Source organism: Ambystoma mexicanum, chromosome 11, assembly GCF_040938575.1.
Source record: "Ambystoma mexicanum isolate Mex_15411 chromosome 11, UKY_AmexF1_1, whole genome shotgun sequence".
In the NCBI taxonomy this organism is placed as follows: Eukaryota; Metazoa; Chordata; class Amphibia; order Caudata; family Ambystomatidae; genus Ambystoma; species Ambystoma mexicanum.
In genome coordinates this window covers 94,475,913-94,548,001 of record NC_090934.1, presented here as the reverse complement: position 1 = coordinate 94,548,001, position 72,089 = coordinate 94,475,913, and positions in this window count along the sequence as shown.

The window sequence follows — 72,089 nt, the reverse complement described above, 5'->3', positions numbered from 1 at the left end:
CTGTGCTCAGTGTGTTTTCTGGGCCTAGTGCCCATCGAGGAAAGAAGAGCTATACCAAACCACCTGCATTCTAATGTATGTTTGTCTGCTTGTTTGTTTATTTGTATAGCCCGCAAAACCCTGAGGTATCTAGGCGCTTAAACTTAAGAGATTAGTTTCAGTGCTTCAGGTTACAGAAAAGGAAGCGTAAGAGGTGAATTACAACAAACTATACGCAAAGTGCAAAAGAGAAGTGCATGGTGATCACATCCATTGAGCTGACCCTATGTTGCAGGGTGGCATCAACACACAGATGCAAAGTCAAATCAGTGGACAAATACATGGTGCCTACCCCATGTTGCAGGGCGGCAGCAGCACACAGATACGAATGTCCAGCAGGGGGCAAATACATGGTGCCTACCCCATGTTGCAGGGTGGCAGCAGCACACTGATGCGAACGTCAAAACAGTGGGCAAATACATGGTGCCTACCTCATGTTGCAGGGCAGCAGCAGCACACAGATGCAAATGTCAAAACAGTGGGCGATTACAGGGTGCCTACCCCATGTTGCAGGGCGGCAGCAACACACAGATGCTCACACGAATCAGTAGGAAAATACATGGTACCTACCCCATGTTGCAGGGCGGCAGCAGCACACAGATGCGAGAGTCAAACAGTTGGCAAATATGGTGCCAAACCCATGTTGCAGGGTAGCAGCAGCACACAGATGCGAGAGTCAAACAGTGGACATATACATGGTGCCTACCCCATGTTGCAGGGCGGCAGCAACACACAGATGCGAGAGTCAAACAATGGGCAAATACATGGTGCCTACCCCATGTTGCAGGGCGGCAGCAACACACAGATGCGAGAGTCAAACAATGGGCAAATACATGGTGCCTACCCCATGTTTCAGGGCGAATACATGGTGCCTACCCCATGTTTCAGGGCGGCAGCAGCAGCACACAGATGCACACATGTTTGTACTGCACCTTTAACCTGACACATTACTATTCCATTGAGATCCAACTTGCAGCTATATCAATACACCTCCTTCTAATGAAAGTAAAGGTGGCCCGCAGACAGCTCTAGTAAAGTACCTCTATCCTGACCTGCACCACTCCTTGCGGTTTCACACTTGGATCCCGAACACAGCACAATGGGTCCAGTTCAGCCTGGCCTTCTGCTGTATCAAGTACTGATATTGTGCCCACAGCTCTGCCAATACCCCTCCATCGTGACTGATGAAAGCCTATGGCACAGTCCGAAGGGGCGTCGGGCACCGGAGCATAACATGGCGGAGGGGCAAAGCACCCCTACCCTGCCTCCTTCTCCTTAGTGGAAGGAGCAGAAAGCTGGGGTCACAAAATAGGGGCAAAAAAGGGCTTAGGGACAGGAAGGGCAGGCAGCTCCCTCCCAATCTCCCCCCTCCCTCAGGTGACATCAGAGGCCTCTTGGTCCTCTATATAAGGGTGGGCAGATGGGGAAGCGTCTCTTTCGCTGCTTTGCCCCCGTCCTGCAGGCGAATGCTGTATGTTTTGTAAAGAGGTGATGAAAACAAAATGAGAGCTGACTGGAGATGAATAAAATGATAAAAAGGAGAAAGGGGGTACTGGTGAAGGAAGACTAAGCAAAGGGTACTGCCCATCATCTGGGTTTTTATTGTTAAAATCAACGTATGTTTTGAATTTATGGATTGTAAATATGTTCTAATAAACGGCGGCCTTGTTTGGCCACAATAAGAGAGATTGGTGTGGCTCCAGTTATTCGTGCAAAGTAAGTCTCAGGGATATGCAGGGTGTGTTGAAAAGGGGGTGGGGAGATGGTCAGTCCCCGACTGCCTATGTTGTGACCCATCTATAAAAGGGCCGGCAGCTCCCTGGCCTGTACAGGGTCTTATTCAAAGGTTACTTATACCAAGGACCAAGTTTGACAAGCACCCCCAGCATGCATCACAGCGCCCCCAGCATGCTTCACAGCACTCCCAGCATGCTTCACAGTGCCCCCAGCATGCTTCACAGCGCCCCCAGCATGCTTCACAGCACTCCCAGCATGCTTCACACCGCCCCCAGCATGCTTCACACCGCTCCCAGCATGCTTCACACCGCTCCCAGCATGCTTCACAGCACCCCAGCATGCTTCACAGCACCCCCAGCATGCTTCACACTGCCCCAGCATGCTTCACAACGCCCCCAGCATGCTTCACAGCACCCCCAGCATGCTTCACAGTGCCCCCAGCATGCTTCACAGCGCCCCCAGCATGCTTCACAGCACTCCCAGCATGCTTCACACCGCCCCCAGCATGCTTCACACCGCTCCCAGCATGCTTCACAGCACCCCAGCATGCTTCACACCACCCCAGCATGCTTCACAGTGCCCCCAGCATGCTTCACACCACCCCAGCATGCTTCACAGCGCCCCCCGCTTGCTTCACACCGTCCCAGCATACTTCACACCGCCCCAGCATACGTCACAGCGCCCCCTACATGCTTCACACTGCCCCAGTATGCTTCACAGCGTCCCAGCATGCTTCACAGCACCCCAGCATGCTTCACAGCGCCCCAGCATGCTTCACACCAGCCCCAGCGTGCTTCACACCACCCCAGCATGCTTCACACCACCCCCAGCATGCTTCACAGCACCCCAGCATGCTTCACACCACCCCCACCATGCTTCACACTGCCCACAGCATGCTTCACACCGCTCCCAGCATGCTTCACAGCACCCCCAGCATGCTTCACAACGCTCCCAGCATGCTTCACAGCGCCCCCCGCATGCTTCACACCGCCCAAGCATACTTCACACCGCTCCCAGCATGCTTCACAGCACCCCCAGCATGCTTCACACCACCCCAGCATGCTTCACACCACCCCCAGCATGCTTCACACCACCCCAGCATGCTTCACACCACCCCCAGCATGCTTCACAGCACCCCAGCATGCTTCACACTGCCCCCAGCATGTTTCACACCGCCCCCAGCATGTTTCACACCGCCCCCAGCATGCTTCACAGCACCCCCAGCATGCTTCACAGCACTCCCAGCATACTTCACAACGCCCCCTGCATGCTTCACACCACCCCCAGCATGCTTCACACTGCCCCAGCATGCTTCACACCGTTCCCCCGCATGCTTCACACCATCCCAGCATACTTCACAGCGCACCCTGCATGCTTCACACTGCCCCAGCATGCTTCACAGCGTCCCAGCATGCTTCATAACGCCCCCAGCATGCTTCACAGCGCCCCCAGCATGCTTCACAGCACTCCCAGCATACTTCACAGTGCCCCCTGCATGCTTCACACCGCCCCCAGCATGCTTCACACCACCCCAGCATGCTTCACAGCGCCCCCGCATGCTTCACACCGCCCCAGCATACTTCACAGCGCCCCCTGCATGCTTCACAGCACCCCCAGCATGCTTCACAGCACTCCCAGCATGCTTCACACCGCCCCAGCATGCTTCACACCACCCCCAGCATGTTTCACAGCGCCCCCAGCATGCTTCACAGCGCCCCCAGCATGCTTCACAGCACTCCCAGATACTTCACAGCGCCCCCTGCATGCTTCACACCACCCCAGCATACTTCACAGCGCACCCTGCATGCTTCACACTGCCCCAGCATGCTTCACAGCGTCCCAGCATGCTTCACACTGCCCCCAGCATGCTTCACACCGCCCCCAGCTTCACAGCACTCCCAGCATACTTCACAGCGCCCCCTGCATGCTTCACACCACCCCCAGCATGCTTCACACCGCCCCAGCATGCTTCACAGCGCCCCAGCATGCTTCACACCGCCCCAGCATGCTTCACAGCGCCCCAGCATGCTTCACAGCACCCCCAGCATGCTTCACACCGCTCCCAGCATGCTTCACAACGCCCCCAGCATGCTTCACACCGCCCCCAGCATGTTTCACAGCGCCCCCAGCATGCTTCACCGTGCCCCCAGCATGCTTCCCAGCACTCCCAGAATACTTCACAGCGCCCCCTGCAGGCTTCACACCAACCCCAGCATGCTTCACACCACCCCAGCATGCATCACAGCACCACCCGCATGCTTCACACCGCCCCAGCATGCTTCATAGCGCACCCTGCATGCTTCACACTGCCCCAGCATGCTTCACAGCGTCCCAGCATGCTTCACACTGCCCCCAGCATGCTTCACACCGCCCCCAGCTTCACAGCACTCCCAGCATACTTCACAGCGCCCCCTGCATGCTTCACACCACCCCCAGCATGCTTCACACTGCCCCAGCATGCTTCACAGCGCCCCCGCATGCTTCACACCGCCCCAGCATGCTTCACAGCGCCCCAGCATGCTTCACAGCACCCCCAGCATGCTTCACACCGCTCCCAGCATGCTTCACAACGCCCCCAGCATGCTTCACACCGCCCCCAGCATGTTTCACAGCGCCCCCAGCATGCTTCACAGCGCCCCCAGCATGCTTCCCAGCACTCCCAGAATACTTCACAGCGCCCCCTGCAGGCTTCACACCAACCCCAGCATGCTTCACACCACCCCAGCATGCATCACAGCGCCCCCCGCATGCTTCACACCGCCCCAGCATGCTTCACAGCGCCCCCTGCATGCTTCACACTGCCCCAGCATGCTTCACAGCGTCCCAGCATGCGTCACACCGCCCCCAGCATGCTTCACACCGCCCCCAGCATACTTCACAGTACCCCAGCATGCTTCACACCACCCCCAGCATGCTTCAGACCGCCCCATCATGCTTCAGAGCGCCCCCCGCATGCTTCACACCACCCCAGCATACTTCACAGCGCCCCCTGCATGCTTCACACTGCCCAATCATGCTTCACAGCGCCCCGGCATGATTCACAATGCCCTCAGCATGCTTCACAATGCCCCCAGCATGCTTCACAGCACTCCCAGCATGCTTCACACCGCCCCCCAGCATGCTTCACACCGCCAACAGCATGCTTCACACCGCACCCAGCATGCTTCACACCGCCCCCAGCATGCTTCACAGCACCCCCAGCATGCTTTACAGCACCCCCAGCATGCTTCACACCGCCCCCAGCATGCTTCACACCACCCCCAGCATGCTTCACACCGCCCCCAGCATGCTTCACAGCACCCCCAGCATGCTTCACAGCACTCCCAGCATACTTCACAACGCCCCCTGCATGCTTCACACCACCCCCAGCATGCTTCACACCGCCCCAGCATGCTTCACACCGTCCCCCGCATGCTTCAAACCATCCCAGCATACTTCACAGCGCACCCTGCATGCTTCACACTGCCCCAGCATGCTTCACAGCGTCCCAGCATGCTTCACAACGCCCCCAGCATGCTTCACAGCGCCCCCAGCATGCTTCACAGCACTCACAGCATACTTCACATTGCCCCCTGCATGCTTCACACCACCCCCAGCATGCTTCACACCGCCCCAGCATGCTTCACACCGTCCCCCGCATGCTTCACACCATCCCAGCATACTTCACAGCGCACCCTGCATGCTTCACACTGCCCCAGCATGCTTCACAGCGTCCCAGCATGCTTCACAACGCCCCCAGCATGCTTCACAGCGCCCCAGCATGCTTCACAGCGCCCCCAGCATACTTCACAGTGCCCCCAGCATGCTTCACAGCGCCCCCAGCATGCTTCACAGCACTCCCAGAATGCTTCACACCGCCCACAGCATGCTTCACACCACACCCAGCATGCTTCACACTGCCCCCAGCATGCTTCACACTGCTCCCAGCATGCTTCACAGTGCCCCCAGCATGCTTCACAGTGCCCCCAACATGTTTGACACCACCCCCAGCATGCTTCACAGCACCCCAGCATGCTTCACAGCACTCCCAGCATGCTTCACACCACCCACAGCATGCTTCACACCACACCCAGCATGCTTCACACCGCCCCCAGCATGCTTCACACTGCTCCCAGCATGCTTCAGAGTGCCCCCAACATGCTTCACACCACCCCCAGCATGCTTCACACCACCCCCAGCATGCTTCACACCGCCCCAGCATGCTTCACAGGGCCCCCAGCATGTTTCACACTGCCCCAGCATGCTTCACAGCGCCCCCAGCATGCTTCACAGCGCCCCCAGCATGCTTCACAGCGCTCCCAGCATGCTTCGCAGCGCCCCCAGCATGCTTCACAGCACTCCCAGCATGCTTCACACCACCCCCAGCATGCTGCACTCCGCCCACAGCATGCTTCACACCACACCCAGCATGCTTCACACCACCCCCAGCATGCTTCACACCGCTCCCAGCATGCTTCACAGTGCCCCAACATGCTTCACACCACCCCCAGCATGCTTCACACCACCCCCAGCATGCTTCACAGCACCCCAGCATGCTTCACACCGCCCAGCATGCTTCACAGTGCCCCCAGCATGCTTCACAGCACCCCCAGCATGCTTCACACTGCCCCAGCATGCTTCACAACGCCCCCAGCATGCTTCACAGCACCCCCAGCATGCTTCACACCGCTCCCAGCATGCTTCGCAGCGCCCCCAGCATGCTTCACAGCACTCCCAGCATGCTTCACACCGCCCCCAGCATGCTTCACACCGCTCCCAGCATGCTTCACAGCACCCCCAGCATGCTTCACACCACCCCAGCATGCTTCACAGTGCCCCCAGCATGCTTCACACCACCCCCAGCATGCTTCACACCACCCCCAGCATGCTTCACACCGCCCCAGCATGCTTCACAGTGCCCCCAGCATGCTTCACAGCGCCCCCAGCATGTTTCACACTGCCCCAGCATGCTTCACAGCGCCCCCAGCATGCTTCACAGCGCCCCCAGCATGCTTCACACCGCTCCCAGCATGCTTCGCAGCGCCCCCAGCATGCTTCACAGCACTCCCAGCATGCTTCACACCGCCCCCAGCATGCTTCACACTGCTCCCAGCATGCTTCAGAGTGCCCCCAACATGCTTCACACCACCCCCAGCATGCTTCACACCACCCCCAGCATGCTTCACACCACCCCCAGCATGCTTCACACCGCCCCAGCATGCTTCACAGTGCCCCCAGCATGCTTCACAGCGCCCCCAGCATGTTTCACACTGCCCCAGCATGCTTCACAGCACCCCCAGCATGCTTCACAGCGCCCCCAGCATGCTTCACACCGCTCCCAGCATGCTTCGCAGCGCCCCCAGCATGCTTCACAGCACTCCCAGCATGCTTCACACCACCCCCAGCATGCTGCACTCCGCCCACAGCATGCTTCACACCACCCCCAGCATGCTTCACACCACCCCCAGCATGCTTCACACCGCTCCCAGCATGCTTCACAGTGCCCCAACATGCTTCACACCACCCCCAGCATGCTTCACACCACCCCCAGCATGCTTCACAGCACCCCAGCATGCTTCACACCGCCCAGCATGCTTCACAGTGCCCCCAGCATGCTTCACAGCACCCCCAGCATGCTTCACAATGCCCCAGCATGCTTCACAACGCCCCCAGCATGCTTCACAGCACCCCCAGCATGCTTCACACCGCTCCCAGCATGCTTCGCAGCGCCCCCAGCATGCTTCACAGCACTCCCGGCATGCTTCACACCGCCCCCAGCATGCTTCACACAGCTCCCAGCATGCTTCACAGCACCCCCAGCATGCTTCACACCACCCCAGCATGCTTCACAGTGCCCCCAGCATGCTTCACACCACCCCAGCATGCTTCACAGCGCCCCCCGCTTGCTTCACACCGTCCCAGCATACTTCACAGCGCCCCAGCATACGTCACAGCGCCCCCTGCATGCTTCACACTGCCCCAGTATGCTTCACAGCGTCCCAGCATGCTTCACAGCGCCCCAGCATGCTTCACAGCGCCCCAGCATGCTTCACACCAGCCCCAGCGTGCTTCACACCACCCCAGCATGCTTCACACCACCCCCAGCATGCTTCACAGCACCCCAGCATGCTTCACACCACCCCCACCATGCTTCACACTGCCCACAGCATGCTTCACACCGCTCCCAGCATGCTTCACAGCACCCCCAGCATGCTTCACAACGCTCCCGCCATGCTTCACAGCGCCCCCAGCATGCTTCACAGCACTCCCAGCATACTTCACACCTCCCCCAGCATGCTTCACACTGCCCACAGCATGCTTCACACCGCTCCCAGCATGCTTCACAGCACCCCCAGCATGCTTCACACCACCCCCAGCGTGCTTCACACCACCCCAGCATGCTTCACACCACCCCCAGCATGCTTCACAGCACCCCAGCATGCTTCACACTGCCCCCAGCATGTTTCACAGCACCCCCAGCATGCTTCACACCACCCCCAGCGTGCTTCACACCACCCCAGAATGCTTCACACCACCCCCAGCATGCTTCACAGCACCCCAGCATGCTTCACACTGCCCCCAGCATGTTTCACACCGCCCCCAGCATGCTTCACAGCACCCCCAGCATGCTTCACAGCACCCCCAGCGTGCTTCACACCACCCCCAGCATGCTTCACACTGCCCCCAGCATGTTTCACACCGCTCCCAGCATGCTTCACAGCACCCCCAGCATGCTTCACACCACCCCCAGCGTGCTTCACACCACCCCAGCATGCTTCACACCACCCCCAGCATGCTTCACAGCACCCCAGCATGCTTCACACTGCCCCCAGCATGTTTCACACCGCCCCCAGCATGCTTCACAGCACCCCCAGCATGCTTCACAGCACTCCCAGCATACTTCACAACGCCCCCTGCATGCTTCACACCACCCCCAGCATGCTTCACACCGCCCCAGCATGCTTCACACCGCCCCAGCATGCTTCACACCGTCCCCCGCATGCTTCACACCATCCCAGCATACTTCACAGCGCACCCTGCATGCTTCACACTGCCCCAGCATGCTTCACAGCGTCCCAGCATGCTTCACAATGCCCCCAGCATGCTTCACAGCACCCCCAGCATGCTTCACACCACCCCCAGCGTGCTTCACACCACCCCAGCATGCTTCACACCACCCCCAGCATGCTTCACAGCACCCCAGCATGCTTCACACTGCCCCCAGCATGTTTCACAGCACCCCCAGCATGCTTCACACCACCCCCAGCGTGCTTCACACCACCCCAGCATGCTTCACACCACCCCCAGCATGCTTCACAGCACTCCAGCATGCTTCACACTGCCCCCAGCATGTTTCACACCGCCCCCAGCATGCTTCACAGCACCCCCAGCATGCTTCACAGCACCCCCAGCATGCTTCACACCACCCCCAGCGTGCTTCACACCACCCCAGCATGCTTCACACCACCCCCAGCATGCTTCACAGCACCCCAGCATGCTTCACACCGCTCTCAGCATGCTTCACACCACCCCCAGCGTGCTTCACACCACCCCAGCATGCTTCACACCACCCCCAGCATGCTTCACAGCACCCCAGCATGCTTCACACTGCCCCCAGCATGTTTCACACCGCCCCCAGCATGCTTCACAGCACCCCCAGCATGCTTCACAGCACTCCCAGCATACTTCACAACGCCCCCTGCATGCTTCACACCACCCCCAGCATGCTTCACACCGCCCCAGCATGCTTCACACCGTCCCCGTCATGCTTCACACCATCCCAGCATACTTCACAGCGCACCCTGCATGCTTCACACTGCCCCAGCATGCTTCACAGCGTCCCAGCATGCTTCACAATGCCCCCAGCATGCTTCACAGCGCCCCCAGCATGCTTCACAGCACTCCCAGCATACTTCACAATGCCCCCTGCATGCTTCACACCGCCCCCAGCATGCTTCACACCACCCCAGCATGCTTCACAGCGCCCCCCGCATGCTTCACACCGCCCCAGCATGCTTCACAGCGCCCCAGCATGCTTCACACCGCCCCAGCATACTTCACAGCGCCCCCTGCATGCTTCACACCACCCCAGCATACTTCACAGCGCACCCTGCATGCTTCACACTGCCCCAGCATGCTTCACAGCGTCCCAGCATGCTTCACACCGCCCCCAGCATGCTTCACACCGCCCCCAGCTTCACAGCACTCCCAGCATACTTCACAGCGCCCCCTGCATGCTTCACACCACCCCCAGCATGCTTCACACCGCCCCAGCATGCTTCACAGCGCCCCCGCATGCTTCACACCGCCCCAGCATACTTCACAGCGCCCCCTGCATGCTTCACACTGCCCCAGCATGTTTCACAGCGCCCCAGCATGCTTCACAGCACCCCCAGCATGCTTCACAGCGCCCCAGCATGCTTCACAGCACCCCCAGCATGCTTCACACCGCTCCCAGCATGCTTCACAACGCCCCCAGCATGCTTGACACCGCCCCCAGCATGTTTCACAGCGCCCCCAGCATGCTTCACAGCGCCCCCAGCATGCTTCCCAGCACTCCCAGAATACTTCACAGCGCCCCCTGCATGCTTCACACCAACCCCAGCATGCTTCACACCGCCCCAGCATGCATCACAGCGCCCCGCATGCTTCACACCGCCCCAGCATACTTCATAGCGCCCCCTGCATGCTTCACACTGCCCCAGCATGCTTCACAGCACCCCCAGCATGCTTCACACCGCCCCCAGCATGCTTCACACCGCCCCCAGCATGCTTCACACCGCCCCCAGCATACTTCACAGTGCCCCAGCATGCTTCACACCACCCCAGCATGCTTCACACCGCCCCAGCATGCTTCACAGCACCCCCCGCATGCTTCACACCGCCCCAGCATGCTTCACACCGCCCCCTGCATGCTTCACACTGCCGAATCATGCTTCACAGCGCCCCGGCATGATTCACAACGCCCCCAGCATGCTTCACAGCACTCCCAGCATGCTTCACACCGCCCCCCAGCATGCTTCACACCGCCCACAGCATGCTTCACACCGCACCCAGCATGCTTCACACCGCCCCCAGCATGCTTCACAGCACCCCCAGCATGCTTTACAGCACCCCCAGCATGCTTCACACCGCCCCCAGCATGCTTCACAGCGCCCCCAGCATGCTTCACAGCACTCCCAGCATACTTCACAACGCCCCCTGCATGCTTCACACTACCCCCAGCATGCTTCACACCACCCCAGCATGCTTCACACCGTCCCCTGCATGCTTCACACCATCCCAGCATACTTCACAGCGCACCCTGCATGCTTCACACTGCCCCAGCATGCTTCACAGCGTCCCAGCATGCTTCACAACGCCCCCAGCATGCTTCACAGCGCCCCAGCATGCTTCACAGCACTCCCAGCATACTTCACAACGCCCCCTGCATGCTTCACACCACCCCCAGCATGCTTCACACCGCCCCAGCATGCTTCACACCGTCCCCCGCATGCTTCACACCATCCCAGCATACTTCACAGCGCACCCTGCATGCTTCACACTGCCCCAGCATGCTTCACAGCGTCCCAGCATGCTTCACAACGCCCCCAGCATGCTTCACAGCGCCCCAGCATGCTTCACAGCACTCCCAGCATACTTCACAGTGCCCCCTGCATGCTTCACACCGCCCCCAGCATGCTTCACACCACCCCAGCATGCTTCACAGCGCCCCCAGCATGCTTCACACCGCCCCAGCATACTTCACAGCGCCCCCTGCATGCTTCACAGCACCCCCAGCATGCTTCACACCGCCCCCAGCATGCTTCACACCGCCCCCAGCATGCTTCACAGCGCCCCCAGCATGCTTCACAGCACCCCCAGCATGCTCACAGCACTCCCAGATACTTCACAGTGCCCCCTGCATGCTTCACACCACCCCAGCATACTTCACAGCGCACCCTGCATGCTTCACACTGCCCCAGCATGCTTCACAGCGTCCCAGCATGCTTCACACCGCCCCCAGCATGCTTCACACCGCCCCCAGCTTCACAGCACTCCCAGCATACTTCACAGCGCCCCCTGCATGCTTCACTCCACCCCCAGCATGCTTCACACCGCCCCAGCATGCTTCACAGCACCCCCGCATGCTTCACACCACCCCAGCATACTTCACAGCGCCCCCTGCATGCTTCATACTGCCCCAGCATGTTTCACAGCGCCCCAGCATGCTTCACAGCACCCCCAGCATGCTTCACAGCGCCCCAGCATGCTTCACAGCACCCCCAGCATGCTTCACACCGCTCCCAGCATGCTTCACACCGCTCCCAGCATGCTTCACAGCACCCCCAGCATGCTTTACACCGCCCCCAGCATGTTTCACAGCGCCCCCAGCATGCTTCACAGCGCCCCCAGCATGCTTCCCAGCACTCCCAGAATACTTCACAGCGCCCCCTGCATGCTTCACACCAACCCCAGCATGCTTCACACCGCCCCAGCATGCATCACAGCGCCCCCCGCATGCTTCACAGCGCCCCAGCATACTTCATAGCGCCCCCTGCATGCTTCACACTGCCCCAGCATGCTTCACAGCGTCCCAGCATGCGTCACACCGCCCCCAGCATGCTTCACACCGCCCCCAGCATACTTCACAGTGCCCCAGCATGCTTCACACCACCCCCAGCATGCTTCAGACCGCCCCATCATGCTTCACAGCGCCCCCCGCATGCTTCACACCACCCCAGCATACTTCACAGCGCCCCCTGCATGCTTCACACTGCCCAATCATGCTTCACAGCGCCCCGGCATGATTCACAATGCCCTCAGCATGCTTCACAACGCCCCCAGCATGCTTCACAGCACTCCCAGCATGCTTCACACCGCCCCCCAGCATGCTTCACACCGCCAACAGCATGCTTCACACCGCACCCAGCATGCTTCACACCGCCCCCAGCATGCTTCACAGCACCCCCAGCATGCTTTACAGCACCCCCAGCATGCTTCACACCGCCCCCAGCATGCTTCACACCACCCCCAGCATGCTTCACACCGCCCCCAGCATGCTTCACAGCACGCCCAGCATGCTTCACAGCACTCCCAGCATACTTCACAACGCCCCCTGCATGCTTCACACCACCCCCAGCATGCTTCACACCGCCCCAGCATGCTTCACACCGTCCCCCGCATGCTTCAAACCATCCCAGCATACTTCACAGCGCACCCTGCATGCTTCACACTGCCCCAGCATGCTTCACAGCGTCCCAGCATGCTTCACAACGCCCCCAGCATGCTTCACAGCGCCCCCAGCATGCTTCACAGCACTCACAGCATACTTCACATTGCCCCCTGCATGCTTCACACCACCCCCAGCATGCTTCACACCGCCCCAGCATGCTTCACACCGTCCCCCGCATGCTTCACACCATCCCAGCATACTTCACAGCGCACCCTGCATGCTTCACACTGCCCCAGCATGCTTCACAGCGTCCCAGCATGCTTCACAACGCCCCCAGCATGCTTCACAGCGCCCCAGCATGCTTCACACCACCCCCAGCATGCTTCACACCGCTCCCAGCATGCTTCACAGCACCCCCAGCATGCTTCACACCACCACAGCATGCTTCACAGTGCCCACAGCATGCTTCACACCACCCCCAGCATGCTTCACACCACCCCCAGCATGCTTCACACCGCCCCAGCATGCTTCACAGTGCCCCCAGCATGCTTCACAGCGCCCCCAGCATGTTTCACACTGCCCCAGCATGCTTCACAGCGCCCCCAGCATGCTTCACACCGCTCCCAGCATGCTTCGCAGCGCCCCCAGCATGCTTCACAGCACTCCCAGCATGCTTCACACCGCCCCCAGCATGCTTCACACTGCTCCCAGCATGCTTCATAGTGCCCCCAACATGCTTCACACCACCCCCAGCATGCTTCACACCACCCCCAGCATGCTTCACACCACCCCCAGCATGCTTCACACCGCCCCAGCATGCTTCACAGTGCCCCCAGCATGCTTCACAGCGCCCCCAGCATGTTTCACACTGCCCCAGCATGCTTCACAGCACCCCCAGCATGCTTCACAGCGCCCCCAGCATGCTTCACACCGCTCCCAGCATGCTTCGCAGCGCCCCCAGCATGCTTCACAGCACTCCCAGCATGCTTCACACCACCCCCAGCATGCTGCACTCCGCCCACAGCATGCTTCACATCACACCCAGCATGCTTCACACCACCCCCAGCATGCTTCACACCGCTCCCAGCATGCTTCACACCACCCCCAGCATGCTTCACACCACCCCCAGCATGCTTCACAGCACCCCAGCATGCTTCACACCGCCCAGCATGCTTCACAGTGCCCCCAGCATGCTTCACAGCACCCCCAGCATGCTTCACACTGCCCCAGCATGCTTCACAACGCCCCCAGCATGCTTCACAGCACCCCCAGCATGCTTCACACCGCTCCCAGCATGCTTCGCAGTGCCCCCAGCATGCTTCACAGCACTCCCGGCATGCTTCACACCGCCCCCAGCATGCTTCACACCGCTCCCAGCATGCTTCACAGCACCCCCAGCATGCTTCACACCACCCCAGCATGCTTCACAGTGCCCCCAGCATGCTTCACACCACCCCAGCATGCTTCACAGCGCCCCCCGCTTGCTTCACACCGTCCCAGCATACTTCACAGCGCCCCAGCATACGTCACAGCGCCCCCTGCATGCTTCACACTGCCCCAGTATGCTTCACAGCGTCCCAGCATGCTTCACAGCGCCCCAGCATGCTTCACAGCGCCCCAGCATGCTTCACAGCGCCCCAGCGTGCTTCACACCACCCCAGCATGCTTCACACCACCCCCAGCATGCTTCACAGCACCCCAGCATGCTTCACACCACCCCCACCATGCTTCACACTGCCCACAGCATGCTTCACACCGCTCCCAGCATGCTTCACAGCACCCCCAGCATGCTTCACAGCACTCCCAGCATACTTCACACCTCCCCCAGCATGCTTCACACTGCCCACAGCATGCTTCACACCGCTCCCAGCATGCTTCACAGCACCCCCAGCATGCTTCACACCACCCCCAGCGTGCTTCACACCACCCCAGCATGCTTCACACCACCCCCAGCATGCTTCACAGCACCCCAGCATGCTTCACACTGCCCCCAGCATGTTTCACAGCACCCCCAGCATGCTTCACACCACCCCCAGCGTGCTTCACACCACCCCAGCATGCTTCACACCACCCCCAGCATGCTTCACAGCACCCCAGCATGCTTCACACTGCCCCCAGCATGTTTCACACCGCCCCCAGCATGCTTCACAGCACCCCCAGCATGCTTCACAGCACCCCCAGCGTGCTTCACACCACCCCCAGCATGCTTCACACCGCCCCCAGCATGTTTCACACCGCTCCCAGCATGCTTCACAGCACCCCCAGCATGCTTCACACCACCCCCAGCGTGCTTCACACCACCCCAGCATGCTTCACACCACCCCCAGCATGCTTCACAGCACCCCAGCATGCTTCACACTGCCCCCAGCATGTTTCACACCGCCCCCAGCATGCTTCACAGCACCCCCAGCATGCTTCACAGCACTCCCAGCATACTTCACAACGCCCCCTGCATGCTTCACACCACCCCCAGCATGCTTCACACCGCCCCAGCATGCTTCACACCGCCCCAGCATGCTTCACACCGTCCCCCGCATGCTTCACACCATCCCAGCATACTTCACAGCGCACCCTGCATGCTTCACACTGCCCCAGCATGCTTCACAGCGTCCCAGCATGCTTCACAATGCCCCCAGCATGCTTCACAGCACCCCCAGCATGCTTCACACCACCCCCAGCGTGCTTCACACCACCCCAGCATGCTTCACACCACCCCCAGCATGCTTCACAGCACCCCAGCATGCTTCACACTGCCCCCAGCATGTTTCACAGCACCCCCAGCATGCTTCACACCACCCCCAGCGTGCTTCACACCACCCCAGCATGCTTCACACCACCCCCAGCATGCTTCACAGCACTCCAGCATGCTTCACACTGCCCCCAGCATGTTTCACACCGCCCCCAGCATGCTTCACAGCACCCCCAGCATGCTTCACAGCACCCCCAGCATGCTTCACACCACCCCAAGCGTGCTTCACACCACACCAGCATGCTTCACACCACCCCCAGCATGCTTCACAGCACCCCAGCATGCTTCACACCGCTCCCAGCATGCTTCACACCACCCCCGGCGTGCTTCACACCACCCCAGCATGCTTCACACCACCCCCAGCATGCTTCACAGCACCCCAGCATGCTTCACACTGCCCCCAGCATGTTTCACACCGCCCCCAGCATGCTTCACAGCACCCCCAGCATGCTTCACAGCACTCCCAGCATACTTCACAACGCCCCCTGCATGCTTCACACCACCCCCAGCATGCTTCACACCGCCCCAGCATGCTTCACACCGTCCCCCTCATGCTTCACACCATCCCAGCATACTTCACAGCGCACCCTGCATGCTTCACACTGCCCCAGCATGCTTCACAGCATCCCAGCATGCTTCACAATGCCCCCAGCATGCTTCACAGCGCCCCCAGCATGCTTCACAGCACTCCCAGCATACTTCACAATGCCCCCTGCATGCTTCACACCGCCCCCAGCATGCTTCACACCACCCCAGCATGCTTCACAGCGCCCCCCGCATGCTTCACACCGCCCCAGCATGCTTCACAGCGCCCCAGCATGCTTCACACCGCCCCAGCATACTTCACAGCGCCCCCTGCATGCTTCACACCACCCCAGCATACTTCACAGCGCACCCTGCATGCTTCACACTGCCCCAGCATGCTTCACAGCGTCCCAGCATGCTTCACACCGCCCCCAGCATGCTTCACACCGCCCCCAGCTTCACAGCACTCCCAGCATACTTCACAGCGCCCCCTGCATGCTTCACACCACCCCCAGCATGCTTCACACCGCCCCAGCATGCTTCACAGCGCCCCCGCATGCTTCACACCGCCCCAGCATACTTCACAGCGCCCCCTGCATGCTTCACACTGCCCCAGCATGTTTCACAGCGCCCCAGCATGCTTCACAGCACCCCCAGCATGCTTCACAGCGCCCCAGCATGCTTCACAGCACCCCCAGCATGCTTCACACCGCTCCCAGCATGCTTCACAACGCCCCCAGCATGCTTGACACCGCCCCCAGCATGTTTCACAGCGCCCCCAGCATGCTTCACAGCGCCCCCAGCATGCTTCCCAGCACTCCCAGAATACTTCACAGCGCCCCCTGCATGCTTCACACCAACCCCAGCATGCTTCACACCGCCCCAGCATGCATCACAGCGCCCCCGCATGCTTCACACCGCCCCAGCATACTTCACAGCGCCCCCTGCATGCTTCACAGCACCCCCAGCATGCTTCACAGCACTCCCAGCATGCTTCACACCGCCCCCAGCATGTTTCACAGCGCCCCCAGCATGCTTCACAGCGCCCCCAGCATGCTCACAGCACTCCCAGATACTTCACAGTGCCCCCTGCATGCTTCACACCACCCCAGCATACTTCACAGCGCACCCTGCATGCTTCACACTGCCCCAGCATGCTTCACAGCGTCCCAGCATGCTTCACACCGCCCCCAGCATGCTTCACACCGCCCCCAGCTTCACAGCACTCCCAGCATACTTCACAGCGCCCCCTGCATGCTTCACTCCACCCCCAGCATGCTTCACACCGCCCCAGCATGCTTCACAGCACCCCCGCATGCTTCACACCACCCCAGCATACTTCACAGCGCCCCCTGCATGCTTCATACTGCCCCAGCATGTTTCACAGCGCCCCAGCATGCTTCACAGCACCCCCAGCATGCTTCACAGCGCCCCAGCATGCTTCACAGCACCCCCAGCATGCTTCACACCGCTCCCAGCATGCTTCACACCGCTCCCAGCATGCTTCACAGCACCCCCAGCATGCTTCACACCGCCCCCAGCATGTTTCACAGCGCCCCCAGCATGCTTCACAGCGCCCCCAGCATGCTTCCCAGCACTCCCAGAATACTTCACAGCGCCCCCTGCATGCTTCACACCAACCCCAGCATGCTTCACACCGCCCCAGCATGCATCACAGTGCCCCCCGCATGCTTCACAGCGCCCCAGCATACTTCATAGCGCCCCCTGCATGCTTCACACTGCCCCAGCATGCTTCACAGCGTCCCAGCATGCGTCACACCGCCCCCAGCATGCTTCACACCGCCCCCAGCATACTTCACAGTGCCCCAGCATGCTTCACACCACCCCCAGCATGCTTCAGACCGCCCCATCATGCTTCACAGCGCCCCCCGCATGCTTCACACCACCCCAGCATACTTCACAGCGCCCCCTGCATGCTTCACACTGCCCAATCATGCTTCACAGCGCCCCGGCATGATTCACAATGCCCTCAGCATGCTTCACAACGCCCCCAGCATGCTTCACAGCACTCCCAGCATGCTTCACACCGCCCCCCAGCATGCTTCACACCGCCAACAGCATGCTTCACACCGCACCCAGCATGCTTCACACCGCCCCCAGCATGCTTCACAGCACCCCCAGCATGCTTTACAGCACCCCCAGCATGCTTCACAGCGCCAACAGCATGCTTCACACCGCACCCAGCATGCTTCACACCGCCCCCAGCATGCTTCACAGCACCCCCAGCATGCTTTACAGCACCCCCAGCATGCTTCACAACGCCCCCAGCATGCTTCACAGCACTCCCAGCATGCTTCACACCGCCCCCCAGCATGCTTCACACCGCCAACAGCATGCTTCACACCGCACCCAGCATGCTTCACACCGCCCCCATCATGCTTCACAGCGCCCCCCGCATGCTTCACACCACCCCAGCATACTTCACAGCGCCCCCTGCATGCTTCACACTGCCCAATCATGCTTCACAGCGCCCCGGCATGATTCACAATGCCCTCAGCATGCTTCACAACGCCCCCTGCATGCTTCACACCACCCCCAGCATGCTTCACACCGCCCCAGCATGCTTCACACCGTCCCCCGCATGCTTCAAACCATCCCAGCATACTTCACAGTGCACCCTGCATGCTTCACACTGCCCCAGCATGCTTCACAGCGTCCCAGCATGCTTCACAACGCCCCCAGCATGCTTCACAGCGCCCCCAGCATGCTTCACAGCACTCACAGCATACTTCACATTGCCCCCTGCATGCTTCACACCACCCCCAGCATGATTCACACCGCCCCAGCATGCTTCACACCGTCCCCCGCATGCTTCACACCATCCCAGCATACTTCACAGCGCACCCTGCATGCTTCACACTGCCCCAGCATGCTTCACAGCGTCCCAGCATGCTTCACAACGCCCCCAGCATGCTTCACAGCGCCCCAGCATGCTTCACAGCACTCCCAGCATACTTCACAGTGCCCCCAGCATGCTTCACAGCGCCCCCAGCATGCTTCACAGCACTCCCAGAATGCTTCACACCGCCCACAGCATGCTTCACACCACACCCAGCATGCTTCACACTGCCCCCAGCATGCTTCACACTGCTCCCAGCATGCTTCACAGTGCCCCCAGCATGCTTCACAGTGCCCCCAACATGTTTGACACCACCCCCAGCATGCTTCACAGCACCCCAGCATGCTTCACAGCACTCCCAGCATGCTTCACACCACCCACAGCATGCTTCACACCACACCCAGCATGCTTCACACCGCCCCCAGCATGCTTCACACCGCCCCAGCATGCTTCACACCGTCCCCCGCATGCTTCACACCATCCCAGCATACTTCACAGCGCCCCCTGCATGCTTCACTCCACCCCCAGCATGCTTCACACCGCCCCAGCATGCTTCACAGCACCCCCGCATGCTTCACACCACCCCAGCATACTTCACAGCGCCCCCTGCATGCTTCATACTGCCCCAGCATGTTTCACAGCGCCCCAGCATGCTTCACAGCACCCCCAGCATGCTTCACAGCGCCCCAGCATGCTTCACAGCACCCCCAGCATGCTTCACACCGCTCCCAGCATGCTTCACACCGCTCCCAGCATGCTTCACAGCACCCCCAGCATGCTTCACACCGCCCCCAGCATGTTTCACAGCGCCCCCAGCATGCTTCACAGCACCCCCAGCATGCTTCCCAGCACTCCCAGAATACTTCACAGCGCCCCCTGCATGCTTCACACCAACCCCAGCATGCTTCACACCGCCCCAGCATGCATCACAGCGCCCCCCGCATGCTTCACAGCGCCCCAGCATACTTCATAGCGCCCCCTGCATGCTTCACACTGCCCCAGCATGCTTCACAGCGTCCCAGCATGCGTCACACCGCCCCCAGCATGCTTCACACCGCCCCCAGCATACTTCACAGTGCCCCAGCATGCTTCACACCACCCCCAGCATGCTTCAGACCGCCCCATCATGCTTCACAGCGCCCCCCGCATGCTTCACACCACCCCAGCATACTTCACAGCGCCCCCTGCATGCTTCACACTGCCCAATCATGCTTCACAGCGCCCCGGCATGATTCACAATGCCCTCAGCATGCTTCACAACGCCCCCAGCATGCTTCACAGCACTCCCAGCATGCTTCACACCGCCCCCCAGCATGCTTCACACCGCCAACAGCATGCTTCACACCGCACCCAGCATGCTTCACACCGCCCCCAGCATGCTTCACAGCACCCCCAGCATGCTTTACAGCACCCCCAGCATGCTTCACACCGCCCCCAGCATGCTTCACACCACCCCCAGCATGCTTCACACCGCCCCCAGCATGCTTCACAGCACCCCCAGCATGCTTCACAGCACTCCCAGCATACTTCACAACGCCCCCTGCATGCTTCACACCACCCCCAGCATGCTTCACACCGCCCCAGCATGCTTCACACCGTCCCCCGCATGCTTCAAACCATCCCAGCATACTTCACAGCGCACCCTGCATGCTTCACACTGCCCCAGCATGCTTCACAGCGTCCCAGCATGCTTCACAACGCCCCCAGCATGCTTCACAGCGCCCCCAGCATGCTTCACAGCACTCACAGCATACTTCACATTGCCCCCTGCATGCTTCACACCACCCCCAGCATGCTTCACACCGCCCCAGCATGCTTCACACCGTCCCCCGCATGCTTCACACCATCCCAGCATACTTCACAGCGCACCCTGCATGCTTCACACTGCCCCAGCATGCTTCACAGCGTCCCAGCATGCTTCACAACGCCCCCAGCATGCTTCACAGCGCCCCAGCATGCTTCACAGCACTCCCAGCATACTTCACAGTGCCCCCAGCATGCTTCACAGCACCCCCAGCATGCTTCACAGCACTCCCAGAATGCTTCACACCGCCCACAGCATGCTTCACACCACACCCAGCATGCTTCACACTGCCCCCAGCATGCTTCACACTGCTCCCAGCATGCTTCACAGCGCCCCCAGCATGCTTCACAGCGCCCCCAGCATGCTTCACAGTGCTCCCAGCATGCTTCGCAGCGCCCCCAGCATGCTTCACAGCACTCCCAGCATGCTTCACACCACCCCCAGCATGCTGCACTCCGCCCACAGCATGCTTCACACCACACCCAGCATGCTTCACACCACCCCCAGCATGCTTCACACCGCTCCCAGCATGCTTCACAGTGCCCCAACATGCTTCACACCACCCCCAGCATGCTTCACACCACCCCCAGCATGCTTCACAGCACCCCAGCATGCTTCACACCGCCCAGCATGCTTCACAGTGCCCCCAGCATGCTTCACAGCACCACCAGCATGCTTCACACTGCCCCAGCATGCTTCACAACGCCCCCAGCATGCTTCACAGCACCCCCAGCATGCTTCACACCGCTCCCAGCATGCTTCGCAGCGCCCCCAGCATGCTTCACAGCACTCCCAGCATGCTTCACACCGCCCCCAGCATGCTTCACACCGCTCCCAGCATGCTTCACAGCACCCCCAGCATGCTTCACACCACCACAGCATGCTTCACAGTGCCCACAGCATGCTTCACACCACCCCCAGCATGCTTCACACCACCCCCAGCATGCTTCACACCGCCCCAGCATGCTTCACAGTGCCCCCAGCATGCTTCACAGCGCCCCCAGCATGTTTCACACTGCCCCAGCATGCTTCACAGCGCCCCCAGCATGCTTCACAGCGCCCCCAGCATGCTTCACACCGCTCCCAGCATGCTTCGCAGCACCCCCAGCATGCTTCACAGCACTCCCAGCATGCTTCACACCGCCCCCAGCATGCTTCACACTGCTCCCAGCATGCTTCAGAGTGCCCCCAACATGCTTCACACCACCCCCTGCATGCTTCACACCACCCCCAGCATGCTTCACACCACCCCCAGCATGCTTCACAGCACCCCAGCATGCTTCACACCGCCCAGCATGCTTCACAGTGCCCCCAGCATGCTTCACAGCACCACCAGCATGCTTCACATTGCCCCAGCATGCTTCACAACGCCCCCAGCATGCTTCACAGCACCCCCAGCATGCTTCACACCGCTCCCAGCATGCTTCGCAGCGCCCCCAGCATGCTTCACAGCACTCCCAGCATGCTTCACACCGCCCCCAGCATGCTTCACACCGCTCCCAGCATGCTTCACAGCACCCCCAGCATGCTTCACACCACCACAGCATGCTTCACAGTGCCCACAGCATGCTTCACACCACCCCCAGCATGCTTCACACCACCCCCAGCATGCTTCACACCGCCCCAGCATGCTTCACAGTGCCCCCAGCATGCTTCACAGCGCCCCCAGCATGTTTCACACTGCCCCAGCATGCTTCACAGCGCCCCCAGCATGCTTCACAGCGCCCCCAGCATGCTTCACACCGCTCCCAGCATGCTTCGCAGCGCCCCCAGCATGCTTCACAGCACTCCCAGCATGCTTCACACCGCCCCCAGCATGCTTCACACTGCTCCCAGCATGCTTCAGAGTGCCCCCAACATGCTTCACACCACCCCCTGCATGCTTCACACCACCCCCAGCATGCTTCACACCACCCCCAGCATGCTTCACACCGCCCCAGCATGCTTCACAGTGCCCCCAGCATGCTTCACAGCGCCCCCAGCATGTTTCACACTGCCCCAGCATGCTTCACAGCACCCCCAGCATGCTTCACAGCGCCCCCAGCATGCTTCACACCGCTCCCAGCATGCTTCGCAACGCCCCCAGCATGCTTCACAGCACTCCCAGCATGCTTCACACCACCCCCAGCATGCTGCACTCCGCCCACAGCATGCTTCACACCACACCCAGCATGCTTCACACCACCCCCAGCATGCTTCACACCGCTCCCAGCATGCTTCACAGTGCCCCAACATGCTTCACACCACCCCCAGCATGCTTCACACCACCCCCAGCATGCTTCACAGCACCCCAGCATGCTTCACACCGCCCAGCATGCTTCACAGTGCCCCCAGCATGCTTCACAGCACCCCCAGCATGCTTCACACTGCCCCAGCATGCTTCACAACGCCCCCAGCATGCTTCACAGCACCCCCAGCATGCTTCACACCGCTCCCAGCATGCTTCGCAGTGCCCCCAGCATGCTTCACAGCACTCCCGGCATGCTTCACACCGCCCCCAGCATGCTTCACACCGCTCCCAGCATGCTTCACAGCACCCCCAGCATGCTTCACACCACCCCAGCATGCTTCACAGTGCCCCCAGCATGCTTCACACCACCCCAGCATGCTTCACAGCACTCCCAGCATACTTCACAATGCCCCCTGCATGCTTCACACCGCCCCCAGCATGCTTCACACCACCCCCAGCATGCTTCACACCGCTCCCAGCATGCTTCACAGTGCCCCAACATGCTTCACACCACCCCCAGCATGCTTCACAGCACCCCAGCATGCTTCACACCGCCCAGCATGCTTCACAGTGCCCCCAGCATGCTTCACAGCACCCCCAGCATGCTTCACACTGCCCCAGCATGCTTCACAACGCCCCCAGCATGCTTCACAGCACCCCCAGCATGCTTCACACCGCTCCCAGCATGCTTCGCAGTGCCCCCAGCATGCTTCACAGCACTCCCGGCATGCTTCACACCGCCCCCAGCATGCTTCACACCGCTCCCAGCATGCTTCACAGCACCCCCAGCATGCTTCACACCACCCCAGCATGCTTCACAGTGCCCCCAGCATGCTTCACACCACCCCAGCATGCTTCACAGCGCCCCCCGCTTGCTTCACACCGTCCCAGCATACTTCACAGCGCCCCAGCATACGTCACAGCGCCCCCTGCATGCTTCACACTGCCCCAGTATGCTTCACAGCGTCCCAACGTGCTTCACACCACCCCAGCATGCTTCACACCACCCCCAGCATGCTTCACAGCACCCCAGCATGCTTCACACCACCCCCACCATGCTTCACACTGCCCACAGCATGCTTCACACCGCTCCCAGCATGCTTCACAGCACCCCCAGCATGCTTCACAACGCTCCCGCCATGCTTCACAGCGCCCCCAGCATGCTTCACAGCACTCCCAGCATACTTCACACCTCCCCCAGCATGCTTCACACTGCCCACAGCATGCTTCACACCGCTCCCAGCATGCTTCACAGCACCCCCAGCATGCTTCACACCACCCCCAGTGTGCTTCACACCACCCCAGCATGCTTCACACCACCCCCAGCATGCTTCACAGCACCCCAGCATGCTTCACACCGCCCCCAGCATGCTTCACACCACCCCCAGCATGCTTCACACCACCCCCAGCGTGCTTCACACCACCCCAGCATGCTTCACACCACCCCCAGCATGCTTCACAGCACCCCAGCATGCTTCACACTGCCCCCAGCATGTTTCACACCGCCCCCAGCATGCTTCACAGCACCCCCAGCGTGCTTCACACCACCCCCAGCATGCTTCACACCGCCCCCAGCATGTTTCACACCGCTCCCAGCATGCTTCACAGCACCACCAGCATGCTTCACACCACCCCCAGCGTGCTTCACACCACCCCAGCATGCTTCACACCACCCCCAGCATGCTTCACAGCACCCCAGCATGCTTCACACTGCCCCCAGCATGTTTCACACCGCCCCCAGCATGCTTCACAGCACCCCCAGCATGCTTCACAGCACTCCCAGCATACTTCACAACGCCCCCTGCATGCTTCACACCACCCCCAGCATGCTTCACACCGCCCCAGCATGCTTCACACCGCCCCAGCATGCTTCACACCGTCCCCCGCATGCTTCACACCATCCCAGCATACTTCACAGCGCACCCTGCATGCTTCACACTGCCCCAGCATGCTTCACAGCGTCCCAGCATGCTTCACAATGCCCCCAGCATACTTCACAGTGCCCCAGCATGCTTCACACCACCCCCAGCATGCTTCAGACCGCCCCATCATGCTTCACAGCGCCCCCCGCATGCTTCACACCACCCCAGCATACTTCACAGCGCCCCCTGCATGCTTCACACTGCCCAATCATGCTTCACAGCGCCCCGGCATGATTCACAATGCCCTCAGCATGCTTCACAACGCCCCCAGCATGCTTCACAGCACTCCCAGCATGCTTCACACCGCCCCCCAGCATGCTTCACACCGCCAACAGCATGCTTCACACCGCACCCAGCATGCTTCACACCGCCCCCAGCATGCTTCACAGCACCCCCAGCATGCTTTACAGCACCCCCAGCATGCTTCACACCGCCCCCAGCATGCTTCACACCACCCCCAGCATGCTTCACACCGCCCCCAGCATGCTTCACAGCACCCCCAGCATGCTTCACAGCACTCCCAGCATACTTCACAACGCCCCCTGCATGCTTCACACCACCCCCAGCATGCTTCACACCGCCCCAGCATGCTTCACACCGTCCCCCGCATGCTTCAAACCATCCCAGCATACTTCACAGCGCACCCTGCATGCTTCACACTGCCCCAGCATGCTTCACAGCGTCCCAGCATGCTTCACAACGCCCCCAGCATGCTTCACAGCGCCCCCAGCATGCTTCACAGCACTCACAGCATACTTCACATTGCCCCCTGCATGCTTCACACCACCCCCAGCATGCTTCACACCGCCCCAGCATGCTTCACACCGTCCCCCGCATGCTTCACACCATCCCAGCATACTTCACAGCGCACCCTGCATGCTTCACACTGCCCCAGCATGCTTCACAGCGTCCCAGCATGCTTCACAACGCCCCCAGCATGCTTCACAGCGCCCCAGCATGCTTCACAGCACTCCCAGCATACTTCACAGTGCCCCCAGCATGCTTCACAGCACCCCCAGCATGCTTCACAGCACTCCCAGAATGCTTCACACCGCCCACAGCATGCTTCACACCACACCCAGCATGCTTCACACTGCCCCCAGCATGCTTCACACTGCTCCCAGCATGCTTCACAGCGCCCCCAGCATGCTTCACAGCGCCCCCAGCATGCTTCACAGTGCTCCCAGCATGCTTCGCAGCGCCCCCAGCATGCTTCACAGCACTCCCAGCATGCTGCACTCCGCCCACAGCATGCTTCACACCACACCCAGCATGCTTCACACCACCCCCAGCATGCTTCACACCGCTCCCAGCATGCTTCACAGTGCCCCAACATGCTTCACACCACCCCCAGCATGCTTCACACCACCCCCAGCATGCTTCACAGCACCCCAGCATGCTTCACACCGCCCAGCATGCTTCACAGTGCCCCCAGCATGCTTCACAGCACCACCAGCATGCTTCACACTGCCCCAGCATGCTTCACAACGCCCCCAGCATGCTTCACAGCACCCCCAGCATGCTTCACACCGCTCCCAGCATGCTTCGCAGCGCCCCCAGCATGCTTCACAGCACTCCCAGCATGCTTCACACCGCCCCCAGCATGCTTCACACCGCTCCCAGCATGCTTCACAGCACCCCCAGCATGCTTCACACCACCACAGCATGCTTCACAGTGCCCACAGCATGCTTCACACCACCCCCAGCATGCTTCACACCACCCCCAGCATGCTTCACACCGCCCCAGCATGCTTCACAGTGCCCCCAGCATGCTTCACAGCGCCCCCAGCATGTTTCACACTGCCCCAGCATGCTTCACAGCGCCCCCAGCATGCTTCACAGCGCCCCCAGCATGCTTCACACCGCTCCCAGCATGCTTCGCAGCGCCCCCAGCATGCTTCACAGCACTCCCAGCATGCTTCACACCGCCCCCAGCATGCTTCACACTGCTCCCAGCATGCTTCAGAGTGCCCCCAACATGCTTCACACCACCCCCTGCATGCTTCACACCACCCCCAGCATGCTTCACACCACCCCCAGCATGCTTCACAGCACCCCAGCATGCTTCACACCGCCCAGCATGCTTCACAGTGCCCCCAGCATGCTTCACAGCACCACCAGCATGCTTCACACTGCCCCAGCATGCTTCACAACGCCCCCAGCATGCTTCACAGCACCCCCAGCATGCTTCACACCGCTCCCAGCATGCTTCGCAGCGCCCCCAGCATGCTTCACAGCACTCCCAGCATGCTTCACACCGCCCCCAGCATGCTTCACACCGCTCCCAGCATGCTTCACAGCACCCCCAGCATGCTTCACACCACCACAGCATGCTTCACAGTGCCCACAGCATGCTTCACACCACCCCCAGCATGCTTCACACCACCCCCAGCATGCTTCACACCGCCCCAGCATGCTTCACAGTGCCCCCAGCATGCTTCACAGCGCCCCCAGCATGTTTCACACTGCCCCAGCATGCTTCACAGCGCCCCCAGCATGCTTCACAGCGCCCCCAGCATGCTTCACACCGCTCCCAGCATGCTTCGCAGCGCCCCCAGCATGCTTCACAGCACTCCCAGCATGCTTCACACCGCCCCCAGCATGCTTCACACTGCTCCCAGCATGCTTCAGAGTGCCCCCAACATGCTTCACACCACCCCCTGCATGCTTCACACCACCCCCAGCATGCTTCACACCACCCCCAGCATGCTTCACACCGCCCCAGCATGCTTCACAGTGCCCCCAGCATGCTTCACAGCGCCCCCAGCATGTTTCACACTGCCCCAGCATGCTTCACAGCACCCCCAGCATGCTTCACAGCGCCCCCAGCATGCTTCACACCGCTCCCAGCATGCTTCGCAACGCCCCCAGCATGCTTCACAGCACTCCCAGCATGCTTCACACCACCCCCAGCATGCTGCACTCCGCCCACAGCATGCTTCACACCACACCCAGCATGCTTCACACCACCCCCAGCATGCTTCACACCGCTCCCAGCATGCTTCACAGTGCCCCAACATGCTTCACACCACCCCCAGCATGCTTCACACCACCCCCAGCATGCTTCACAGCACCCCAGCATGCTTCACACCGCCCAGCATGCTTCACAGTGCCCCCAGCATGCTTCACAGCACCCCCAGCATGCTTCACACTGCCCCAGCATGCTTCACAACGCCCCCAGCATGCTTCACAGCACCCCCAGCATGCTTCACACCGCTCCCAGCATGCTTCGCAGTGCCCCCAGCATGCTTCACAGCACTCCCGGCATGCTTCACACCGCCCCCAGCATGCTTCACACCGCTCCCAGCATGCTTCACAGCACCCCCAGCATGCTTCACACCACCCCAGCATGCTTCACAGTGCCCCCAGCATGCTTCACACCACCCCAGCATGCTTCACAGCACTCCCAGCATACTTCACAATGCCCCCTGCATGCTTCACACCGCCCCCAGCATGCTTCACACCACCCCCAGCATGCTTCACACCGCTCCCAGCATGCTTCACAGTGCCCCAACATGCTTCACACCACCCCCAGCATGCTTCACAGCACCCCAGCATGCTTCACACCGCCCAGCATGCTTCACAGTGCCCCCAGCATGCTTCACAGCACCCCCAGCATGCTTCACACTGCCCCAGCATGCTTCACAACGCCCCCAGCATGCTTCACAGCACCCCCAGCATGCTTCACACCGCTCCCAGCATGCTTCGCAGTGCCCCCAGCATGCTTCACAGCACTCCCGGCATGCTTCACACCGCCCCCAGCATGCTTCACACCGCTCCCAGCATGCTTCACAGCACCCCCAGCATGCTTCACACCACCCCAGCATGCTTCACAGTGCCCCCAGCATGCTTCACACCACCCCAGCATGCTTCACAGCGCCCCCCGCTTGCTTCACACCGTCCCAGCATACTTCACAGCGCCCCAGCATACGTCACAGCGCCCCCTGCATGCTTCACACTGCCCCAGTATGCTTCACAGCGTCCCAACGTGCTTCACACCACCCCAGCATGCTTCACACCACCCCCAGCATGCTTCACAGCACCCCAGCATGCTTCACACCACCCCCACCATGCTTCACACTGCCCACAGCATGCTTCACACCGCTCCCAGCATGCTTCACAGCACCCCCAGCATGCTTCACAACGCTCCCGCCATGCTTCACAGCGCCCCCAGCATGCTTCACAGCACTCCCAGCATACTTCACACCTCCCCCAGCATGCTTCACACTGCCCACAGCATGCTTCACACCGCTCCCAGCATGCTTCACAGCACCCCCAGCATGCTTCACACCACCCCCAGCGTGCTTCACACCACCCCAGCATGCTTCACACCACCCCCAGCATGCTTCACAGCACCCCAGCATGCTTCACACCGCCCCCAGCATGCTTCACACCACCCCCAGCATGCTTCACACCACCCCCAGCGTGCTTCACACCACCCCAGCATGCTTCACACCACCCCCAGCATGCTTCACAGCACCCCAGCATGCTTCACACTGCCCCCAGCATGTTTCACACCGCCCCCAGCATGCTTCACAGCACCCCCAGCGTGCTTCACACCACCCCCAGCATGCTTCACACCGCCCCCAGCATGTTTCACACCGCTCCCAGCATGCTTCACAGCACCACCAGCATGCTTCACACCACCCCCAGCGTGCTTCACACCACCCCAGCATGCTTCACACCACCCCCAGCATGCTTCACAGCACCCCAGCATGCTTCACACTGCCCCCAGCATGTTTCACACCGCCCCCAGCATGCTTCACAGCACCCCCAGCATGCTTCACAGCACTCCCAGCATACTTCACAACGCCCCCTGCATGCTTCACACCACCCCCAGCATGCTTCACACCGCCCCAGCATGCTTCACACCGCCCCAGCATGCTTCACACCGTCCCCCGCATGCTTCACACCATCCCAGCATACTTCACAGCGCACCCTGCATGCTTCACACTGCCCCAGCATGCTTCACAGCGTCCCAGCATGCTTCACAATGCCCCCAGCATGCTTCACAGCACCCCCAGCATGCTTCACACCACCCCCAGCGTGCTTCACACCACCCCAGCATGCTTCACACCACCCCAGCATGTTTCACAGCACCCCCAGCATGCTTCACACCACCCCCAGCGTGCTTCACACCACCCCAGCATGCTTCACACCACCCCCAGCATGCTTCACAGCACTCCAGCATGCTTCACACTGCCCCCAGCATGTTTCACACCGCCCCCAGCATGCTTCACAGCACCCCCAGCATGCTTCACAGCACCCCCAGCATGCTTCACACCACCCCCAGCGTGCTTCACACCACCCCAGCATGCTTCACACCACCCCCAGCATGCTTCACAGCACCCCAGCATGCTTCACACCGCTCCCAGCATGCTTCACACCACCCCCAGCGTGCTTCACACCACCCCAGCATGCTTCACACCACCCCCAGCATGCTTCACAGCACCCCAGCATGCTTCACACTGCCCCCAGCATGTTTCACACCGCCCCCAGCATGCTTCACAGCACCCCCAGCATGCTGCACAGCACTCCCAGCATACTTCACAACGCCCCCTGCATGCTTCACACCACCCCCAGCATGCTTCACACCGCCCCAGCATGCTTCACACCGTCCCCCTCATGCTTCACACCATCCCAGCATACTTCACAGCGCACCCTGCATGCTTCACACTGCCCCAGCATGCTTCACAGCATCCCAGCATGCTTCACAATGCCCCCAGCATGCTTCACAGCGCCCCCAGCATGCTTCACAGCACTCCCAGCATACTTCACAATGCCCCCTGCATGCTTCACACCGCCCCAGCATGCTTCACACCACCCCAGCATGCTTCACAGCGCCCCCCGCATGCTTCACACCGCCCCAGCATGCTTCACAGCGCCCCAGCATGCTTCACACCGCCCCAGCATACTTCACAGCGCCCCCTGCATGCTTCACACCACCCCAGCATACTTCACAGCGCACCCTGCATGCTTCACACTGCCCCAGCATGCTTCACAGCATCCCAGCATGCTTCACACCGCCCCCAGCATGCTTCACACCGCCCCCAGCTTCACAGCACTCCCAGCATACTTCACAGCGCCCCCTGCATGCTTCACACCACCCCCAGCATGCTTCACACCGCCCCAGCATGCTTCACAGCGCCCCCGCATGCTTCACACCGCCCCAGCATACTTCACAGCGCCCCCTGCATGCTTCACACTGCCCCAGCATGTTTCACAGCGCCCCAGCATGCTTCACAGCACCCCCAGCATGCTTCACAGCGCCCCAGCATGCTTCACAGCACCCCCAGCATGCTTCACACCGCTCCCAGCATGCTTCACAACGCCCCCAGCATGCTTGACACCGCCCCCAGCATGTTTCACAGCGCCCCCAGCATGCTTCACAGCGCCCCCAGCATGCTTCCCAGCACTCCCAGAATACTTCACAGCGCCCCCTGCATGCTTCACACCAACCCCAGCATGCTTCACACCGCCCCAGCATGCATCACAGCGCCCCCGCATGCTTCACACCGCCCCAGCATACTTCATAGCGCCCCCTGCATGCTTCACACTGCCCCAGCATGCTTCACAGCGTCCCAGCATGCGTCACACAGCCCCCAGCATGCTTCACACCGCCCCCAGCATGCTTCACACCGCCCCCAGCATACTTCACAGTGCCCCAGCATGCTTCACACCACCCCAGCATGCTTCACACCGCCCCAGCATGCTTCACAGCACCCCCCGCATGCTTCACACCGCCCCAGCATGCTTCACACCGCCCCCTGCATGCTTCACACTGCCCAATCATGCTTCACAGCGCCCCGGCATGATTCACAACGCCCCCAGCATGCTTCACAGCACTCCCAGCATGCTTCACACCGCCCCCCAGCATGCTTCACACCGCCCACAGCATGCTTCACACCGCACCCAGCATGCTTCACACCGCCCCCAGCATGCTTCACAGCACCCCCAGCATGCTTTACAGCACCCCCAGCATGCTTCACACCGCCCCCAGCATGCTTCACAGCGCCCCCAGCATGCTTCACAGCACTCCCAGCATACTTCACAACGCCCCCTGCATGCTTCACACCACCCCCAGCATGCTTCACACCGCCCCAGCATGCTTCACACCGTCCCCTGCATGCTTCACACCATCCCAGCATACTTCACAGCGCACCCTGCATGCTTCACACTGCCCCAGCATGCTTCACAGCGTCCCAGCATGCTTCACAACGCCCCCAGCATGCTTCACAGCGCCCCAGCATGCTTCACAGCACTCCCAGCATACTTCACAACGCCCCAGCATGCTTCACACCACCCCCAGCATGCTTCACACCGCCCCAGCATGCTTCACACCGTCCCCCGCATGCTTCACACCATCCCAGCATACTTCACAGCGCACCCTGCATGCTTCACACTGCCCCAGCATGCTTCACAGCGTCCCAGCATGCTTCACAACGCCCCCAGCATGCTTCACAGCGCCCCAGCATGCTTCACAGCACTCCCAGCATACTTCACAGTGCCCCCTGCATGCTTCACACCGCCCCCAGCATGCTTCACACCACCCCAGCATGCTTCACAGCGCCCCCAGCATGCTTCACACCGCCCCAGCATACTTCACAGCGCCCCCTGCATGCTTCACAGCACCCCCAGCATGCTTCACAGCACTCCCAGCATGCTTCACACCGCCCCCAGCATGTTTCACAGCGCCCCCAGCATGCTTCACAGCGCCCCCAGCATGCTCACAGCACTCCCAGATACTTCACAGTGCCCCCTGCATGCTTCACACCACCCCAGCATACTTCACAGCGCACCCTGCATGCTTCACACTGCCCCAGCATGCTTCACAGCGTCCCAGCATGCTTCACACCGCCCCCAGCATGCTTCACACCGCCCCCAGCTTCACAGCACTCCCAGCATACTTCACAGCGCCCCTTGCATGCTTCACACCACCCCCAGCATGCTTCACACCACCCCCAGCATGCTTCACAGCACCCCCGCATGCTTCACACCACCCCAGCATACTTCACAGCGCCCCCTGCATGCTTCATACTGCCCCAGCATGTTTCACAGCGCCCCAGCATGCTTCACAGCACCCCCAGCATGCTTCACAGCGCCCCAGCATGCTTCACAGCACCCCCAGCATGCTTCACACCGCTCCCAGCATGCTTCACACCGCTCCCAGCATGCTTCACAGCACCCCCAGCATGCTTCACACCGCCCCCAGCATGTTTCACAGCGCCCCCAGCATGCTTCACAGCGCCCCCAGCATGCTTCCCAGCACTCCCAGAATACTTCACAGCGCCCCCTGCATGCTTCACACCAACCCCAGCATGCTTCACACCGCCCCAGCATGCATCACAGCGCCCCCCGCATGCTTCACACCGCCCCAGCATACTTCATAGCGCCCCCTGCATGCTTCACACTGCCCCAGCATGCTTCACAGCGTCCCAGCATGCGTCACACCGCCCCCAGCATGCTTCACACCTCCCCCAGCATGCTTCACACCGCCCCCAGCATACTTCACAGTGCCCCAGCATGCTTCACACCACCCCCAGCATGCTTCACAGCGCCCCCCGCATGCTTCACACCACCCCAGCATACTTCGCAGCGCCCCCTGCATGCTTCACACTGCCCAACCATGCTTCACAGCGCCCCGGGATGATTCACAACGCCCTCAGCATGCTTCACAACGCTCCCAGCATGCTTCACAGCTCTCCCAGCATGCTTCACACCGCCCCCCAGCATGCTTCACACCGCCCACAGCATGCTTCACACCGCTCCCAGCATGCTTCACAGCACCCCCATCATGCTTTACAGCGCCCCCAGCATGCTTCACACCGCCCCCAGCATGCTTCACACCGCCCCCAGCATGCTTCACACCGCCCACAGCATGCTTCACACCGCCCCCAGCATGCTTCACAGCGCCCCCAGCATGCTTCACACCGCCCCCAGCATGCTTCACAGCGCCCCCAGCATGCTTCACAGCGCCCCCAGCATGCTTCACACCGCCCCCAGCATGCTTCACACCGCCCCCAGCATGCTTCACACCGCCCACAGCATGCCCAGGGAGGGGAGGGATGAGGAAATGGGGTCATGAAATGCATTCATGCCCCCATTCACACGCAGGAAGAGTAGCGCCGGACCCGATTTCGGGATTTCGAAATTGGGTCTCAGGAAAAACCGGGACCGTCGCCACCCACACTTCGAATCCCAGGACGGGGTGTATAAAATTAAAAAACTCCTGGACGCCGGGACGCAGGGTTATTTCCCGGGAGTGTCCGGGGAAAACCGGGACGTCTGGTCACCCTACTTCTTCTTATTAAAGCACAACAAGGCCGCAGTTTATTCTTACACATTTCACACCATAAATTCAAACCAAACATTAATATCTTTAATAACCCCAGACGATCAGCAGCAGCTTTTAGTTTATTCTTCTTCCTCCCAGCACCGCCCTTTTTCTTTTATCTCTTTATTTATTTACAGTCACCCGCTCTCTCCGTTATCGATAGCCAAAAATCTTTTTGTTCCACAATTCACTTTATTTCCACTCATTTCAGTTGAAACTATCAGGGTTTGTGCCGTTTTTTCAGGCAGTGTAATTTTGCGAAGCTCCCACCTTCGCAGCTTCGTAAAGTTGCAAAGTTTGTCTCGTCACCGGCTCAAGGTTTGTCCGCACCATTCACTTAGCAGATCAAATGTCCTGCAAATTGCCTTTGAAGCTACAAACCAATGCACTCTTATGTGTGTGAAGTAATTAAGGTAGCCACATTCCCGAACATTAATATTGGCCAAAGTGCATTTTGTTTTTGTTTAAAAAGGTTTTTATTTAAATCGGATCACACAAGGTGTAAACGGATCACATTATATCTTATACCCAATTTGAGCATAAAGGAGTGACAATATAAACTTAACTGTTAAGGTATGAGAGGGACATGCATGACTATATACTCATTTACCATTAACATTTCAATTTGAAATGGAAAAGGGGAGGGGATATGCATACATTTAAGAATAAGAACATGACATACCTTGAGCGGCAAACAAAAGACGCAAAGCAAAATTTGCAGACCTACATCGACACATAGTCCAAAAGACAGAAGCAGGAACCCATGTACTTGCACAGAAAACAGGCAACTTTCATAGGGTGACCAGATTTAAAAAGTAAAAAACCAGGACAGAGCAACTAACATAAAAGTAGGACTAGCCCTTGAAATTGACTGTCAAGGCATTGCACTTCAGTAGTGGTTGGAGGAGAAGAGGGTTTAAGTGTTACTGTTGAAATAAAACACACATTTTAATTAATTCATCACTAATTTATCCCAAACGAGCACTATCTTAAGTTGGAAAATGCGGCATTTCTTCTGTGCAAGCTGTGCCTGCCAGCTATGAAGACCTACTACCAAAAACCGGGACCAATGGAGTTTCCAATAGAAACATAATCTTGAGAAAGGGGGACAGAGCTCCAAATTCCGGGACAGTCCCAGCAAAACCGGGACATCTGGTCACCCTAAACTTTCACATAGTTTCTTGGTTTGCAATGTGTACCATGATAGGAGAAACAAATTCAGTGACAAGTAGGGGGCCTGCCTAACAGCTGGATACCTAATTACATGAAACATACTCTGGAGTGGGGTGGGAGGGCACACCTCATCATAGAAAGGAAGACATTGTGGACGAATGCAGTCTCAAAGATGGAGGTTAGGACTGGCATCAAGAGCACCCCCAAACAGACCAGTCATTGTAATTGGTTATTTATAACGCACTTAATAAGTGCGGACCGGGGATCGAACCTGTGTTGCACCACATCGTCTTGCTTCCAAGGCAAGCGCCATGCCCCTGAGCTATCCTCCAGAGACAATGGGTGATGAGTTGGATGATGTGCTGCGCCTGGAACCAGAACTGCTGGGCGTGCAGGTAAGGGAACGCTGAAGACGCGATAAGAGAAGGTTAATTGTGAAATCTTAATCTCATTTAACTTTTAACTTACTTTTAAAAACTAAATTCTGAAAACTCTGGAATATAGACTCTGAAATCTGAATTGTAACTCAAAACTACCTCTAAACTAATACAAAATACTATTCCAAGGACGACAAAGTCTGCAGTATTGGACACAGAGCTTAACATGCATAAGTGTGCAGTATTGGACTCAGAGCTTACCATGCATAAATGTGCAGTATTGGACTCAAAGCTTAACATGCATACATGTGCAGTATTGGACTCAGATATTAACATCCATAAGTGTGCAGTATTGGACTCAGAGCTTAACATGCATAAGTGTGCAGTATTAGACTCAGAGCTTAACTTGCATAAGTGTGCAGTATTGGACTCAAAGCTTAACATGCATAAGTGTGCAGTATTGGACTCAGAGTTTAACATGCATAAGTGTGCAGTATTGGACTCAGAGCTTAACATGCATAAGTGTGCAGTATTGGACTCAAAGCTTAACATGCATAAGTGTGCAGTATTGGACTCAAAGCTTAACATGCATAAGTGTGCAGTATTGGACTCAAAGCTTAACGTGCATAAGTGTGCAGTATTGGACTCAGAGCTTAACATGCATAAGTGTGCAGTATTGGACTCAGAGCTTAACATGCATAAGTGTGCAGTATTGGACTCAGAGCTTAACATGCATAAGTGTGCAGTATTGGACTCAAAGCTTAACATGCATAAGTGTGCAGTATTGGACTCAGAGCTTAACATGCATACATGTGCAGTATTGGACCCAAAGCTTAACTTGCATAAGTGTGCAGTATTGGACTCAAAGCTTAACGTGCATAAGTGTGCAGTATTGGACTCAGAGCTTAACATGCATAAGTGTGCAGTATTGGACTCAGAGCTTAACATCCATACATGTGCAGTATTGGACCAAAGCTTAACGTGCATAAGTGTGCAGTATTGGACTCAGAGCTTAACATGCATAAGTGTGCAGTACTGGACTCAGAGCTTAACATGCATAAGTGTGCAGTATTGTACTCAGATATTAACATCCATAAGTGTGCAGTATTGGACTCAGAGCTTAACATGCATAAGTGTGCAGTATTGGACTCAGATCTTAACATGCATAAGTGTGCAGTATTGGACTCAGCTTAACTTGCATAAGTGTGCAGTATTGGACTCAGATATTAACATCCATAAGTGTGCAGTATTGGACTCAGAGCTTAACATGCATAAGTGTGCAGTATTAGACTCAGAGCTTAACTTGCATAAGTGTGCAGTATTGGACTCAAAGCTTAACTTGCATAAGTGTGCAGTATTGGACTCAGAGCTTAACATGCATAAGTGTGCAGTACTGGACTCAAAGCTTAACATACTTAAGTGTGCAGTATTGGACTCAGAGCTTAACATGCATAAGTGTGCAGTATTGGACTCAGATCTTAACATGCATAAGTGTGCAGTATTGGACTCAGCTTAACTTGCATAAGTGTGCAGTATTGGACTCAGATATTAACATCCATAAGTGTGCAGTATTGGACTCAGAGCTTAACATGCATAAGTGTGCAGTATTAGACTCAGAGCTTAACTTGCATAAGTGTGCAGTATTGGACTCAAAGCTTAACATGCATAAGTGTGCAGTATTGGACTCAGAGCTTAACTTGCATATGTGTGCAGTATTGGACTCAGATATTAACATGCATAAGTGTGCAGTATTGGACTCAGATCTTAACATGCATAAGTGTGCAGTATTGGACTCAGCTTAACTTGCATAAGTGTGCAGTATTGGACTCAGATATTAACATCCATAAGTGTGCAGTATTGGACTCAGAGCTTAACATGCATAAGTGTGCAGTATTGGACTCAGAGCTTAACATGCATAAGTGTGCAGTATTAGACTCAGAGCTTAACTTGCATAAGTGTGCAGTATTGGACTCAAAGCTTAACATGCATAAGTGTGCAGTATTGGACTCAGAGCTTAACGTGCATAAGTGTGCAGTATTGGACTCAGAGCTTAACATGCATAAGTGTGCAGTACTGGACTCAAAGCTTAACATACTTAAGTGTGCAGTATTGGACTCAGATATTAACATCCATAAGTGTGCAGTATTGGACTCAGAGCTTAACATGCATAAGTGTGCAGTATTGGACTCAGATCTTAACATGCATAAGTGTGCAGTATTGGACTCAGCTTAACTTGCATAAGTGTGCAGTATTGGACTCAGATATTAACATCCATAAGTGTGCAGTATTGGACTCAGAGCTTAACATGCATAAGTGTGCAGTATTAGACTCAGAGCTTAACTTGCATAAGTGTGCAGTATTGGACTCAAAGCTTAACATGCATAAGTGTGCAGTATTGGACTCAGAGCTTAACTTGCATACGTGTGCAGTATTGGACTCAGATATTAACATCCATAAGTGTGCAGTATTGGACTCAGAGCTTAACATGCATAAGTGTGCAGTACTGGACTCAGAGCTTAACTTGCATAAGTGTGCAGTATTGGACTCAAAGCTTAACGTGCATAAGTGTGCAGTATTGGACTCAGAGCTTAACATGCATAAGTGTGCAGTATTGGACTCATAGCTTAACATGCATACATGTGCAGTATTGGACTCAAAGCTTAATGTGCATAAGTGTGCAGTATTGGACTCAGAGCTTAACATGCATAAGTGTGCAGTATTGGACTCAAAGCTTAACATCCATAAGTGTGCAGTATTGGACTCAAAGCTTAACATGCATACATGTGCAGTATTGGACCCAAAGCTTAACTTGCATAAGTGTGCAGTATTGGACTCAAAGCTTAACGTGCATAAGTGTGCAGTATTGGACTCAGAGCTTAACATGCATACATGTGCAGTATTGGACTAAAGCTTAATGTGCATAAGTGTGCAGTATTGGACTCAGAGCTTAACATGCATAAGTGTGCAGTATTGGACTCAGATATTAACATCCATAAGTGTGCAGTATTGGACTCAGAGCTTAACATGCATAAGTGTGCAGTATTGGACTCAGATCTTAACATGCATAAGTGTGCAGTATTGGACTCAGAGCTTAACTTGCATAAGTGTGCAGTATTGGACTCAGATATTAACATCCATAAGTGTGCAGTATTGGACTCAGAGCTTAACATGCATACGTGTGCAGTACTGGACTCAGATATTAACATCCATAAGTGTGCAGTATTGGACTCAGATCTTAACATGCATAAGTGTGCAGTATAGGACTCAGAGCTTAACTTGCATAAGTGTGCAGTATAGGACTCAGAGCTTAACTTGCATAAGTGTGCAGTATTGGACACAGAGCTTAACATGCATAAGTGTGCAGTATTGGACTCAGAGCTTACCATGCATAAATGTGCAGTATTGGACTCAAAGCTTAACATGCATACATGTGCAGTATTGGACTCAGATATTAACATCCATAAGTGTGCAGTATTGGACTCAGAGCTTAACATGCATAAGTGTGCAGTATTAGACTCAGAGCTTAACTTGCATAAGTGTGCAGTATTGGACTCAAAGCTTAACATGCATAAGTGTGCAGTATTGGACTCAGAGTTTAACATGCATAAGTGTGCAGTATTGGACTCAGAGCTTAACATGCATAAGTGTGCAGTATTGGACTCAAAGCTTAACATGCATAAGTGTGCAGTATTGGACTCAAAGCTTAACATGCATAAGTGTGCAGTATTGGACTCAAAGCTTAACGTGCATAAGTGTGCAGTATTGGACTCAGAGCTTAACATGCATAAGTGTGCAGTATTGGACTCAGAGCTTAACATGCATAAGTGTGCAGTATTGGACTCAGAGCTTAACATGCATAAGTGTGCAGTATTGGACTCAAAGCTTAACATGCATAAGTGTGCAGTATTGGACTCAGAGCTTAACATGCATACATGTGCAGTATTGGACCCAAAGCTTAACTTGCATAAGTGTGCAGTATTGGACTCAAAGCTTAACGTGCATAAGTGTGCAGTATTGGACTCAGAGCTTAACATGCATAAGTGTGCAGTATTGGACTCAGAGCTTAACATCCATACATGTGCAGTATTGGACCAAAGCTTAACGTGCATAAGTGTGCAGTATTGGACTCAGAGCTTAACATGCATAAGTGTGCAGTACTGGACTCAGAGCTTAACATGCATAAGTGTGCAGTATTGGACTCAGATATTAACATCCATAAGTGTGCAGTATTGGACTCAGAGCTTAACATGCATAAGTGTGCAGTATTGGACTCAGATCTTAACATGCATAAGTGTGCAGTATTGGACTCAGCTTAACTTGCATAAGTGTGCAGTATTGGACTCAGATATTAACATCCATAAGTGTGCAGTATTGGACTCAGAGCTTAACATGCATAAGTGTGCAGTATTAGACTCAGAGCTTAACTTGCATAAGTGTGCAGTATTGGACTCAAAGCTTAACTTGCATAAGTGTGCAGTATTGGACTCAGAGCTTAACATGCATAAGTGTGCAGTACTGGACTCAAAGCTTAACATACTTAAGTGTGCAGTATTGGACTCAGAGCTTAACATGCATAAGTGTGCAGTATTGGACTCAGATCTTAACATGCATAAGTGTGCAGTATTGGACTCAGCTTAACTTGCATAAGTGTGCAGTATTGGACTCAGATATTAACATCCATAAGTGTGCAGTATTGGACTCAGAGCTTAACATGCATAAGTGTGCAGTATTAGACTCAGAGCTTAACTTGCATAAGTGTGCAGTATTGGACTCAGAGCTTAACTTGCATATGTGTGCAGTATTGGACTCAGATATTAACATGCATAAGTGTGCAGTATTGGACTCCGATCTTAACATGCATAAGTGTGCAGTATTGGACTCAGCTTAACTTGCATAAGTGTGCAGTATTGGACTCAGATATTAACATCCATAAGTGTGCAGTATTGGACTCAGAGCTTAACATGCATAAGTGTGCAGTATTGGACTCAGAGCTTAACATGCATAAGTGTGCAGTATTAGACTCAGAGCTTAACTTGCATAAGTGTGCAGTATTGGACTCAAAGCTTAACATGCATAAGTGTGCAGTATTGGACTCAGAGCTTAACGTGCATAAGTGTGCAGTATTGGACTCAGAGCTTAACATGCATAAGTGTGCAGTACTGGACTCAAAGCTTAACATACTTAAGTGTGCAGTATTGGACTCAGATATTAACATCCATAAGTGTGCAGTATTGGACTCAGAGCTTAACATGCATAAGTGTGCAGTATTGGACTCAGATCTTAACATGCATAAGTGTGCAGTATTGGACTCAGCTTAACTTGCATAAGTGTGCAGTATTGGACTCAGATATTAACATCCATAAGTGTGCAGTATTGGACTCAGAGCTTAACATGCATAAGTGTGCAGTATTAGACTCAGAGCTTAACTTGCATAAGTGTGCAGTATTGGACTCAAAGCTTAACATGCATAAGTGTGCAGTATTGGACTCAGAGCTTAACTTGCATACGTGTGCAGTATTGGACTCAGATATTAACATCCATAAGTGTGCAGTATTGGACTCAGAGCTTAACATGCATAAGTGTGCAGTACTGGACTCAGAGCTTAACTTGCATAAGTGTGCAGTATTGGACTCAAAGCTTAACGTGCATAAGTGTGCAGTATTGGACTCAGAGCTTAACATGCATAAGTGTGCAGTATTGGACTCAGAGCTTAACATGCATACATGTGCAGTATTGGACTAAAGCTTAATGTGCATAAGTGTGCAGTATTGTACTCAGAGCTTAACATGCATAAGTGTGCAGTATTGGACTCAAAGCTTAACATCCATAAGTGTGCAGTATTGGACTCAAAGCTTAACATGCATACATGTGCAGTATTGGACCCAAAGCTTAACTTGCATAAGTGTGCAGTATTGGACTCAAAGCTTAACGTGCATAAGTGTGCAGTATTGGACTCAGAGCTTAACATGCATACATGTGCAGTATTGGACTAAAGCTTAATGTGCATAAGTGTGCAGTATTGGACTCAGAGCTTAACATGCATAAGTGTGCAGTATTGGACTCAGATATTAACATCCATAAGTGTGCAGTATTGGACTCAGAGCTTAACATGCATAAGTGTGCAGTATTGGACTCAGATCTTAACATGCATAAGTGTGCAGTATTGGACTCAGAGCTTAACTTGCATAAGTGTGCAGTATTGGACTCAGATATTAACATCCATAAGTGTGCAGTATTGGACTCAGAGCTTAACATGCATACGTGTGCAGTACTGGACTCAGATATTAACATCCATAAGTGTGCAGTATTGGACTCAGATCTTAACATGCATAAGTGTGCAGTATAGGACTCAGAGCTTAACTTGCATAAGTGTGCAGTATAGGACTCAGAGCTTAACTTGCATAAGTGTGCAGTATTGGACTCAAAGCTTAACATGCATAAGTGTGCAGTATTGGACTCAGAGCTTAACATGCATAAGTGTGCAGTATTGGACTCAAAGCTTAACATCCATAAGTGTGCAGTATTGGACTCAAAGCTTAACATGCATTCATGTGCAGTATTGGACCCAAAGCTTAACTTGCATAAGTGTGCAGTATTGGACTCAAAGCTTAACGTGCATAAGTGTGCAGTATTGGACTCAGAGCTTAACATGCATACATGTGCAGTATTGGACTAAAGCTTAATGTGCATAAGTGTGCAGTATTGGACTCAGAGCTTAACATGCATAAGTGTGCAGTATTGGACTCAGATATTAACATCCATAAGTGTGCATTATTGGACTCAGAGCTTAACATGCATAAGTGTGCAGTATTGGACTCAGATCTTAACATGCATAAGTGTGCAGTATTGGACTCAGAGCTTAACTTGCATAAGTGTGCAGTATTGGACTCAGATATTAACATCCATAAGTGTGCAGTATTGGACTCAGAGCTTAACATGCATACGTGTGCAGTACTGGACTCAGATATTAACATCCATAAGTGTGCAGTATTGGACTCAGATCTTAACATGCATAAGTGTGCAGTATAGGACTCGGAGCTTAACTTGCATAAGTGTGCAGTATTGGACTCAAAGCTTAACATGCATAAGTGTGCAGTATTGGACTCAGAGCTTAACTTGCATACGTGTGCAGTATTGGACTCAGATATTAACATCCATAAGTGTGCAGTATTGGACTCAGAGCTTAACTTGCATAAGTGTGCAGTATTGGACTCAGAGCTTTACATGCATAAATACATTGGTTGCTGCTAGCACAGCTCATGCAATTGTGGTCAGTGACGGCATGCAAAGGTCGGCACCAGTAGTGATGTCACCATAGCATTAATGCGCAACATGGGCAAAGCATTCAGATTCACAACAAAGTAAACAAATTGTGTCCTGCTTTCCAGCAGCTAATGCTGCTCGGGATCGGTTTTCTTTTGGCCTTGTTCGGGCTGCACACCACAATGTAAAACAGATCTGTTGTGGACATTGCAAGGTGAGAGGCATTTTCACTTCTCTGGTGTTGTTTTATTTATTTATTTATTATTTCATTTGTTACACACCCAGACCCTTAGGTATCACGGCGAGAGTGATGTGTAATGTGCTTTTGGCCAGAGGTATAAAAGAATGTCACAAGGCCTAGCAGGACCGTTATTGTTATCTTTCTCCCTTGTCCCCCCCAACACCCTTTTCTTGTCTCGTGGCGCCTTGAAACACCATTTGTTGTATAGGTGCCTTACACATATGCAATAAATAAATAATAAATGTCACAGTGACGCTGCTACTTGCACTGACCTTCGTGTGGTGTTTGCATTTGCAGTATTCAGGATTTGGTAGGAAAAAAACAGGAATTTGAAGAAAAATACAGATATCGTGATCAAGATCAAAATGAACAAAACACGTCAATGGCAATAATATATATATATATATTATATATATTATATATATATAATATATATATATATGCTATTGTAAATGCTCTTTTTTAATTTGTGTTAAGGTTATTTTGTTGAACAAAAATGCACAATAAAAACAAAACCAAACCAAAAACAAACAAAATAAATATATATATATATATATATATATATATATATATATATATATATATATATATATATATATATATGTATTACGTGGCCATGTAGTTATGGTTAAGTTGCTGTTTCCATAGGAAGAGCACTTTTTGGGCGGCTTATAACTTCGCTCTCCCTGGACGGATCCTCACCAACTTTGCAAAAAAAGTATTTGGGTCACTCTGAATGTTGTTGCAAAGTTTGGTGAGGATTCGTCCAGGGGGGGCAAAGTTGTAGGGGGGGTCCCAAAACTTTTTTTTTCCCATAGACTGAATGGGAAATAAATGTTGCGTGCGTCTACAGCCCAAACCGCTGGATGGATTTTCACCAAATTTGGACCAGGAGCAGCGGCTTGGTCCAGAAAGCGTGCTTTTGCAAATTACGTGAAAATCCGTCCAGTAGTTTTATTTTAAATGACCAAAAAGTAGGTAAAAAATAATGAGTGATATCTGTGTTCGGTCCGCGGACACACTTCCCTGTTCGCTCCGCGGACAGTGTCCTGATTGACCAATCGGCTTGCGTGATGTTCGCGGACATGCAACGTGTTCGCTGATTGGACAGCGTGGAGAGTGAAGCGCGTCAGATTTTCGGTAGCGCCCGCCATCTTGGATTCGTGGTCGTTCGCGGACAGCGCAGTGAAACTTTGTTCAAAATTTGTATTTAGTAGAGTGTGTTGGTGTGTAGGAGTGTTTGGGCAGGGCAGGAGTGTATGAGATAGGATGAAAGTTGTGTTTTTTATGTGTTAGAGGTTCTTTTTGTGTTCGATTTGTCTGCGGACATCACAGGTGTTCTGAAATGTTCTAAATAAACTGAATGGGGGGGTGTTCTGAGGACTCAATATGTGTCCGTTTTGTTCGCAAGCAAACTGAAACTGTTTTAAGAACACTCGCAGTGTCCTGAAATGTTCGCAAATAAACAAAATGGGGGTGTCCTGAGGACGCTGTCTGTATTGTTCATTGTCAAGTTGAATATGTTCTAAGAACACTCGTGGTGTCCTGAAATGTTCGCAAATACACAAAATGGGGGTGTTCTGAAGACGTTGTCGAACACTCGATGTGTCCTGAAATGTTCGCAAATATGAATGGGGGTTGTGGCTGACAAGTTGAATGTGTTCTAAGAACACTCGCGGTGTCCTGAAATGTTCGCAAATAAACAAAATGGGGGTGTCCTGAGGACGCTGTCCGTATTGTTCTCTGTCAAGTTGAATGTGTTCTAAGAACACTCGCGGTGTCCTGAAATGTTCGCAAATAAACAAAATGGGGGTGTTCTGAAGACGTTTCTAAGAACACTCCCGGTGTCCTGGAATGTTCGTAGGGGGTGTCCTGAAGGCGTAGTCCGTATTGTTCGCTGGCAAGTTGAATGTGTTCTAAGAACACTCGCAGTGTCCTGAAATGTTCGCAAATAAACAAAATGGGGGTGTCCTGAGGACGCTGTCCGTATTGTTCTCTGTCAAGTTGAATGTGTTCTAAGAACTCTCACGTTGTTCTGAAATGTTCGTAGGGGGTGTCCTGAAGATGCTGTTCGTATTGTTCTCTGTCAAGTTGAATGTGTTCTTAGAACACTCATGGTGTCCTGAAATGTCCGCAAATAAACGAAATGGGGGTGTTCTGAGGACACTGTCCGTATTGTTCATTGTCAAGTTGAATGTGTTCTAAGAACACTCGCGGTGTCCTGAAATGTTCGCAAATAAACAAGATGGTGGTGTTCTGAAGACGCTTCTAAGAACACTCGCGGTGTCTGGGGAATGTTCGTAGGGGGTATCCTGAGGACGCTGTCCATATTGTTCTCTGTCAAGTTGAATGTGTTCTAAGAACACTCGCAGTGTCCTGAAATGTTCGCAAATAAACAAAATGGGGGTGTTCTGAAGACGTTTCTAAGAACACTCGCGATGTCCTGGAATGTTCGTAGGGGGTGTCCTGAAGGAGTAGTCCGTATTGTTCGCTGGCAAGTTGAATGTGTTCTAAGAACACTCGCAGTGTCCTGAAATGTTCGCAAATAAACAAAATGTGGGTGTCCTGAGGACACTGTCCGTATTGTTCGTTGTCAAGTTGAAAGTGTTCTATGAACACTCGCGGTGTCCTGAAATGTTCGCAAATAAACAAGATGGTGGTGTTCTGAAGACGTTTCTAAGAACACTCGCGGTGTCCTGGAATGTTCGTAGGGGGTGTCCTGAAGGTGTAGTCCGTATTGTTCGCTGGCAAGTTGAATGTGTTCTAAGAACACTCGCAGTGTCCTGAAATGTTCGCAAATAAACAAAATGGGGGTGTCCTGAGGACACTGTCCGTATTGTTCGTTGTCAAGTTGAAAGTGTTCTAAGAACACTTGCGGTGTCCTGAAATGTTCGCAAATAAACAAGATGGTGGTGTTCTGAAGACGCTTCTAAGAACACTCGCGGTGTCCGGGCAATGTTCGTAGGGGGTGTCCTGAGGACGCTGTCCATATTGTTCTCTGTCAAGTTGAATGTGTTCTAAGAACACTCACGGTGTCCTGAAATGTTCGCAAATAAACAAAATGGGGGTGTTCTGAAGACGTTTTTAAGAACACTCGCGGTGTCCTGGAATGTTCGTAGGGGGTGTCCTGAAGGCATAGTCCGTATTGTTCGCTGGCAAGTTGAATGTGTTCTAAGAACACTCGCAGTGTCCTGAAATGTTTGCAAATAAACAAAATGGGGGTGTCCTGAGGACACTGTCCGTATTGTTCGTTGTCAAGTTGAAAGTGTTCTAAGAACACTCGCAGTGTCCTGAAATGTTCGCAAATAAACAAGATGGTGGTGTTCTGAAGACGCTTCTAAGAACACTCGCGGTGTCCGGGGAATGTTCGTAGGGGGTGTCCTGAGGACGCTGTCCATATTGTTCTCTGTCAAGTTGAATTTGTTCTAAGAACACTCACGGTGTCCTGAAATGTTCGCAAAAAAACAAAATGGGGGTGTTCTGAAGACGTTTTTAAGAACACTCGCGGTGTCCTGGAATGTTCGTAGGGGGTGCCCTGAAGGCGTAGTCTGTATTGTTCGCTGGCAAGTTGAATGTGTTCTAAGAACACTCGCAGTGTCCTGAAATGTTCGCAAATAAACAAAATGGGGTGTCCTGAGGACACTGTCCGTATTGTTCGTTGTCAAGTTGAAAGTGTTCTAAGAACTATCGCGTTATTCTGAAATGTTCGTAGGGGGTGTCCTGAAAACGCTGTCCGTATTGTTCGCTGGCAAGTTGAAAGTGTTCTAAGAACACTCCTAATGTCCGCGGACATTAAAAGTTTCTATAGACCATAGTTGAAATGTTTGACTCTATGGATGTGATATGCTGCGGTGGTTGTTGCCAGGGCATAGAGTCTTGGGTGCATGGCCATGCACCCAAGACTCTATGCCCTGGCAACAACCACCGCAGCATATCACATTCATATTTGCTTATAACTTTGGGTGAAAAACAAATGTATAAGGAACAAAGGTATTAGATACTATGGATGTGATATGCTGCTATGGTTCTCCTTATTATTGTATACTTACTGTTTGGTCTAGTAACCAGAGTACATGTATTTCTTGTTAATTTCTGTGATAAAAGAAAATAGCATGTTAGTATTAGTATTTTGTAATGACTTATTACATTGTATAATCAATATACTTTTTTTTTTGGACCCTCATATTTAGATTACAAATCAGAGTACTGTGCAATTTGCTCAGTTTCTGTATTTGTTGCTAAAATCATTGGGTCTGTGGGAGAAAAAAAAATCCATGCTGGATTAAAAAAAGCCCTTTTTCTGTTATGCTACAGTTTATTTGTTTGTTTGTTTTCAGTGTTCACTTCTGGCTAATGCTTTATACTTTGGCTTGTTGTATTTTTTTTGAGCAGTAACATAGTATTTATTTGTTTTGATATTATAAAATTTTGGAGCAGTTAGATACCAATTGGCGTATTCTAACTGTCTATTTTTTTATATATTTTAGTGGTACTGATTTATCTATTTGGATATTGGTAAATTTTGGGACAGTTAGATACCAATTGGCGTATTCTAACTGTGTATTATTTGGTCTAATTTAGTGGTATTCATTTATCTGATTAGTTGTTGTAGAATCTTTGAGCAGTTAGATAGCTTTTGGAGTATTCTAACAGTTTATATTTTTTAACACAAGTTTACTTAGGGTTTAAATACAGTTTAGTTATCAAATTTTGGTTTTAAGAACATCAAATAAGCGTTTGTAAGATTTCCTGGTAATCTCTGCTTTAGAGTAATGGTACTATCATTACATTCAAACCATCCACATTTCTTTTTTATATATGCAGTGTAGTGCCCTGAATTGGTTGTGGCTCCTGCGTGGTAGATTATACCTATTGTTGTGAATGTTTTCTTACCAAGTTATATTTGACCATGTGTGAATCCAGTCCGCTTGCAGTTGTTTTTGGTACCATCTGCATTGTAACGTAGAAGCATTAGTATTATGTATTTACTATGTGTTTGTATTACTAACGTGGAGCGATTATCTGAATTGCAGGTAGAGCTTAATCTACCATGGTTTGCATTTTGTACAAGTCGCTGAAATGGAATGGATTCACAATTTGGTATTGATATACATATGAAGCGTTCATTGGGGATTTCTTCTTGTGTCACATTGTTGCAGAGAGTGCATGTATGTTTCCACATGTATGAAATCTGAAAGATTTCATTCATAGGTATGTTTTTGTTTTCCAGTACTTGTAGTAAGTACATTAGAAATTCTTGTGGATCTTCCTGTGAGTTTATAGTGAATTTCACCATTTCAGCACAGTAGTCCAATTGTTGTGTTATTCCATAAACACTATACGTGTTGTCAGGATTGTTTGCTGCATTTCTGTGAAGTACTAACATTTGCAAACACAATGGGTCTGTACTGTGTAAGTAAATGTTGTCAACAATTGGTGGTAATTGAAATAGAATATTCATTGCTACATTTGCGTAGCAACTTACACCAACTATATTTGAGAATTTAAATGGTCCAGGTAGTTCTGTATCTAACTGCTTTTTTTGGAGTTTGTCTTCCTTCTTTAAAGAAGAACCTGGTTTACTTTCCCTAATTGATTCTTTTTTGCTTGTGGTACTTGATGAAGTATTAGTTTCTTTTACTCTCTTTGGAGGATTTGCAGTGACATCCGGTTGCATTTCTGTTTGATTTATTTTTCTTTTATAACGTTTTACTTTTTGTGGAACAGAATATGTGTTTAGGTGGGGGGTGTATAGTGAGCGAAGTCTATTGTATTCTAAAATGCAAGGAATATCAGCGTTTATTTTACTTGCATCAAAGTTGATTAGAAATAGACCGTCAAGTGTACGTAAGCGTGATAGTGCTACATAGCTCATGCCTTCTTTAAAGACTGTGTTACCAATATCTATCATTGCTTTGTCTAGGGTGATTTATGAATTGTGACTGTGTATGCAAGAGTTAGAGAAAATTGTTCTCTTCGTACATACATATCTTTGAAGAGAAGGAATCTAGCTGTTGAGCGTCCTATCCTTTTTACTTCTGAAAGTTTTGTCAAAGAGTATATTGATAAACTGAATTTTGTTGTCGCGTGGGTATGTTTGAAAGCCAACAACTGTACCCAGTGCTCCATTAACTAGTCCTTGGTCCACGTCAAGGTTACGTTTAAGTATTACTCTGCAATTTAAGGATAATTTTAATATCTTTTCTAAGCCTGCTGTGTTTGAGATAGATTTTTCTAAACTATTTAGTCTTGTTGTGGCTTGGTCACATATGGGTAGTGTCATACCATGTACATCTAGTTTGTCTGTGGCGCTCATTTCCATGATTGGTTGCATTTCTTTACTTAGCATGATTTCATTGAATTTGAAACAGCTTGCAAGAGTTGGCATTAAGGCCATATAATTGACATTTTTGTGGGCTAATTGTTCCATAACATCTGTAGCACATCCATTATCACCATAAAGTGCATTAATGTGCCGGGTTTTCAATATTGCTTCTGCTTCTTTAGAAAGTATACCAACTCTGATACTTTTTAAAATGTTGGCATAAGTGAGGTCTGCAGATTGCCGCATGTTTTCTGTTAATTCTCTGTATTGCAAATGTTGCCAAAGGTTGACATTTCCAATGCTGCCAACAGTTTTACGGCAGAGTTTGTGTCCTAATGTTTTAAAAATAGGCTCACCTTTTACTGGTGTTAATTGAAGCAGATCTCAAAAAACAATAATGTGTTTTCCTGCAAAGAGCTCTTCATAGTCTGTTTTGAGTACTTCTTGTAATCTGAGGTGAATCAAAGCTAAGATCAGGTTGGAGACCATGCTCACTTCATCTATTAGTAGCATTTTCATTTGTTTCAATACTCTGCGTAATTCCATTGCAGCTTCTGCAGAAAGTTTGTAATAGTCTAATTTGTTCTGGTGTTCTACTGGAAATAGTAGTAATCAGTGCAATGTAACACCACCTATGTTGTAGGCAGCTAAACCTGTGGGGGCAGTGACAACAGCTGACAGTTTGTTGTTTGTCAATTGCTAAAGGAACTTACTAATGATTTTGATTAGGAATGTTTTGCCAAAACCAGCTTCACCACTGACGTACAGTAGTATAGGTTTATAATTATGGCAGGAACATTCTTTATTTTCATGTTTTACACCATGTGCAATTTGTTTTGTTACTTCTTGAAAAATGCTACTTTGCTCATTGTTTAGTTTTGATTGTAGTATAGTTAAGTCTTCCTTATCTTCATATTGACACATGGTGTTTTCTACTTCTATCATAGCTAATTCTGCCTTAATTATTATTAGTGGTTCTCCCAGTGGTTCTTGACTTCCTGTTACAGAAGGTTGACTACTGTCAGGAGTGTCCTTAGCTAGTTGGGCTTGGAGTTCTTCTTCGTGTTGCTGTTCATTCTGCAACATTGTTTTGTACTGTGTAAAGTTTACATCAGTTATAGTGCGTTCATTTGCTTTGAAAGCATCCTCATATGAGTCATAGTTATCTAGTAATTCTTCTTTTCTCCATGGTTTGAAGAGTTGTAGCAGGGACATGTAATATACTTCTTTATGTTGAGGAGTCTTTAATGACAATTTGATATGATTAATTAAATTTGGTTTAGTGAGTTTAACTAAGCTTCCTTCACAGTTTGTCACTCTATATTTACTTTTTTTTCATCAGGTTTCATATTATTTTTGTATGTGTAGTTTTGGGCTATGTGGTATAGACACATGTTTTCCAAAGTATTACTTCTGTTCGGGTAGTATGTGTCCAATAAATTGTTTTTTAAAATGTCTTGGCTGTTGGGATCATATTTGGCTATTGTTTCTATATCTTCATATGATTTTAGAACTCTTTTTCTAGATTTAGCTGGACCAAGACTTAGCCATAATATATTTTCAGATTTTCCATACAATGCAGTACCAGTTAAACGATCAGCTGCTTCATATGATCCACATTCTCTATGGGTGAGCATTTTTATGCCCAAACTGTATAATTTCTGAGATACTGTTTTATCTGATGACAGGTCATTCCAGAGGTCTTGGAGCTCTGTCTTTTCTGCTTTAGTTAAGTATGCTGTGACATATCGTGCAACTGCAGTAGAATTGTCTGCAATGTACTGCACATCTATGTTTGCATTCCATAAGTGGGCAATGATTGCATTATAATCATTGATATATTTTTCTTGTTCTTTTCTTTTTATGTAATATGTATTTTTAGGTGACTTACCTTTAACACTATGTCTAACTGAAGACATGAGCTTGTTCACTTGACCTGTATTTGTAACTGGTGTAGGGAAACCAAATCGGCATTTGGTGTAGTATTTCCCTTTGTTTTTGTATTTGCGACGACAATATTTTCCACATTTGTGTCTTTGAAATTGTAAAATGTGTGCATGAAGATCACTATTTGTGGCTTCTGATGGAATTTCAAAAGTGACATATTTTTCAATAAACTGTAAAACAGTCGCATCACTGTCTTGACCAAATTTAGGAGCATCTTTAATCCATAAAAGCATGTCGATATGTGGTGCTCCTCTGGCTTGGTATTCTTTTCTCCAAAAGAAGTGTTGCACTTCTCCAAGGGGAGGAACAGTTTTATTACAAATAAAATGTAGCATAGCAATGAAGCGATGGTGAAAATATCTTGAAACATTAACAGGATCCAAAGAACAACGTTCTCCAGGTGTTAGTATATCTATGTCTGTTTTGTTTTTATTTGATATGTGTACGAAAACATGTAAATCTTCCCATGCATATTCTGCACAACTTAATGTAACAAACCAAGTGGGTGGGCCAAGTTTTCTGATCATACAACGTACATCTCCATGATGTCGAAACCAGTACTCTTTAGTACCACGCATATTTGCTAATAGATTTGTAATATTTGATTGTAAAACCTCATCCTTTTGTTGCACTTTTTCAAATAATTGTGTAGCTGTCATATTTTGAAAGTGTGATCCTGATTTTAATATGTGTGCAACTCCGTAAAATAAAGTTGCTAGTTCACTTTCAAAGAGTAGGCGGAATATGTATTCCACATTTTGTCTAAATCTGGGATCTTCAGAATACATCCGTAATGAGCGGTATTCTGAAGCTGATATTTGAATATGTCTATCATCATACCTTCCTCCTTTGCCAGTAGGAAAGAGTAGAGGAAAAGCACGTGCTTCTATACTTTTTTCCCATATGCTGATTGGCGATCCTTTTGTTTGACGCATTTGGTAAGTTTCCAGTACATCTTCTACGGTGTCATTACAGTGCAAAGGATGAATTGTATAATGGTCTAAAGTATTTGATATTGTAGCAGGATCTAGTAGCTCAAATTGACCAGCTCCTTGTGTTTCTTGAATTATTTCAGTTGTATCTTTCAAGTTTCCTTCAATATAAATTTCTTTGTAATATTCATTATTCTCTTTAAGATATTGGAAGGCTTGTCTACCAGCTGTTGCCATTTTTTTTGTCTTTTGTAGGTACTCCATTTACTAAGATAATTAAAGATTGCTGCATTGGATGTTGCACTCCTAGAGTATGCACATTTTCATTTAGATCTAATGGTAAATAAACTACTTTTCCACGAATGCCTTTTACCAATTCAGAGAGAGGTAATTTTGCTGTTTTTGGTTGAAGGCGTATTATTGCTTGAAATGGGTGTACTGTTTGAATTATGATGCTCTCATATACATTAAGTTGTTGTAGGGGTTTTGGTACTGGGTATAATTCCAAATTATTTGTGATAGCACGTGAAGGAGTTTGGTTGTTGTCAAGTTTTGTAGTGCAGTAACTGCAAAGTATTAAGGGCTCAGTTATTTCGTATTTGTTTTCTGCTACAAGGTAGAGAGCTAATTCAAACCATTTAGAATCTTCATTGTCTTCTATTTTGTATGATAGGTCTACAGTTTTTGTGTTACAAGTTCTACGGCAACACACACATACATGGTTTCGTACTTCAGCTGATGTACTTCTAAATTTGAGTATTTCTTTTTTGTATGTGTTTAGCAAAAGGTTGCCATGTGTTGAATTGTTGCTTAATTGGTTTAAAGCCATTTCATTCTGTAAATGGCTTTCACTTCCAAAATATTTTTTCTGGATATAGTGAATTTCTTCAAGTAGGTCTTTTGCTGTACCATGTAGAAGGATGTTATTTAACTTTGCTAGTGCTAAAGCAGGACTTTTAGCATAGTACAGTTTATAGACTAGATTTCTTATAGTTGAATGATGTGTTGATATCCTTTTGATCTCATGGAAAGTGGTTTTACAAGTAGGTCCTATAATGCAGGCCAATGAATGTCCTTGTAGTCCTGTGTACTTGCGCCCTGGACAGGTATCCATATTTTGCAGTAATTTAATTTTGATTTTGTCTTTGCTTTTTACATATTTATTGAGGAATTGGCGTAAAGATTTGAAACATTGTTTGGTAATGTTACACATTGACGTGCATGGCCATTTGTACACTAGACGTTCTGATTCAGTTGAATGGAAGGGTAATTCTAAGTTTTCAGGGCATATTTTTGTAAGGAGTACTTCTTGTTCCATTATGGTATTATTCACTTTTTCATAACCTCGACCACTGCTATGTATGGCAATTGTATTTGTTTGCTTTTGTTTGTACGCTTCTTCATTAAAATATGGTTCTGTGCTCGTAGTGGGATTCCATTCACCTCCGCAGATACTTAAGAAGTTCTTTCTGTTGACATTTCGCTTAATGAGAAGTCTTTTTTGTAATTTAGTTATTAGTTTTGTTAGTGGTTTCATTTTGTGTAATAGTAAAATAAATAACTTTCTTTTGAAGAATTGCACTGTCCATCAACGCTTCTAAGATTAATTACCTACAATAGGTTTTAAGCATTGAACCTGATTTCTCCCCTGTTTTTATATTAATTTGAAGGACTTTGTGACGGTACATTTTGCTAAAATACTTTTCTTGGTATGCTTACTTTGCACTATATTAAAATTTGAAGAAGTAGTTTATCTGTAGTGATAGCTGATTTTCTGTTAATTGTTTTTTGGTTTGTTTTACATTTTGATAGAGGAGGCAAAGATTTTGTACTTGAAACTTCTTGTGTTTCACTAAATGACTATTAGCTGTTTTGTTTCAACTTTTTTTTACAAATTCTGCTAGAGATTGATGCTTATGTTGGACACTTTTATTTTCATTTGCTCTAATTTTGCGTTGCTTTCTACGGACTTGACTTTTGATAGGCATTCTTTAGGGTCTGTTGAAAAAAATAAAGAAGATATGGGTTGGGGTGTTCTGGAATGTATGTGTGCTGTGTGCATGAGTGTTTGAGTAAGATGATAAAGATGTATGTAATGGTGTGTGATTGTGCATTGGGAACTACAACTAGTAGGGATAGGTATTCTTGAATTTATGTGTTACTAAACTGGGGTTCAGATGACAAAAAAAAGTAAGCTAGTGGTGTGGAAAAGTACAAATAGTAAATCTAATGTATACAATTAAAACAGTTGTTTGTTCTATAATATGGAAATTGTAGCGGTTCAGTTGGGTAATTTGTGTGTCCAAAAATAGGAATTTGTGGGCCATTCTGGCTGTAAATCGCTGTTTAAGACATGGAGATTTTTGGACAAAATGGTACACAATCTATATTTTTAGGCACAGAAATAGCTTGTATTAACGTTATAGTATGTTTGATTAATAATACAAATATTATGGTGATATTCTACTTACTTTTTTTTCTTAAATTAACAGGTAACTTCTTAGTTCTTCTTTGTTCTTCGAATTCGGCTGCTTCTTTTCAGGAGACTGGTCTTCACTGCAATTGTAAAAGCTTCAAATTAGTAACTTTGTTTGTATATAGCGCTGTTTTTAATTTAGATATTGATTTTTTTTAATTGAAATCCTCAGTGCCTTCTTTAAAACCATTAAACTAATTTATTTACATAAGATACATTGCATCAGTTCAGTACATATGATATGTTCTTAATGAACAAATTGTATTGAATGACTAACTGTAGCAAAAAAATATATCTTTACTATGTCTTGTGAAATTTATAATATACCAGTGAATAGCACTATTTCTGTAAGTAAGCTGTTCTAGGTAATAGCGTCTCAATGTCATGTCTAAATTAAAGTAATTAAGTAAATAAATAAATAAAAACAAAAAAATATGAAATTGTATAAGTATTTTATTAAAGATTTAAACATAGATTGTGCTTGCATGCAATTTTGTTTGAATATATGTAGTCTATATATTTCATTTAAAAAATGTTAGTTTAACATGATTTGAGTGTGTGTGTGTATAAAGAAAGTAAATAGTATAAAGGTTTATAAGTGATAGTTGATTTTAAAAAATTGAAAAAAAGACAGTAAATTCATTTTACAGATTACACAAGCTAAAAGTCTGTTTGAAAATGTGTTCATCTACTGTACAGAAAATATGCATACCTGAAGTTTGTGTTCATGCATATGGATATGCATGGAGCTGCAAGTAGAAATCTTGGAGACTTGTACAGTATTTCTGGTAGATGGTGCTTGCCAATGATATGACACTTGTACTCAGAGATATTCACAGTACATTTGCAGTGATGATCTATGATGATGCAGTTAGATGTAGAGGTCTTGAATGTGATTGGTGCATGGTCATGTGATTTCTTAGCTACATCCAATGAGGGAATGGCAGAGAGAGTGAAGTGGAAATGGTAGAAGGGCTGTTCATGTTACAATATGTCAGCGGACATGGCGGTAGTTTGCGGACATCGGGAGTTACATCCGGGGATTTTTGGGTTCAGAAGTCATGCAAATGAGAATAAGCACTGAAAGGGATTGGTCAGGAAAGTTTAGTGGGTGTGTTGTGCCAGGAGAGAGTTTCTCAGATACTCGTTTTGCTGAGAGAACAAAAGATAGCTATGGCTGTGTGTTTCAGAAAACAGATTGTTTGGATTTTGGGAGATTCGTGGATACATTGATTGAAGGTGCATGCAGAAAGCTGTGGAGTAGCTGTAGATCTTGGATTCCCACATGTGGAAGTACACTAGCATGGAGTACGTGGAATTAAGTGGTTGGACTTGCTACCTCTCTGTGCTACTTTGGAGACAGAGCAACATCCAGACATAATTGTAATTCATTGTGGAGGGAACAGTTTAGGACATGTGACTGGAATTGTTTTGCAAATTGCTATGAAAGAAGGACTTGGGAAGGTTATGGACATGTTTCCTAATTCTCAAGTGATATTTTCACGGATTGCGCAGAGACAAATGTGGCTTTGTTCTTCTTCATTTGGTCCACAAATGGAAAAAGCAAGGCGCAATGTTAATAAGGCTGTTTGTGCCTTTCTAAGAGATTTTGGCATGTCCTCTTTTCACAATGAAAATATTATGTTTCGTAGTACATACATTTTTCGCAGAGATGGAGTCCATCTTACTTATGCTGGCAATCAGATTTTTCTGACAAATGTACAGAATGCATTGCAACCTTTTTTGAAATTACAACATCCATTTTGAAGTAGGTGTTAAGCATTTATAATTTTTGACTTACAAACACCTCCCAAAGGCTCTTCTCAGAGCCACCACTTCCTCCCAGAGAAAATTGCAATGTTTGTGATGGGGTAGCAACCCAATTTTTTAAATGTTCGCGAACTGTCCGCGGACTTCTTAAAAATACAAAGGGCCCTGCTTCATTTATTTTCACTTCTATTTTTTAACTGTGAAAGGCGGCTCTGAAAAGATCCTTATTTTTTTTTTGTTGATATTTTGTATTTTTTGGGGTTTTTTATACACAACACACTAGGAGAGGAGGGGAAAGGAAGGTAAAGGGGGGGACATCAACGACAGGGATAAGAAAGGGCGAGCTGAGAGAGGAAGATGTAGAGTGGGTTTTATTTGGGTAGTGAGCAGATCTTCTCGTGCTCTGAGACGATAGTCTCAAAAGCACTACGAAGTCGCTCCCCCCTGCAGAGTACTGTGTCACAGTACATACATACAACTGTGACCCTCGAAAGGTAAGGGTCATCAGCATTCTGTATGGCCTGTGAGGCAGCTTGAGGAAGACGCTGCCCCACAGAGGTGGTCCTTGTGGTGACAGGATCAGAAACAGAGGATGAAGTAGAGGAAATCAACCTGCTACGTTCTTCGCAAGGTACAACCCTGCGAATAGCCCCAGAGTGAAATGACCTCAGGTGTCGCTTCATAGTAGTGGTCCCAAAGCTGTACTTACCGTGCTTCCCGCGACTGAGTATCATTTTGCACTCATTGCAGGTAACACGGTTCGCACGAGCCTTAGGAACATTCCCATGAATGGTAAATAACCGCCACACACAAGACTCACGCCTAGTGCGCGTAGTAGGGTTTTCCTCTACCTCATTCTCATCATCCTCTTCTTCCTCCTCCGCATCCTCACTCCTGTTCCCCTCTTCAGGCCCTTGGGGAGGTGTTGGTGGTGGAGGGGGTGGGGGTGGTGCTGAAGCAGGTGCAGCACCAGGTGGCAGTTCAGCAGCCAGGGATGCCATCAAAGATGCGATGGAAATCTGCAGTTGGCAGCAAAATTCGCTGTGCTCTGTAGAAAATCAGAAACACAATAAGAATGAGCTCTAGGGCGTGGTCTTTTATAGGGGTGCTTGTGCACGGTCCGCGGACATGCGCGCTGTCTGCGGACAGATCGAACACAAAAAAAAGTTTGAAAAGTTTCAAAAGGTATGTAAAAACTCAGGATTACTATGTGGGACTTGTGCCATGGTGAGATTTTATTGAAATATACTATGGATTAATTGAAAATGTACTTTTAATTTGTTCAGGGACCCGAACAGTGTCCGCATTCAGAACACGCGATCAGCGTGGGCGCGGTCATATGATCCATTCGCGAACAAGTCCGCGAAGGAAGCGCATGTCCGCAGGACACCAAATGCACGGAGATTGGCTAGCGCATGCGCGTTGATGTTCTACGGACACTGTTCGGGTCCTGAACTAATTAAAATTGCATCACACGTGAAATTAACATTTCAGGACACTGCGTGTGTTCTTAGAACAGTTTAAATTTGCTAGCGAACAGTAAGGACAGATATAGTGTTCTTCAGGACACGTTCAATTTCATTTATGTACGAACATTTCAGGACACCGCATGTGTTCTTAGAACAGTTTGAACTTGCTAGCGAACACTACAGACAGATATAGTGTTCTTTAGGACACTTTAATTTCTTTTTTTTTTACGAACATTTCAGGACAACGCGTGTGTTCTTAGAATAGTTTCATCTTGCTAGAGAACAGTACGAACAGGTATAGTGTTCTTCAGGACACCTCTATTTTCATTTATTTACGAACATTTCAGAACACCTGACTGTCCGCGGACAACTACATTCTTTTTATTAAAAAAAAAACGAAACTATTTACAACACAATATAAAAATGAAACTTTATTTAACATATATTAATAATTTATGGCAGAGGCGAGGCAGAAACAGAAACAAAAACAAGAGAATTAGGAGTTTCATCATGATTGTTATTAGGTGAAGAAGCGATGGAAGTCTCATCAAAACGTTTTGGGTTATGGAGAGGGTTTGGGGATAATTGACTGGGATATGGTGAGGAGGGACAAGTACATGTGGGGCAATGGTACGAGGTTTTTGGTTTAAAATGATCTTCCACAAAAGTTTTCAAATTATTAAAATGAGTCAACAATAAATCCATTTTTTCTTCTATACTGTGAAAAGTGTTATCCATAACAGGTTTTTCTGAAGTATTTTCTATTTTGGTATGCTCTGTACAAAAAAAAATATATATATGTTAAATGTATACAAAATAATAATAATTAAATGGTTTATATTATAAAGTTTACCATTAGTTTCACTATCTTGTGACATTTCTTCATGTGGGAAATGTTCCTCTAGCCATTCCAGAGTACTAGACATTTCTGTGAGAGAAAAAAAAAAGATAATATATTTTTTTTATCTAATACAGAAAGTTTATAAATATACGAATAAAATTAAGTACACTTACTATTTCAGGTAAGATATGTCCTATGTACTCAGTGGGTCTGCTCTTGTTCTCAGTTCTGTCGTGTTTGTGAGGTAATTATGTTGGATGCCAATTTATTTTCTTGTGGTTTATTCCATTTTAGAACATAGTGCATTTAAATGAATGGTTAGTGTGTTGTATATATGGGTTACATTTCTTATGTATTAGTACATATAATGTGTTTGTGTGCTTTTTTTTTAATTTGTTAAATGTTCCTATGTTATGATATAACAATCAAACATACCCCCCCAGAGGTTTTAGGTAGTGGTACTGTTCTTCGAACATGTCCGCGAACATTAGATGAGTTTGCGGACATCAAGTACAGTAGAAGAGATTCAGTCAGTTCCATATGATATGTATATAAAGTGAAAGTCATTATTGTTAAGTTGCACTACTAAAAACCTATGAAATTCAATTAAAAAACTTAGTTAAAGGGACGTAATGGTTAAGTTGTGCTACTAAAAACCTATGAAATTCAGTGAAAAAACTTTGTCAAAGGGACGTTATGGTTCCAAGTAAAACCGAAAAACCCTTGAAATTCGCCAGTTATGGTAAGATAAGCAACCATAACTCGCGCCACCACCGTGCACTGCTAAGACTAACACCCAGGACATCAAAGATGACATCAAAAATGTCATTGATGACATCACTGATGACATCACATGTCTGGCTCACTCTTTTTTCTTTTGCTGACATATGTAGGACACATGGTTTTCTTCAGTAACAGTCAGAAACTAAAAATTTTATTTTATTTGTAGACGTATCCTTCAAGTAGGTTCTTACAGTAATTCCCTTAGAGTCCAGTCACATCATATGAAACATATACATACGGGAAGACACAAGCTTGAAAGACAGCAATCCTTTTTGTGCATAAAGATAATCAATAGACTTATGAGCACTTTCTGATAGTTCTGTTTTTTTTTTATTGCTGTACTTTCCATGTATATGGTCATATTTGTATACATTGTACTCACACTACTTTCCTTAGGGTCCAATCACATCAAGTGATACATATACCTAGGGTAAATAGCAGCTTTGAAATAGAGCAATCATTTTTTTGCATGAAAATAATCAGTTAAATTATGAATTGTTTCTGCTACTACTTGTGCTTTTTTGCTAACTTCACTTTCCCTGTATATACCCATATTGGTATGTGTTCTTGTGTCTTTGTGTTTTTCTATAGTAATGCAATTATGTAATACATGTGTTTTATTAGCTACTTATTACATATTTCACAGTACACAAAAATCTATTAAGAAAACAATTATCATTTCATTATTCAACATATTAACATTACGAATATTATACCTTCATCTTGTACGCTGCACACAATGTTATGTTTCTGTATGAGTAGCTTAGTATACTAGATAGAACCCCATAATAGAATGCTATTTATATCAATGCATCGTTCAATGCACTAATTAGGGTATGATATTTATCGCAATGATCCTTGACACTTGTTTCGCAACATTATAATAAGAATCCCTTGTACACATATTTCATGAAAAGTACATACACATGTGATGTCATCAGTGATGTCATCAATTACATTTGTGATGTCATCTTTGATGTCCTGGGTGTTAGTCTTAGCAGTGCACGGTGGTGGCGCGAGTTATGGTTGCTTAGCTTACCATAACTGGCGAATTTCAAGGGTTTTTCGGTTTTACTTGGAACCATAACGTCCCTTTGACAAAGTTTTTTCACTGAATTTCATAGGTTTTTAGTAGCGCAACTTAACCATAACGTCCCTTTAACAAAGTTTTTTCACTGAATATATATATACATATATATATATATTATGTCCCAGGGTGAGGACCAACCAGCTCACTAGAAAGGTGAGCGGAAACTAATGATCCCATTCCACATTCAGAGCGAGCTGAGGGCTACACACTTCTGACACCATTTTCTCTTTGTCGCCCCACAGCACCGAGCTTGCCTTCAACACAACACCGCCCACCCGCTGAACAGAGCCATCCCCCACAGGTCCACCCTCCTTCCTTACACTTCACTGCACTTACCTATATACCACTGCAGTTCTCCAACCTTTGCTCAGCTCGCCCTGCCCTGGGAGTTCTCTTCTCGTTTTTTCCCACGGGAGCCATTTTCTTTGATTGGCCTTTTTTAAGTTGGGAAGCTGCCAAGGACCGTTTCACAATAAAAAAAAAACCAAATTGCAATAGTTCATGACTTCCAGTTCCATCAGCACGAATGCAGTCTCCCTGCCAATGCCACCCCCGTACCCCACCCCGTGCCATAACCCCTCTGGCTCCTTCTGTTCTGTGTGAACCCACATCACCCAAAATTAAAACAACATTTTGTGGTCCCAGCCTCCTCCGTACACAAAAAAGAAAAAATGTATAAAAAGTTTGCCAATACTTAACTAATTACAACTAATACATGTATTTCCAGTGTTTTAGTATGAAAAAATATGAGGATCACACAACAGACTAAAAGATGCATATGCCTATGGATGTGGTCAGTCTCACTCTTATGGCAGCCATTACAGAAAAACAGGATGTGGAACTGGTACAAAACATGGGCAGTCGAATACCGCTTGCCTCCACCCCACAACCGGTAAGCTACATGCCATCCCATTGTAGCCCATGATGTCTAAATAACTAAGGCCCGACCAACTTCTCACATTAGTGGTAGAACCAGGACGCAGCTTTATTATCACACATTTCACACTGTCACTTCAAACCAGACAATAACGTCTTCAATACATTATTACAATTCCAGATGATCAGCAGCACCTTTTCGTGTACACGTTCCTTTGCACCCCCCTTACACCTTTCTCTGTTCCTTTGTTTATTTCCAGTCAGCTCTCTTTTTCTTATCCCTTTCTTTCCAGCATACTTAGGCCACCACTCCCCGAATCTCCCGGAGGCTCTCGGTCTGGGCGAACCACATTTGCAGCCGCCGCTGATGGGCTGCAGGGAGTGCTGTTATGCTTTCCTTTTCCACCAGCCCAAGCTGTAAGCTGACGACCACGGGGGGTACCCCTCCTTTTTATACACCGTGCAGGCCCCCCGCCGTATTAGGCTACCGGGGAGGAGGTTTGTTTAGGCACTGCTCGATCGCCGGAGTTACCTCCACAGCAAAAAGGGGTTTACGCCCCTTTGTCACACCCAATCCTGCGGCAGTCGGGCCTCTTATTCACACCCACGCCCTCTCAGGGCGTCCTCCAAGTTCAGCAAAAAGAGGTACCAGCCCATATCCGACAGGTGAACCCCGTCCTCTTCATCATACGCAGGCACTCCCAGATTTATGAGCCCGTGCCTGACGGTTAAGAAGCCAGCCCCCTTGCAGAATTTTGACATTGCCCCATTCAGCTTTTTCCTGGACTTTTCAACAGCTTCCATTGACTTGGCCTCACTCCATACAAACCTAGGAATAATTTCTGACCACATCAGTTCACCAGTCCTCAACACCCACATAGTGCGGCACATTTCGCGCACCAGGACCCCTCTCCACAATTGGGCATTCCCTCCCAGGTGGATAATCAATATGTGCAGGGAGGGTCCCTCTCCTCCAGTAATGCTGCCACTGTCTCCTCCAGCCTCTCCCATCTCATTCCTTTCTTACCAAACCAGAGAATGTCTGTATTGCTCAAGGCCCTGTCTCTTCCATGCCTCTGGTGTTCAACCACTCTGCCGCTCTCGCAATGAATGATTGCCAATCAATCATACTGCCTTTCCGTCTTGCTTGGCATCCCCTAGTGTGGGGTAAGAGTAATATTTACATACCATCAGTGGCAAGCTCTACATTCTGTCAGCTCTGATGTATTTTCTATAAGCCTCTGATTTCCAATGCCCATTTTCCTTAATTCCCTGAACGCTGGGTCCTGCTCCCGCTGCCATGGATGCTGCTCCTATTCTGAAAGAGTGGGTGCCATACTGCCTCGGGTCCCTGCACACTCTCTTTAATACCATGCCCAACACTGCCCTGAACTGAAATACTGTCAGCGGCAGACTGTCCGTGCGAACAAACAGATATGTTGCGCATCTGGGCGTTGCCGCCAGGACAATTCTCAGCAGACACACCAGGCAGCAGCTGCCCTCTCTTATGCAGCGCTGCCGAACCCATTGCCCTTTCCCAGCCTGGTCTGCCTTTGACCTCCTCAGCAATATGGCCACTTCTTGCTCCTGCAGCTCAACATCAGCCTCCGAGAGGCTGCCCTGGCCATCCACTGCTTTGTTTGCTGCCACAGCTCGCTAACCCTGAAAGCCCCAAAGAAAGCTAAACTGAAAGCTGCTCTGAGGAGGCTGGTCTCATATATCCCTTTGCATACAACTGTCGCCACACTCATCATGCCTGCCAGATCTTGGAAAGTGATGGGACGCCTATGATCTGGCTCCTTTCCTCCCATCCTGCCCCAGCCCTTCATGGCTGCCGTTGTGACCTCGCTCTTAGTGGGGTTGGCCTCCCCTATGGTCCTGCTGAAGAAGGCCACTGCCGCCAGGGTGGTGGCTGCCCTTGCCCTGCTGCTGCTGGCCATGCGGCCCTTGCTATAAACTTCAACACATCCTGCTCCCCAATCGACCCAATGGGCTTTGCAATCGCCAGAAGGTTCCTCCAGTACCCCTGTACTGCTGCAACATACTGGGGGTTACAGAATTGTCCACAAGTGTCTTTAGAACCTCCTTGCTATCCCCCATAGCCACTCCGGTGCCACTGACCTCTCCTCTTCTGCATCCGGCGGGAGCTGCCTGAATCTCTGCCACTGTAAACGAGAGCAAAGCGTCAGCGATGCTGTTATGCACGCCCAGGATATGCCTCACCCTCACCTCTGTATTCAGTCTCAGCCATGTTTGTGTTAAAAACCTTAGCAGAGCAAGCACTAACGAATAGCTAGATGCGCCGCTATTCACCACCTGCACCACTGCCTGGTTGTCGCACCACAATGTGATCTTGTTGACCAACCTCTCCTGCCATATGTGGAAGCAGACTGTGATGGGGAACAGCTCCAGGAACGTAATGTTCCCCGTCAGCCATTCCTCAATCCATGCCCCTGCCCATGCGCCCACGCACCAGCTCCCTGCCAAAAATGTTCCAAACCCCACTCAACCTGAGGCGTCTGTGAGCAAATCCATCTTTTGGCTGGACCGCCATGGCTACCTCCATGCTGACACCCCGTTGTAAGATTCCTGGAAGCCCTTCCACACTTGGAGGTCTCTCTTCACCGCCATGCCCATACGCACGTGGTGGTGACCCTGTGCCCGCCCTTTCATCTTAAGGGCCAGTCTTCATGCAAAAACCCTGCCCGCTGGCATCACCCTGCCTGCAAAGCTGAGCTGCCCCATCAGCTTTTGCAACTCCACTAAGGTTGTCTTCTCTTTTCCTCCTAATTCCCGAACAGCCTCCCTGAACTGCTCTACTTTCGCTGGTGGTAACCTGCATACGCCCTCGATGGTGTCAATCTCAATACCAAGGAAAGTCAGGTTTGAGGTTGGCCTAACAGTTTTCTCTCTGGGCACCGGGACACCCAACCGCTGGGTCAGTTGCTCAAAAACCCTTAGCGCAACCCCACAACCTTCCTCGCTGCTCCTTCCTACAAATAGGAAGTCTTCCAGGTAATGCACCACTCTCTCCCCTGCGCACCTCCTTCTAACTGCCCACTCGAGGAAAGTGCTGAACAACTCAAATAGTGGCACAAGATAGCGCATCCCATAGCCATGCATTTCTCGAAGTAGAGCTTATCCTGGAACTAGAGCCCCAGCAACCGAAAGCTATCTGGGTGGACTGGCAACAGCCGAATGCTGACTCAATGTCCGCCTTTGCCAGCACAGCCCCTCTGCCTGCCTCCTTAACCATGTCCTGTGCCTCATCGAACGAGGTATAATCCACTGAACACTGGTCTGGATCTAGCCCACTGTTCACAGGCGCCCCCTGTGGGTAGGAGAGATGGTGCATTAGCCTGCATTGCCCCTCTTCTTTCTTGGGGACCACCCCTAGTGGGGACGCCACAAAGTCTTTGAACGGGGGCTCCGTGAATGGCCCTTATATACCCCCTAGGCTTTATCACCTAGCTAAGTCTCAACTCCACTATCTCCGGTTTGACAGTTGCTGACTTCAAGGTTTTGCTGAAGGCATGCCTGCACTTGCAGTTTGTCCCCCAAGTGCAATTCCCTTTCTCAAACTTCCAGCAGGTGGTGTCCCTTCCCGATCCACTGCCACTGGACCAGGCACCACCCCCGCTCCTGCATCTTCAATCTGAACCCCTCATCGTACTCGTGCCAGGTGTCACCCCCATACTCCTCATGGGCCTCATGAATGTGCTGCTCGGATGTGATGTGCGCAGCAGCGTCCCCTGGGAACTTCTTCAACATGATGGAGGTGTACCTCCCGAAGGCATATAGCCAATTCATGACATTCCTTTCCTTCCTCACTCTTTTCCTGTCGTCCTCCTTCTTGGCCTCCTTTACTATGTCCAGCCCCACCTGCTCTAGCTCGAGCAGAGGGAACATGTCGATGAAAACCTTGCTCCAAATGTTTCCTTGATTTCCAATGGCACGTGCCACACTAAGCCTGCAGCCCTAGTGGTCAAGGATGTGCACCCTGGGCCCCTCCTGAGCCCCACCACTGATGCGCACATGCCTGTTATTCTTTCCGGCCCTTGGACGCCCCTCTTTTTGAACCCCCACACTTCTCCAGGAGCGCCCAATGGTAGGGGACCAGCTCCCTCCTTTCCTGCTTGATCTCCACCGCTTAGTTGGGAGCTGTGCCCCTCCCCTGCAATGACTAACCAGGAGCTGCTGCGCCCCCGCCAGCGCTCCCCTGCCTGCAATGGCTACATTATTTCCCCCTGTTGCGGGCCTGCTTCTCTCCCCCAGCGCTGCTCTCGTGCCGCCTCCCACATTTGCCCCAGCCTGCAACCCAGTGCTTAAAGTGGGCCGGGGCCTGCCGGGGCCGGGCCCCAGCAGTCTCCAAAAAGTGGGACTGAGCCGGGGCCCTGCCGGGGCCCCGTCCTACCGCAACATTGGCGGGATAATGCGCCTGCAATGAAGTCAGGCGAGCTGACCAAGCTGACCAAGCTGACCGAAGTGGCAGCCAGCCACAGCGACGCTGTGACTGGCTACCACTTCCGTCAGTCACAGTAACTGCATCTGGTGACCCCTCGCGCGAGAGGTCACCAGATGCAGTTACTGTCCCTTTGTTTCCCCAGGTCGCCGAGGCGTCTTTAACCCTCGGCGAACCTGGGGATTCCTCGACATATTTCGAGGTTTATAAAAGATGGCTTTGAAAGTACACATTTCAAGCCATCTTTTATAAAGCTTTGCCGACGGACAATTTTGTCCGTAGTCAAAGCTTTATAAAAGATGGCTTGAATTGTGTAATTTCAAAGCCATCTTTTATAAACCTGAAATGTTAGAAAAGATGGCCTGAAAACTAGGCAAACCGTAGGGTATGCACACAAATATATATAAACGTTATATAATTGTGTGCGTACCTTACTATGGTTTGTGTACTATGCAAGCCATCTTTTCTAAACGTAGAAATATGTAACATATTTCTACGTTTATAAAAGATGGCTTGCAAAGTACACAAACCATAGTAAGGTACGCACACAAATATATAACATTTATATATATTTGTGTGTATACCCTACGATTTGCGTACTTTTTAGGCCACGCCCTTCCCACAAGCCACGCCCCCAAACGAGGGCCCCCCTCGATTTCTTACCCCACTTAAAGCCCTGCTGCAACCCATAGGTACCCCTGCAAGCATTCACATTCTCGACCCACCTGCTGTCATGCAAACTTTTCAGCGCTCTCTCTACATGCATCTCTAACATTTTTGCGATCCTCTCATCCAATGCGTCCTAGTCTGCCGCCGCCGTTAAGGCCCCTAGCAGCTTCTTAGTCCTGGTATTCACCTGCTGCTTCTGTTTCGGCAAGTTTGTCTCCCCACTAGCTTCTGTCACCTTCCACAATGCCTTCCTGGCTCTTTGTGGTCTTTTGGCTGCTGTTGGACCAGTCTCCTCTTCCATGCCTTTCTTTTTTTAAGAGCTGTGTCCATTCCTTCCAATGTCTCGCCCTCCTTCTCCTTGGGCTCTGGTCGCCCACTCTCAGGGGGTGTGTCTGGCACGTAGTCCTCACCCTCTGCATCTTCCAGCACCACCAAGGTCTCTTGCTCCTTCTCTTCCTTTGCTGTTGCCTGCGCTATGAGCCAGTCCTTTGTGGCTGCTCTGATTCTTCTCACAAGGTCTGCCATCTCCCCTGGAGTTCCCATTCTTTGTCCTCTTCTCCGAACTTTAACACTTAAAAAAATAAAAATAATAATAATATATATAAATATACATATATATATATATATATATTTATTTTAGTACTGGGATGAGGAAGATGAGTGAATAGGAGGAGAGTTGGCCCAGCCTTGGGGGTTATTGTTTGGGGTTTCGCCTCAATGCTGGGATCCTACTCTGTGTGCCAAAGTTATTCTCTGCACACTGCTTGCCAAATCCTTTCATTTTATTCCTCACCCAAAATGGCAGCCGCTCAGTATCCTCGTAGTAGTCATTCTTTTCTTTATGCTGCCCCTGTATGCTGTGCCAGCTCCTCAGCCCTCCCTAAAATGGATGCCACGATCTTATGTCTTTCCTTTATTTCTGTAGCCCCTATAAAGAAGACCAGCTCAGCAGCAATTTTCCCAAAATGGCCACCACGGTTGTGGGCCTTTCCTCTAACTCATGTGTCCGTTCGGCTCCATTACTCCCCCTTGGAGATGCTCACCCCACAGCAATGCTTTTCCTGCCGGATGCTTCTGAACTGGAGGCTCTTTCCAGCCCTTTAAAATGAGTAGCAGTACCCTGGAGATAGATGGGGATGCAGATTGCAGATTGCATTCATACATCAATAATCAAGACGACACAAATAGTTTGGCAAAGGTTTGTCTGTTTTAATGTCAGGTATCTAAAACAGGGAGTACAACGAACAACAGTAATCGCTCGATACTCTGACTCTAACTACTTCATAAATAACTTGGGCTTTTGTACCCAAAAGTGGTCATCACTGACGTGCTGACCTGCGTCATTACCAACTTCATCCTACGTGGCAAACTACAAAAACCTATCGGGAGGTGGGATTGGTTATAAGTGAATAACTAAGCATAGGTTTTATATCTGTATAGAGTAACAGAAAGAGGTAATTGGATAGTTAACATCAGGTGGGGCTACTAAGCCCTCCCTTCAAAATGGCCACCATGAACATCACTAAATGTATGACGTCCCATTGGCTACACACACTTTAGGACCCCCAACTACGTGATCCCCTACAATTGATTGGCTTCTAACCCCCATCAGTACTTTTCCACCTACGTTTAGCAGCCCGCAGGCTGAACAATCAGGTGCTGGTGAGCTCATTTTTGCACCAGTTTCCCACCAATTAAAATATCATCCATCATCACCTCAATGGTCCAATGTCAATGAGTGCTTTGAAGTTGGCCTGGAGTTTGTACTGTTCTCTGAGAATTGTTAAGGTGTATGGGCACTAGCCGGCTTCCGGCATAGGTGTGATAATCTCGTCCGTCCAACTTTCTTCCATCACATGACTGCACACCATGATAATGATTTTTTTTTTCATAGATTTGATTTTATTTTCAATAGTACTCTGACGTTTTTGTTTTGATGGCCACTTTGAACAGGAGCTTCTGTTCTTTCATGTTAATTGTATCCAACGTCAGCCAATTCCAGTTTGATAAGACCTTGGCGTTCTTGGCTCAGTGAACTCCTTACATTAACTTTTATTCTGTTTAATTCAATTGCTTTTCTCAACTGCGACACTAAAATGAGGCCTTCTTGCTTCGTTCAGTACTGCTTATGCACGTAGTGGAAACATTCATCCTTTACTTGTCCATATGGATCCATAGAGGTATATGTGTACATGTTGGCGCTTGCCGCAGTCTAATCTATGTAAAAGCAGGTGGCTAGCTTCATGATTGCTTTGCTGGTTGTGTTTCATTGCATCTGTACACGTTTTAACTAAGTATCTTCATCAGGTCTGTGGCATAAGTCGCTTCTTCTTGATCCCAACAATGTTACTTATCCTTGGTAATTCTATGTTCTTTATAAATCGTCTGCCTTTCTAGTCCGGTTATCTTTCTATATGGGTGTCGATTCAACTTTATATGACGTCTCCATTCATCCTTGTCATTTAGTTTCTTTGTTTCTTCAGGAATCTCATTCAAATGGCCATCATATTGTCTTGGATGCAAATATGGTTTCCTCAATGGGTACTTTACCTCCCATATTCTCTTAGGTATAGGTATTCTTATGGGTACTGCACAGAGTCCACGCTCTTCTCTTTGCTGGTTTAACTGTTCAGTATACGTCCCATACTTTGGTTTTTATGTTTCAGGTAATATAGGCGGGGCAGTTGGAGTGGGGTTTTTCCTCCTCTACACTCCCCCCTCTGGGAGATTTATCAACCACTCTCACATTATTTTCTATATCTAGACATCCTGATCTGAAGAAATGCTTCTTAGGGATCCATATTTTTATGACTCCCATTAAGCATCCAGCTGTTTTCACGGGCTCATCCTTGTTTCATTGTCCTGTTCCATGTCATGAGCATGCACTGTCCACTTGGACTGCAATAGATCCATCTTCCCACATATTTCTTATGGTCCTTTGGATACAGAACTTTGTTCCCGCAGGTGCATGGATACTGTCCTTCACGAAGTCTCTGATTTCTTCATCAGTCAGATCTTTAGGCTTCCATCCTGGTTCAACATCAATCATGATCTTCTTCCCTATGGCGTTCTTTGCTGTCTTCTTGCACTGTGAGATTATTATCTTGATCACACAGAATCCAAGCATCACTAACAATAACAAAGGTCCAAGAAATTTGAACATATCTGCCATACATTGTGGAACCCATGAGAGAAGTGATCCAAACCAGCTGTCATCAGCAATGCCTTCAATTTCTTCTATCTGGCCATGGAACTTCGTCAGCATGTCTATGGCCTATGTCAAGGTTCCATTCTCATTATCATGAGAAGGTAAAAATGTGCAACATGATTCTACAATATTGGCACAAACACCTCCATCCATAGCTGTGATCATGTCCAAGACGTATCTGTTCTGGAGGGTCATCAATCTTACAGCTCTCAATTCTTCTCAGATTGCATTAAATCCTTTTATGGTAGTATTAATCCTCTGCCGCAATTCCCATCTGGTGATCTGAAGCCACTTGGTATTTGCTCCAACCTGGATACTTGGCATGAAGATCAACGTGAACACTGAAGAAGTCTGGCTGAACAGTCCATGTTCATATGGAATAGAGTCAAAAGGTTCTATTGATTTGGCTGAAAAGTAGTTCTCTCTCTTCATTCGATTTATCAGCTCCACAGATCTCTTCTACCTTAGATGAGCATCTGCTTTCGGGAAACTATCAATGTTCAGGTCACATTTAGGAATCACCAACGTAGAAAAATTAACATTCCCGCAGATTTCTCCCCAATCTTTAGGGAGTCTGATGTAGGCCTTGGATCCACAAGCCCGATAATGATCCATGATTGTTAGGGAGAATTCTCTGTTTAGGCTGAATTTCCTAACCTAGTGAGTCCCCCAGCAGCTTTGCTGGATTTTTGGGGTTTATTTTTTTCTCCTGCCAAGAGTGAGACTCTTTTACCCTCACTCTTGGGCATGATTTGAGTGTGTTTCTTTGAATCTAGATGTGTTTAATGGGATATGGGGTCTTTTACTCCATAGTGCTTCATGTGTTTTTGTGATGTGTGTTACACAGCACCCTCAGTGCAGTGACAGAGGGGTGTCATAGTGACCCCCCAGTATAGACTCCATACCCTGGGACTGACTACTGTCTCCCAGGGCATGTAAAGTCACCATTGACTTTACTAGTCTTAAATTCTGAAAAGAACCAGTACAAACCATCATATTGTGGACGTACTGGCTGGGGAAATTCAATTGCCCCAGGGTCTGTTAGTCGAGGGGGCACGTCTCCGTCCCCCCTGATTGAGTTTTGGCTGGTGGCAGTGGATACTACTTTTTATATTCAACCGCGAATATTTTCCTATGGGATTTCCCATTGTTTTAGGCTACTATCTTTATTTAATTATTTACAGTAGCCTCGAACATACCGCCGGTTTCTTTAATTAATATTAATTCTCTGGTTGGTATTTTTTGCCAAAACTTGATTCTAAAATGGCGTTTGTGTTCTCTTCTGTGACTCCAACCCAAGTCGAGCCCTTTGTTCCACTTTTTGGCGGGCTTCTCCACAGAAGCCCTCCAAAGTGGTGCCACTCTGTCTGGGGTACTTAGGAGGGGTGGAGGGGGATTTAGGAACCCTGGACTGAGTTGCCTAGGCAACTCAAGTCGCACTCCATCCTAATTGGCCCAAGTGGTGAGCCGGCCGGCTCACCACTTAGCATGTTTGAGTGACAGCTAGGCTGAGTGAATGGGGGTTTTCTGCATAAAAGCAGGGCTTTGGAGACTGGAACTTCAGAAGTCGCCACAGGACCTAAGAATCCGACGAGGGAGAAGCTGAGCCGACCTGCCATGACACCACCACCGGTGGAGCCCTGCTGGACCGCCTCACCACTTTTCCCAACGACAGAGGAGATCTCCCGCCGGAGAGTCTTCTTCCTTTGACTGGTGGGGATAACCAGTTTCACCGTCTTTTCGCCTTCCCGACGTACCTCGTGGCCGCCTTGCCTGTGCCAAGCACCCCGGCAACTGGGATACCACATTTTACCACGACCGCGAAACAAAGGTACCACCTTTAACCGGAAAAC